Here is a 72,089-nt window from a genome sequence, read left to right on the forward strand (position 1 = left end):
TTTTTTAAAAATTATCCCAAACTTTTGTATTTTATAAAAGAGCTCACCATTTATTATTTTGTAATAATGTTGCATCGTCTTCTCGGTCACCTGATAGTGTATCATGTAGTTTATTATAAAAATAATAATTTTGTATTAAATTTATTTATGTTCAACGTTATGATTTGTGATAATATAATGAATATTATTGATAATAATAACGTTGAATATTTATGATAATTTTTAGAATTTGTGAGTATAAGTCATGTTTAATATTTTTTAAAATTATTTTGAAAAATATATTTTAAAAATTGATGCCGAAACAAAATATATTTTCATTCTCAAACAACAAGCGCCAAATAACAAATATGGTAATTTATGGCCAATCATCAAAGTTCTAAGATCTGTTTCAAGCTCTCACTGAAGTTCTGTTTCAAACTCTCCTTTGTACGCTGAAAATACTACTGTCCGGTCGCCCCCTTTCTGACCGGCGACCGCTGCTCAAGCCATAAGCGGTGGCGTCACAGGTGATTTTCGATCCTCGTTCTAGGTTTAAAGTATTACCCTTCACACCTTCTCTCACAAATCCAATTTACACAACATAACTGCCACCTTTCTTGGTCTTAATCACCACCTCAGCTGCATATCTCTATGGTCAGTTCAGAATGATGACTAGAAAGCAATTAACGAATCTCTGCATTTATTTTCCAGAACCCTTTAATACCCAAAATCGAATTTTTATCACACACTTTTCAGCAGCAGCTACACTTCACTCATCAGATACACAAAAATTGGATACCCAATTAAGGTCCCTTTGTGAAAACCCTAAAAAACCCCAATTAGTTAATGCATTTGCACTTTTTAACCAAAATCTTGATTTGGGTCAAATCCCATCAGAGTCAACTTGCAATTTTCTTGTTGTAACTTTTGCAAAGAATAAGGAGTACAATCTTGCTTTAATGGTGTACCATGAAATGAGAAAAGTTCAAGTCTTGCCTTGGTTTTTATCATTAGCTGCTTTGATTGAATCTTTTGTGCATTTTCAAAAGCCAAGATTGGCAATTGGTGTATTGGGGTTGATTTTCAAGAATGGTTATAAGGTTAATGTGTATATTGTTAATGTGATATTGAAGGGTCTATGTGAAAATGGTATGGTTGTTAAGGCTATTGAGTTTGTTTGTAGTTTGGATAAGAAAGCGGTAATGCCCGATGTAGTTAGTTTAAACACCCTCGTGAGAGGACTTTGTAAAGAGAAGAAAATAGAGGAGGCTCTGGATTTGAGGTTTAGTATGGAAAATGTGGTTAGTTGTGGTCCAAACTCGTATACATATAGCATGTTGATGGAGGGTCTTTGTTCCGAGGGTAGATTGGACGACGCGATGGAGTTGTTGGAAGAGATGAGAACGAAGGGTTTGGAAGCTGATGTTGTCGTGTACACTACACTTATAAATGGGCTTTGCAACAAAGGGTATGTTAGTAGAGGGAAAGAACTTTTGAATGAGATGTTGGAGAAAGGAATTTCTCCGAGCGTAGTCACTTATTCGTGCTTAATTAATGGATTTTGTAAGCAGGGCAAATTGAAAGAAAGTACAATGTTGTATGATGATATGTTGAACAGGGGAATCCAGCCCGACATTTTTATGTTTGCGGGTATGATTGGTGCGCTCTGCACTAAGGGGAAGGCTAAAAAAGCAATGGAATTGTTCAATTTGATTCTTGATAGGGGTGAGCAGCCCGGAAATATAACTTACAATATTCTTGTTAGTGCACTATGCAAGGAAGGATTATTGGCCGATGCTTTTCGCATTTTAAAGGTGATGATAGAGAAAGGCAAGACACCCGATTTGGTCACTTACAATACACTACTAAAAGGACTTTGTGAAAGTGGGAAAGTAGATGATGCAATGACACTTTTCGAATCGATGTTGGGTGACAAGACTTATGTCCAGCCGAACGTTATTACAATGAACGTACTGATATGCGGACTTTGCCGAGACGGCCAGCTTGATAAGGCTGCAAAAATTCATAACGAGATGGTTGAGAACAAGAGTCTAGCTGATATCGGAACCTTTACTGTACTTATTGGAGCTTACTTAGAGGCAAACAATGTTGTCAAAGCTTTGGAACTCTGGAAGCAGCTAAATCAATTGAATTTTATTCCCGATTCAATAACCTATAACACTATAATTGATGGATTTTGCAAGCTAAATGTGCTCAATATAGCAAAAGGTTTGTTTCTTAGATTTAGAAAGAATGGATATCATCCGACAACTTTTGACTACAACTCATTGATGGATGCCTTGTGCAAAGAGGGTAGCTTGGAGCAAGCGACGGGATTGTTTAAAGAGATGTTAGATGCAAATTGTGAACCCGATATAGTCTCGTACAATATTATCATTCGTTCGACTCTCGAAGCAGGGAATTTGCAATCAGCTAAGGAGTTGCTTATTGGTATGAATAGGAGGGGTTTGAATCCTGATGTTTTCACTTTCTCCATTTTAATAAATAGGTTTTCGAAGCTAGGACAATTGGAGGAGGCGAAAAAGTTATTTGAGATAATGGATGCTTCTGGCTTGACAGACATTACTGTGTATGATTGTTTACTCAAGGGTTTTAGTTTGAATGGTCAAACAGGAGAAATTGTTGATTTGCTCCACAAAATGGCTGCTAAGGGTATTGAGCTAGACTCAAGAATTACTTCAACTATCTTGGAATGTCTTTGTAATTTTTCTGAAGATATTAATGTGGAGGAACTGTTGCCAAAATTTTCACAGAAAATCTCAGAAGGATTTAGCATTCCCTGTAGTGAATTGTTGATGAAGCTTCACAAGAGTATCCCCAAGCTTCAGTTAGATTCTGCTCAGTAATATAATCTCACATGCTTCTGGCAGCTGTTGAGCGATCTTTCTTTCCCTCCATCATCGAATTTCGATGTTTTGCCTTCTTCACCTTTACATTAACGTTTCCTTCACAGCAAGAGTCCTCGAACCATAACCTTAATTCTCTCATTATTGTCGCATTAGCAGGTATGTTTCTCACCTAAGTTGGCTGAGTTTCTTGTGGTATATCTTGTATAAATTCTGTGAGTCTTGAAGGGTTTCAGTTTAGACTACCTAAGAGTTTTTACACTTGAATAATTGAGATCGTTACTTCTTTGTTGAGATATTGTTGCACTGCATGACCTGAGTTATGAAATCGACATACTTGTGGCTTGAAGTTGGGTGTGTGTGTTTCAAACTTCTTGCTGGTGTGATGCTTTTGTTGTGAATGAATCTTGAGTGAATAATTGTGCTAATATAATGGCTGGAAATTACTTTGTTGTCTTTGAATATTCATTCTTGACCGGGTCTTCGTGTAAAATTCGGGAGCTCTTTTGTGCTTGTCTAAACTGATTATGAAACAAATGAATGGAAACAAGTGAAGTCATATGCCTTTATAATGGACAAACCTGGACTCATCAATTATGCATTTCGCAGAACTTTTCTGCTTTTTCGCAGAATTTATTCCCATAATCTGTCCTTCTGGAATTTTTATTATGCGACTTCCCTAGGAGTTCTGCAAATCGTAGACTCAGTTACTTTTCATGTGCTTACGTTTTCCTTCCGCAGATATATTCTGCAATTTTTGCTATCCTGATTCCCTACCTGCACTACTCTGTTTCTGCATGTCTTAAGTTTTCTTTCTTTGTTTTAGTTACTCTACTTCTGCACATATTTGAGTCTTCCTTTGTTTAGTTAACTTATTACAATGTCCTTCAAATAGCTAATATAGTGTTATTCATAGTACTTATTTATTTCTTTTGCTTTAGTTAGTACTTAGTATAGGAGTGTATCCAGTGTCTAAAATCTCCAATCTCCCCTCTTGAATCTCATGTTTCTAGAATTCAACCTAATTCAAGTATATGTATCACATAGTTTCAAGGAATTATTGTAACCTCTATGATTTGGGTTGAATTCGGTCCGAAAAGAAATCACCCACGAGTTCCTAAAATTGAAAAATATCCAATCTGATTTCGTAATAGCAGATATTTATGCTTCGGCATTTCCCTCATTGCGATTGTGAACCACCTACCACGATCCCGGTCCAAGCTCAACCTACATCATCGCATTCTCGGGCTATCCTTCACGATCACGAAGATCATTTGACCTTTCATTCAACTCCCCGCTAACACATTGTGATCGCGGTCATGGCTTCGCGTTCGTGGAGGGTCAATATAGTTGACTACTGCTTTCATCGCTAGTTGGTCGCGATCGCGGAGAACAAGTCTCCGTAACTAGTCAACCCAGCTTACCTCTTCGCTTTCGCGGTGCCTGGCTTGCGATGGCAAACACCAGACACCAAAAATTTCAGCAACAGCTGAAAATTGAAATGGTTCAACCCGAACCATACCAACAAGTTCCAAAACATAATTCCAGCTTATACAATGTTTCAAAACATGAATTGGAACAGAGATACTCAAAATGTGGGGTCGGGTTGTCACAGTCTCCCTCCCCTATCGTCACACCTAAGACATGTGCTTTCCTTCATATGCTTTCTGGTATTTGTATATTCATATTATGAATATCTTGTTTCCTCTAGCACCTACCGAACGATTTTTCTTGGCACTCTATCACATGCTTTTAGCTCTGAATATCATGTGGAGATTCTTCCTTTTTTGCTTATAAATATCCACCAAATAACAAAAGTATAACCTCTATTTTTGGATTTATTAGGTATAAATTCAAACTGGTCTCTAACACCTTTATAGTGTTCATAACAATGTTGTGATAGGCGCTCGCCTCAATGCTTAAATCGTGAACCGAGGCAAAGCATACATTTGTCGCCTTTTTGCTCTGAGGCGAGGCGATATCTGAAAAGTGAACAAGATGTAATGTGGCGACGATGAGGCAACGAGGCATTGAGAAGCGTCCTTTAAAAAAAAAAAAAGAGAAGAACTTAAAAACACAACATCTAGGGTTTATTGGTCAGACTCAGACCCCTGTGCAGCTCTTCTTCTATTCTTCCTCTTTCAATCGCAACAGCTAGGGTTAAGCCGTTCAGGTACTTGCTTCTCTTTTTCTGGCAGCATCTCTCTTTTTTCCGTAGCAACCTCTGTGTTCTCTTCGTCCTCTGTTTTCTCTTCTGTTTTTTGGAGTTTTTTGCTTCCCCCAACCTGCATTTTTTTCCAGTTTTAGTGTTCAATTTATTGCATAATAACTTAATTATTTTTTCCTATAAATAGCATATTCAATGACATCATCTGATGGTAGCAAAAAGAATGACATAGCTTGGAATTATGCTAAGAATAGATGTTGCTTCGTTTATAAGTTGGTTTTTGAATTTGCTTGTCTTATGAATAAATAGACTATCTAGTTCAGACTTTTAGTATCTACTATCTGCTTTTAGTTTTGGAATTGAAATATTTGCTAATATGTTATTGCGATTGAGTTTTTGGTTATTTATATGTGCAAATTTAATAGTTTAATTTTTTTGTATTAATTGGCGCTTCACTTCGAAAAGGTGAGCGCTTTGCTTCTCGCCTTAGTGAAGCGGGTCATCGCTTTTTGTCGCCTCTCGGTCTCCAAAACAATGGTTCATAAGTTTATGCTCAATCATTCTTTCCCAAATTTCATCGCATTACTCATAATTTAGTACAACAACTATCATTATTAAAAAAAATTAGTACAACAATTGTTCACACAACTAATCCTCTTTCCTTGAAAAAGCACATTACTTCCTCAATACCTTAGGCATTGTCCTCAGTTTGGGTTGCAACTCAGAACTATATATTTTTTTCTGAGCTAGAAAAAAGACTCATATTCTTTAGCTCAAAACTTTCGTACTCAAAATTATGATTTAAACAACAACAACAACAACCTAGTGAAATCCCACAAGTGGGGCCTGGGGAGGGTAGTGAGTATGCGGACCTTACCTCTACCCTAGGAAGTAAAAATTATGATTTAAAATTAACAGGAAATAATTTCTTTAACTTTTAAAATCCTGCTAAATAATTTCAAATCAACAAGAACAACTGATTTAGACAAAAAAAGAAGAAGCTAAAAGTGTCCTTTTCTAGAAATTCCGCAAGCTGCCTAAGTGAAATTGTGCACGTGAATTGCTATCATGTATTTGCAATTACAGCAAGGATTGTATTATACTTGATATTTTCATGAAACAATTACATGGAAGTACACGTGGGGTACTTCCCCAACCAATTTTAGCCTATATTATTTTTCTTACATAATTTTGCCCATCTTATATATTATTTGAAATTTCTTTTCACCTATTAACAAGGTATTCAGGCTCTTAAGAAGATCTTTGTCAGAAACTGATTTGAGAGTGAAATTTATGTTTATCTACACAGATTTAAACATTGTTGGGTGAATCAAAGTAAAAAAATTAAAAACTCCATTGTTGGGTTTTTTAAAAGCTTGAAAACTCATAAATAGGTTTTGTGATTTGTTTGATGATTGGAGTTCGTTGGGGATGTCATTTGGAAGCCGTGGTTAAAATTTGAAGTTATTCGGTGAAGATTTAAGCTATTTCGTGGTGCTTTTCGTGAATTGAAGTTCGTAGGAGACAAAACCCAGTTTTTGTATGCAACATTATAATAAGTGTATAATGTTGTATACCAGGTGTATAAGCACTGTTGCAAAAAAAGGGCTATGCAGATCTAAACTTAAAAACATGGCTATGTAGGTGCAATGTGGTGTGTTGGGTTGTATTTTTTTGCAAATTTCTCTATTTATATTCATTCCTTATCTTATCTTGCTTCAATGTTTTACATATCTAGAGAAGTGAGCTTAGACCGGTGAATCAGAAGTTCTTATATTCTTGTATGCATTGCCCTCACATAATCACCTGTCTATCTAAATCTAAAGATAATGACAGTTCAAGTTATATTGTGCCAATCAAGAAGTTGCCAATTAATCATCCCCTGATAATTGAAGCAGTCTGATTAACTTCAATGGGATGAATTTGCAGCGAGCAAGTTCAATGTTGAAAGCGGAGGATCATATGGCATCAACAATGAAATTGCACGTCATCTAATGATAATCAATGTAAATCAACTTCAAGGGAATGAATTTGCAGCCAGCAAGTTCAGTTTCGCAGAGGATCACGTGGCATCAACGATGAAATTGCACGTCATTGAATGATAATCAATATAAATCAACTTCAAGTAGATGAATTTCAGAGGTAAGGTTCTTATTGAACAAAATTGAAGTATTCTTTAGCTTCCTTGAATATCTTTGTGGAAGTGGAATTTTGAGCTTACTGACCAAAGCTCACGTTATTCATTGCCACTAGAGTTTGAACATCCGTCTAGATTCTGTCGAAAACTCTGGCAACAACTGGTTAGATATGTCCTGCATGATGAAATTGATGATAATTCGAAAAAAAAGATTTTGAACTTTGAGTGGTTGGAAATTCGGAATATGAAAAAGCTTGAGGCTGAGTTTGAAGCACTAGGGAAACCAGCCAGCTGTGACTTTTTAGGATTATATGGGATGAAAGGAATAGGATTTCTTTAGGGACTAAGGATAGCTTAAGGAATTTAAAGTAACTCCCCTTTTTTTGGGATAACCGTGGTATCCGAGCCAGCTTGCGCACACCTCGACTAATTTCACGGGATACCTGTTATCTCCCACTAAGCAACAGGTACCAAGTAATTCTATCCACCAAGGCTTGGACAAATGGGAAGAAATCATCTTGTGTTTTTGCCTCCGCTAGGATCAGCGGATTTGAACCTGAGACCTCATGGCTCTTAATCCACTTTATTGACCACTAAGCCACACCCTTGGGTACATAAAGTAACCCCCTTCTCGTTTCATTTCACTACTGATGTAAAGGTAGAATTTTTTTTGTATGGGAAGTTGGGTAAGCTTGGTAAGATTTCATGAATAGTTTGACTTTGTGCACACATAGTGTCTGCTACATATTCTTTCAGTGCCATTGGCTGAATTAATCAAATAATTTAAAGATTTATCAAAACATATTAATAACGAAGAATGCTTGATAGGAGTGCATTGTGGACAGAGTTACTCAGTACTTGTATTGGTCGGAGATCACAGGTATCCAGTGAATCCATCGAGATGCACGCAAACTGATCCAAATATCATTGTTCTGTTATCAAAAAAGGGAAAAGCCACTTTTGCTTCCAACCTACAAACCACCAGTTCGAAGAATCACAGTGGGTAAGCTGGGGATCCCTAGCAGCAGGGGGAATGGGGATAATAAGTTGTATTTTAGCAGCAGTGGTCAACTATTATTTTCTGATTTTGTAACCTTGTTGTGTTGTCTTGAATCAAAGTAGGCTATAAATTCAATGAATTATTTTGTTCTTTTGGAATGAAAAACAGACAAGAAATTGTCTCAAATATATTTCTTCTTTTGGCAGCCAAGAGTGTGGCATAGCATCAATGAAATGTGCGAAAACTATGGGAGACCAGGATTCAAATTCCAGCGGCGGAGAGGAAAAGAAAATGCTAGGTATTTCTTCTCATTTGTTTAAGCGTTGATGGACAAAGTTAAGCATGTTTCTGTGTTGATGGGAGATGCCATATACTCGTCGAGATGTGGACAAGCTGGCTCGGACGCTGTTGTTACAGGAAAAAAGTATATTTCTTCTTCCGTGTGTTAATTTATTTGCATATATTTACATCTCTAGAGTTTAGGTATAAAACGAAGTACTAACAAACACAATTGGAGTGAATGAATATGATGTTTACACCGAACAATATCCAAAAGATAACGGATTAAAATGAACTTTTAAAGCCTACTTTCTATATTGCAGAATTATCGATACATATATACTTCTGAAAGACCTCCATTCTTTTCAGATCAAAGCTTTAACCAAACTGTGTTTGGCATTAGAAGATCCTATCAACCCTCAAATCTCAACATAGCCATGACTTTTACAATCTATTCTTTGTAAATGTGTTTGTGTGTGTGTGTTTATCTTCTTAATATCATAGTTAATATACAAAGTCTCATGAATGGATCTTGAAATTTTTACTATGTAATAGTTTGGTTTTCTCTACAACAAAGACAATTAACATAATTGTCTTTCATTCTTTTGAGACATTTTTCATTAATTGATGATGAAAATTTATGCAACAAATGAATCCCTTCTTTTCTTTGGGTTCATTGTTGCTGCCTCTGGATTTCCTTTCTTCATCATAGCTGCAAACTCATCATAATTTATCCGACCGTCCTACAAAAACCAAAAAATATTGATTGTTGAACTTTTTATATATTACAATAACAACAACAAACTCACTGTAATTTCACACGTGGGGTCTGTGGAGGGTATGTGCGCGTAGAGGACTAGAGGATGTTCTGATAGACCCTCGGCTCGGGAAAAGCATAGTCAAACCTTTTAAATATTCAAAAAGAAAAAGAGAGAATGTGGCATGTGTATATTTAGTTGTTTTGACTTACATGATCAGTGTCAACTTCATTAATGATTTCCCTCAAATCATTTTCGTCATTCATACCAAATTCTCGTAGAGCTTGCTCTAGCTCTTCTCTTGATATATATCTGAAGAAAAAATAACAAGAACATATTAAGTAAGGTGGAATACTATCCACAACAACATTAAAACTCAATCTAGGGAAATAAAGAGAAAAAAGATTTAATTGCTCCCTACTTTAGTAGTTAGGAACGAACCAAATTTTGAAAATGAAAGAGTAAACGAGAAAAATGTAAAATAGAAAAGTTATATTCCCCAACTTAATTATCAGGTTTTCACTAATTTTTTTCTCTTTTATTTTGGTTTTTCCTTTTCCCCCCCCCCCTTATTTTTCCAGATAAATATCATATTATGGAACTTACCCGCTGTGATCCTTATCAAAATATTGGAATGCAGTGTAAAGATGTTCTTCTTTATCCATTCTGTTCATGTGCATTGTTGCTGTGATGAATTCTTCATAATCTATGGTCCCATTTCCATCAGCATCAGCCTAAATATTCCCAATATATAAAAAAGATAATTAGCATTAAAAATAAACTTTCAAAAACAACCTACTCGAGGAGGAAATAATTCAATCAATAGTCTTTTTACCTACTATGCCTTTCAGTGGGAGCAAAAAGTAAAATATTATGTCCTTGTACACATTTGATTTATTATTTTTAGCCGGTATATATAAATTATACATTAATTATCATATTTATACACAAATTATATATGAATTATACATTTGTCGACTACTTTTAATTTAAGCACTTTAGTGGACGACTATTTGGGTTGATTCTTCAAATATTGTGTCATTGTATGACAGTTTTGGATTTCAAAAAGTTTGGAAAAAAACACATTTGATAAAATCACTATTGAAGATAATAGAGGTTGTTGGGTATATGTATCATCTCTATTCATTCCTATACTAAGAAAACTTTCCTTTATCTCAAATAAAAAATGAATAAGCCCTGAATTTGAAAAAAATCTGAATTATGACGGCTTAAATTGGATCTTAAAAATGGCTTATTTTTCTTTTCTGAAAAAAGAAAAAAGATGGTTTATTTTGTGAAAGTATTATTCCCCGAATAAAAAACGGAGTTTGTGCTTGTGAAAATTTTCGAACAATCAGAGATTAAAAGAGAAGACTCAAAATTAAGCAACCAAATACAAGAACAACGGTTGTTTTGAGTGAATGGATACTATGAGATAGAACGAGAAAAAATTGACTGAAAATTAAGTTTGTAGAACTGTTGGTGGGAGGTAGCAGATGTTCCGTGAAATTAGTCGAGGTACACGCAAACTGAACTGGACACCACGATTATTTAAAAAAAAAGAAGAACTTGTAGAACTTACAGCTTCCATTAACTGTTTAATCTCATAATCTGATAGTTTAGTCCCTTGTTTGGCTAATCCTTGCTTTAATTCCTCAATTGTAATTGATCCACTGTTATCAGCATCCATGTTTTTGAACATTTGCTTTAATCCCATAATTTCTTCCTCTGAAAGGCACCCTGCAATAACCTGAAAAAATCTCCCTAAAGTAATGAGTTTGTTTACCTTTAAATTTATTAACATGAAATGTACTTTTAAATCCATAAGAATATTTCTCAAAGGTCAATACTAACAACAAGAGTTTAACTTCTATATACTGACAGGATAAAAGAACTTTTGCGTTATTAGATCACCTAAAAGATAATTAAGGTAACTGTTCATAAGAAGTGGACTAGTTATCTGGAATATAAGACAAACAATTTACTGTAACAGGTTAAATTATACTGAACGTGTAAAAATTCTTTACCCGAAGAGCAACTTTCTTAAACTTGTTCATAGCTCTGAATTGTTTGAGCCTATGTAATACAGCATTGTCCAGTGGTGTATCTGGTGCTTCTCCATCCTCCTTGATCCATGAATGATCTTAATACATAACAATTAAAAATGTTAGAAAATAAGAGTTATATACACTGACAGTGAAGTGAACGAGTTTTTACAAATTGGTGTAATGTTTTCATTTTTAGTAGACACCATTTAATGCTTATCATAGAACTTTATCAGTAATTACCTTATATAAATGACTTGATTATATAAATAATCTTTTATATATCATCAGTGCATGGGACATAAGTTCTTTGATTATATAATACTTGAAAGAGTTTAGATTGTATGAAGGGGAGCTTGGAGTAAAGGTAAAGTTATTTCCGGCCGAGCCGTGGAAACAGTCAATAATGCTTGTATTAGGATAAACTGTCTATATCACACCCTTTGGGGTGCAACACTTTTTCGGATCCTGCATGAAAACATGATACTTTGTGCACGAGGCTGTCCCCTTTTTTTAGTTTAAATTGTATGAACTGATGTTGCAAACAAATATTTATACGATTAGATCACTTATTGCGAGTGTAAATAACTTACTGAGGACTTGCATAGCTGTTAATCTCTGCTTGGGATCTATTGTCAACATCTTCCTGACAAGGTCTTTGGCTCCACCGGAAATTGAAGGCCATGGATCACTTGAAAAATCAATATGTCCCCGCAATATTGCATTGAATATTCCATTTTCATTTTCTGAAAAAAATAAAAGAGATTTAATTGTTCAACGAATTTAACCTATGCCTAGAGTGACACAATAAGATTTGTTATATTACCTACAATAAACTAGCAGCTCGATAATGCACTAAACTCTTACTATGCACATGTTAGAAAAAAGGCCGGATCACATTGGGTCCATTACGCAGTTTCACCTTAATTTTTATTTTATTTTCACTCGTATCTTATTATTTCAGCGCAAAAGAAAAATGATGGAAAAAGGTAAATGGGGAGGTACTTAGCCACACCCGGTGTTTACACGAACCATGAAAGTTCACCTTGGAAGTTGTAAATTAAAGTGATCATATATATCACTTAATCATGATTAACTAATAAATATACGTATAAAAGACACATATCATATATTTATTGATTTAGTATAAACATGGGATATTTAGATGCGGATAATTTGACCTTTAAGTCTTATATGTGTGATTTACCTGCCCAGAAAGGAGGAACTCCACAGAGAAGAATGTATAACATAACCCCAATACTCCATATATCAACTTCTGGTCCATATCTTCTTTTCAAGACTTCAGGTGCAATGTAATATGCACTACCCACAATGTCTTTAAATACATCTCCTGCAGAAAATATAACAAATATATGACAATCACTATAGTTTAATTAGTGCCGGCGCCAAAAATTTTACTAAGAGGTATCAAAAAATAAAGAAGTTAAATACACGAAGAAGCTAAGGGATTGTCAACACATAGTATATATACATGAAAATAATTTTTTTTACCTAGTGTAATTTTCGCGCGAAGGGGTGTCAATATGAAACCCCTTAGCATAAAGTGGTATATGACGCCCCTTAGCATAAGGTGGCTCCGCCACTGTGTTCAATGGTAAAAACTTAACAGTTTACCAATCAAATTTAAATCCAGAATTCGTCTTTGGACAGAGTTACAAGATGCATGTGTTAGTAGGAGGTAACAAGCGCGATAAAATAGTCGAGTATGCGTAAGCTGGCCCTAGCACCACCATTATTTAAAAAAAAGTAAAAGTTTAGTTATAGATTTTAATACCTTGCTTGTAGAATACTGAAAGGCCAAAATCTGTAGCTTTAAGAGGTGCATTCTCATCCTTATTAAGAAGTAGAAAATTCTCAGGCTTAAGATCTCTATGAATAACTCCCATAGAATGGCAAGTATGCACAATTTGCACAATTGTTCTTAACAATGAAGCTGCTGCACGTTCTGTGTAATGCCCCTTAGCGATAATTCGATCGAAAAGTTCACCTCCAGCACACAACTCCATAACCAAATGCACAGAATGTTTGTCCTCATAAGCTCCTTTTAATTCCACAATATTTGGTTGTCCTGTCAAATGGTGCATTATTTGTACTTCTCTTCTAACATCTTCAATGTCTTCTTTGTTCACTAGTTTTCTTTTTGCTATTGTTTTGCATGCAAATTGTTCTCCTGTTTGTTTGTGTGTACACAAATGTGTTACACCAAATTGTCCCCTACCAAGTTCTTTTCCTATAGTGTATGTTGTTCTAACATCTTCCATTGGTCTGCCTAAAACTGGCCCTATTGGTGATGGTTTTGAAGGTTTTGATGAAGGGCTAGGGGATGTTGTTGTTGTTTGAGGAGGAGGGGTTGTTTTTGTTGGTGTTGTGGAATCAAGATTATGTGTAGATGAAGAATTTTCTCCATTTTTAGGGTTATTGGTTTGTCCATTTTCATTGTTTGTAATTTCATTAGGTTCTTCCCCACTAGAGCAACAATTCCCCATTGTATTAGGGGACAAAGTGCAAAGAAATGAAGATGAAGAGATAGCACAATAATGAGAGAGATTCAGCAACAACACCGACAACAACAATTACGCCTCAATCCCAAACAGCTATAAGATTTAGCAACAACGACAACAACAACTACGACTCAATTCCAAATACAGAAAAATTCAACCACGACAGCAACGACAACAATAGTTACGCCTGAATGTCAAATTTTGGATTCAATGAAATAACACAAGAACAAGAGAGATCGATTTAGCAACAATGACAACAATAATTGCGCTTCAATCCCAAACAACTACAAGATTTAGCAATAACGACAATAATAACTACACCTCAATCTCAAATAAAAAAAAGTTCAACCGCAACAGCAATAATAATAATAATTATGCCTTATTTTCAAGTGGACAGATTGAAGGAGAAGGAAATTAGAATGAATATATATATTAGAACCAAATGAGTGAAAAAGGTGGCAAAATGATGGGGATTGAGAGTGACATGACGATGAAAAGCATGAAAGAAATGAGGATTTGGAGGGGTCAAGAAAAGAAATAATAATTTGTTAAAGAGAGAATATTCATCATAAATTGTATGATTATTTTTTTCCTTCAAGTGCGGGAGGAAGATTAAAGGTAAAGAAAGGGATGATTCCAATATTGGAAACAGGAGGTCATTTCTTAAAGATTGATTGCGAGAGATTGTAGGAGAAAAAATTTCCGTTTTTTTCCCTTTTTAATTTTTTGGATCTCTTTCTTTTTCTTTTTTTAGTTAAATAAATTTGCTAGTAAATTATCGTTGTAGAGAAAAAGAAAATTTGTTTTTCAATAGGGAAGGCTCAGAGTGCTTTTCGAAGCGAGTATACTATTTTTAGTTATTATTGTTAGCTTCTGTTGCAACCTAGAAGTTTACAAAAAAAAGATAATTTATTAACTTTATTATTCTAGTGAATTAAAGTTCAATTATTTTAATGAGTAAAAAAATAATTTAACGACTTACAGTTATAATGAGTAAATTTCAGTAATTATATGTGAAATAATCGATATTGACTGGGCAGCAGGAGTATTAAGTTAAAAAAAAAAAATTATAACTTCAATTTGTAGCTAATATCTAGAAAAGGTAAATATTTGACGGTATTCATTATTAGTCTACATGACTCAAAAATATATGTTTGGGAGACAAATATTCATATGAAGGCGGCTTAACAAAGATTTTTTTTTTAACTTGTATCTAATGTTTACATAATATCAAACAATTTTAAAGTGAAGAATTACGAACTCAAATGAGAACATAAATCATATATCAGTCATGGTTAAGCGATAAAAATATATATGCAAGATATATGTCTTATATTTATATATTAATATTGAATACGAGTAATTTTTTTCATCAACAAAAATATAATTTTATATTGTCAATGTATTTATCCAAATATTTAAATTCGTAGCATGAATTGAGAGGGATGCCACAACTTGCAACAATTATAACTTACACGCATTCGATATTTATATTAATCATACTAATTTATTATGATTAAGTTATAAATTAAGATGAGAAAGTATATTAATTAATAATAATTTAGTAGTAAGAAAATATAAAAATATGTATCATATTTGAGACGGAAGAAACATGAAAGCAAGTAAATTTTTAGCCTCGCACGCCGTATAAGTTTGTCATAGCATACTTCATGTTGCTGATTCCAGTTTGTCTTTATCAATTCTGGATAATCTTATGTTTTTCAGAAATTCCAAACTAGTCTAATTGTGGCGTCACTATTAGAAATGGCTAAATTCCGACAGTCAAATCGATCGTAAATTCATTGAAAATCAAACTTTTTCGATTGAAAATGATCCGTCGAAAAATATATGATCGCAAACAATTTACGATTGAATTGATCGCAAAATAAATAATTTGTGACACGTTGAAGTTTTAAGGATTTGCGATTTGTTAACAAAACACAAGCGAAAAGTATTTCCAACTTTTCTTTTGTAGAGTAAAGATAAAAATTTCTTTGGAACTGTTTTTCATGCTGCCAAACGTAAAAAGGAAGAAACTAACAAACTTAAAAAGACATTAAGTTATTTTTTTTTACATTTTTATTAATCCATAAAAGAATATTTTTCAATTGCCTTCGATGTATGTAATTGAATCGAGTAGATTCATAAGGCTTTTTATTAGTTAAAAGTTGAAACTTCATTTATTTTGATAGAAATTTAATATCTTTATTTCGCCTTCTTTCTTCATTTTACAGACATGGATTTTATCGAATTTATTATAACACTTTTTAAACGAAGGCTAAATTTTTTAACATTTTGAATTTACCTTCTAACTCTGCCTTACCTTCTTTAGACGTGTCTTCGACAACCTAACTGTGGTTTAGTTGCTTTAAAAGCTTTGCAGAGGAAGTTTATTGAAGAGAAAAAAGAAGTATTAAGTTTCATTAATTTATTCTACATATTTGCGGTTCTTAAAATATTATTACCATAGAATTACTTATAGTAAACTTTAAAATCTAAAACAAATAATTAAATTGTGTTTTTCTTAACATTGTATTGCGATGCACGTCCCCACAGTAATTCTCAAATATTATTAACTTCTCAAAGAGACAAAATGAGGGACTAACTAGGAAGGTTCAAATTTATTAGCTAAAAGACAAATATAAGCCCCAAAATAGAAAATTTTTTAAAAAGTTAAAGTGGATGAAGAACTATATGTTTCATGCTCAAATTTTAGTGGAGATAAAAATATTAAATTATTTCTTTTTATTTATTTAAATTTTGATGGACAAAATTATCATTACTTGATAAAAATTAATCAAGGTTCGCAATTATCATTACTTGATAAAACTAATCAAGATTCGCATAAACTAAGCTCCCGTTTGAACAAAAAATGGTGCATGAAGTATTCCGCGTTTACGCAGGGTCCGAAAAAAGGTCGCACTCCAAGGGATAGACAACCTACCTTGATGCAAGCAATAGGTCACTCAAAGACAACTTGTTCGTTATTTCAAGGTTCCTCTTCTCCCGTTTGAACATAGATTTCGGTTATTTTTTTCAAAAAAAGATTAAAAAATTATTTATTCATAAAATTTGATCGGTTTTTGAAAAACAAAATGAATAAATTCTTTTTTAAGTTCTAAAAACTGGTTTGAGCTATTTTTTGGATGAAAATTTTTCTTCCACTAATAAAACTTTAATTTTTTTCAAGTAAAATGCATGTCAAAAATTATTTTTCAATACAATTTCAATTGTTTTTCATATTTCAACTAAATTTATGTTTAAATGCTAGTTAAAGGTGTTATAAAAAATTAAAAAAAGAAAGAAAAAAAGAAAGAGAGAAGAATCCACTCAGACCAAAAAAAGTCAAATTGGCTTTGTAAGAGAGAGAGAGAGAGAGAGAGCTGACAAAGCAGTGAACGTCACACCAACTCATCAATATCCCCATTTTTGTTTGTTGTTTTGCTGAATAAAAACTTCAATTGATTTCACCGATTTACTGAACTCTGAAGAAAAAGGAGAAGAAGAAACCAGAAGCAAAAGAATAAGGGTTGCAAAAACAACAACAGAAGTAAAACACCGAATTTTTTCCCTCCAACTTTGGTTTTTTGTTAAAGTCATTCGTTTATTAAACTGTAAGTCGATTAACTCTCTTTCGCTTCAGTTGCCATGTACTTGCTAGAAGGCTGTCTGTTTTTTTTTTTTTGAGGTGGAAGGTGAAAATATTGTTTTTTTTTTAAAGATTTGATTAGCAAATTTGAATTTATTTGTTGGGTGGGGGGTGGGGGTGGGGGAGGGGGAAGATTTGATTTGGGTTTTATTATTGGGGAAACTAAGCCGCCCCTCAAAATAATAGCTGATGAATTAATAATTTTTTATGTTAGTATATAATACTCAAAATAATAGCAGACGAATGTATATCTTTTTTATAATTATATATTGTATACATATTACTGGACACGTAGTTTAATAAAAAAAAAGATAGAATACTTTTGAACTTGTGTTGTAAAATGAGGGTTATATATTTTGTATGGCTATAAATTATTGCATAAAAATAAATTGTTTTCAAATATGGAAAATAGTCATTATTTTTGGAACAGACTAAAAAAAAAAAATATGTTCACATAAATTGAAACAGAGCGAGTATTTTTTTTGTATATTTGGCTAGCAGCTGTATTTATTTTTGGCGGACTGACCAAATGTGTTAAAAGCCCTATATTCTATATGAGATGCAAATTATTCTTGATCATATTAGCTCAGAAGTTAAGTCTGTCTAGGATTTGATAACTGTTGAGCAATTTAAATTTTTTTTTTGATGTGAAATTGTATCTCTGATACTTAAAAAAAGGATTTCCTGATTTGTCTGGAAAGAAAAAGTATTGAGTATTGGAATGAAATCGGTCTAAACTGTCGGAGAATAGACATTTTTTTTAATAACGGTGCTATCTGGGCCATATTGCACACTTCGACTATTCCATCGGGTATTGCTACCTCCCATCAGCACAAGTATCTTATGATTGACCACCAATGTTTAGATAGATGAGAAGAAATTAACTCCTAGTGGGGCCCATTACATTGACCGCTAGACTACACCCTTGGGCGCACTATAGGAGAATAGACATAGAGGATTCATATAACCAACTCCGACTATAGGTCGTCGTTTCTATTTTAGATTGTGTACTGCTGCTCAAGCCCTCAAGCTACAGTTGGCAATGTGAAAAAATTTAAAAAAGAAAAAGGAAAAAAAATACAGAAGAGAAAGTAACCTGTGATTTAACTTTTGATGCATGAAATCTAAGGGCCAATGTTAGTGGGGCTGAAGCTTAGTATTAATTAGGAGATAGATGTGCTTTCTCTTTGTTAAAGCTAAATATTCAGAGAATTTCTACATTTCAATACCCGTCATTAATTTTCTCTTATCTGGAGTCGCTACTAGTATACTTTGCAAAGCTCACATAGGTGGAGTTCTTCTGCATTTTGATATGATTGCACAATATCTGTGTACAGTTGTCAACTTAATTTCATCTATATGTATTGACGTCGTGTTCTAATTCGGTGCTTTTACAGAGAGAGTCAATCTAAGTTCCCAGTGATCATCTGCAAAGTTGGTAACACTTCATGATGGCAGATATCAGTCCTAGCACATCAACAGATGCTGATACAGATGATAAAAACTTGAGGGTAAACCAGTTATTTCTGAAATCTGTCTTTACTTTCTTGTCTCATTTATTGTTTTCAAATTTCAGCTATAGCTTTTCTGGACTTAACATAATCTTTTAACTGCATGGTATTTTGGTTGATGATTTTTAGTTATCTTCATTCAAAGTTTGGTTCCTATTTGGAAAATTAAGTAGCTATCTTTTTCAAAGAAATGTAAATAATTTTTATGCTTTTTTTCTTGACAAGTAAATCAAGTTAATATGGATTTTCTCTTCTGTTATATTCTATTATCTCATCTCCCTATGTTCTAAAATGACTTGAAACATGATTTCTTTTCCTGTTTTGCAAAACCAGAACATGTTATCAAAGAATTTCAGGAAGAAAAGAGGAACACTTGGGAAAAAAAGAGCAATCCTGTTTCTAATTTTAAGTACACAGATATTGGAAAAGAATACACAAATTTGATTTCAAGCTGGCAAATTACTCCATAACTTTCCAGAATCTTGCTGTACCATACTAGTTTGTACTTCATTCTTAATGAAATTGATATTCATCATTCTTGGCGCAGTTTCTAAACTCTCAACCAGTGGCCAGTGTGACTTCTGATGGAAGTGACAAACCAAGAGATCAAAAGGTTCCAACCATTCCATTATGCACATTTATAGTTTGATAAAAAAACATGGTTGGAAAAGAAAAAGTATCCTACTGATGTTGAACTTTTCTTGTGCAGACGCTTCGCAGGCTTGCTCAGAATCGTGAAGCTGCACGAAAGAGTCGTCTAAGGAAAAAGGTAAATCCTCTTACAGTTGCATTGCTCTCATCCTTTTGTAATTAAGATTTGATCTGCAAATAAGTTACTCCAAAGTTTTCTTCTTTTCTATTAGAAGTATATTTATTCGCATTTCAAAAGGCACCAAAGTATATGAGAAAATAATTACGGGTCTTGCCGTGTAACACCCCACTTGTGGGAAACTACTGGGTTTGTTGTTGCTGCCGTGTAACACCCCAAAATTACAAAACTAATATTTGCATTTTCAATTGACCATATCTTTATAGTGAGGATAAATTTTACTTCAAACTTAATGAACTTGAATTTTCACGTTATTGGAAAGTTGCTTATTTGATTAGCGATAAGATTCCCTATTTTATATTGGATATTGAGCATTAAGTTATAGAAATAATCTTATTAGAGTCAAGTTATAAAGTATTTTGTGGTAAGGATATGAGGACGTCATGGTGTAGTTATGTAGAATACTCTTACTATTCTTTTCTTAAATTAATTATGAAATGGAATAGTTATTTTAGTATTTTGGGCAGCCACCCTTTTATGTTTATCCAAGATGATATATATCACCTTTTTGTGTCATAATCCTTTTCACCTCCTTTCATTTCTTTCCCTCTTGCTAAAGAACTCCTAAAAAGCAAACCCCAACCCTCTTTTCTTTCTTATCAAAATCCAGTAATCTTACATGAAAACTATGAAATTCTCTCGCTAAATCAACCAGCTAGACTTGTTTTTTCTTGAACCTCAAGTTACTTCTCTCTTTTATGGTAAGTTAACCAAACCCGTTTTTACACTGCACATATTTTGGTACTTTTAGCAAATCTCCTTATGTAAAACTCCAATTTAAGTGACTCAAAGTGATATGGAAAGATAACCGAAGCCAAAAAAGCAGTTAAACTCTAGGTAGTAATAGCAATCTATGAATAAAAGGATATCATACTAATACTAATGCTAGCAAACTGAGTAAGCCATTCTATTTCATAATTTATTTAAGAAAATAATAGTAAGAGTATTCTACATAGCTACACCATGACGTCCCAATATCTGTATCACAAAATACTTTATAACTTGAATCTAATAAGATAATTTCTATAACTTAATGCCCAATACCCGATATAAAATAGGGATTCTTATCGCTAGTCAATAAGCAACTTTCCAATAACGTGAAAATTCAAGTTCAAGAAGTGTGAAGTACAATTTATCCTCACTATAAAGATATGGTCAATTGAAAATGCACATATTAGTTTAGTAATTTTGGGGTGTTACATACAACAGTAAAAATTGATAAACATTTTAGTGTTTTAGTCACTTCGGATCTACACCGGTGTAATAAAACAGCAAAACATTGCTTCGAAATAGCGCTCTTGTTTCATTTCCACACCCAAAATTTATCCCAATTCATTTCGTTCTCAACCAAAGCATTAGCAACATGAGTCTGAACGTATTTTCATCATTCCCTTGCGGTGAAACACATCCATAATCATACCATCTCATAAGTATGCATGTCCTTCCTAGTAATAGTACTAACAAGTGATGCATACAAGTAAATAATGGGACGGGGCATCACACTTTGCTTATATTTTGTTTTGTTTTTGACCAAGTCTACATTGATTTCAAAAGACAGAACATCTTTTGAGACAACTTCGCTTCATATGATTTTAGGTCTATTTTATTCGTTTAGCACCTTGTAATCATTGCACTAGTGGAACGGTATTTGCATCTGCGTAGAACACAATCAAACTATCTTAGGCGCCTTTTCTCTTATTATCCAGTATTTGTTGTACTTGTACCTTCTGTTTGGATGTGATCATTGTACTGCCGTCTTTACATTCTCTTTTTCGTAACTGATCTTGTGGATATATCGGACCTTAAAGGTGCAGCTTTCATTGTGATATAGCATTGCTGGTCTTACAAACATTCTGTAGTACTTTATCTTTCACTTTGTTATGCATCTTCCTACCTTATCCATTTCACATCTTTATCCATCATGCCGTTCCCTTGCATGGTTGAGCCTATACATCTGAACTGTCACCAAAATTCTGTCTAACTTCGCTCCTCTGTCATTCTTACGGGGTTTAAAGTTGCAGGGCATATACTTTTACTTTCACTTACACCAAGTATTTGCTATGTTTGGTTTTTTGGTGGTCTAGGCATATGTTCAACAGTTAGAGAGTAGTAGAATGAAGCTGACACAGCTAGAGCAGGAGCTTCAGCGAGCTCGGCAACAGGTTTGTTCGGCGCAATTATTTTTCCTCATTTATTTCGTCTTGCTCTAGAACTACTAGTAACCTATGTAGTTGTTGGCTAGTATCATTTAAAGATGATAAACATTTTTGATAAGCTTTGTTCTTCATCTGCAGGGCATATTTATTTCAAGTTCAGGAGATCAATCACAGTCAAAGACTGGAAATGGTAAGCTTATTTGCTTTGCAAAATGGTGAAAAAACTCCAACTTTTCAAACAGTTGCTACTTCCAAGCCTGAGATGGTTTGGCCAACATAAACCTTCAACCGGTTCGCTGGTGCAACACTATAATAATTGAAGATGGTAAAAAGGATGACATACCTTAGAATTGATGTGGACATAACTAAGAGAAGAACCCAGTGGAAGCACAGAATCTATATAGGCGATATAACTAGTTGGGATTAAGGTGTAGTTGCTGTTACACTTGCATTAAATCCAATATTTGCCGGGAACCTTGTTAGTTTGGTAGAGACTTCTCTGTAGGTGTAGGGATAAGTGTGAAAAATGGTGTCTTCTGTTTTATAGTACCCTAATTTTCTTTGAAAGACATTATTTTTCCAATATTGGAATGAAATTGTGCGAAGTGGGATCATATTAACAGATCCAAACTACTCTGTGATTAATGGAATGCCCTTTTGGTTCTTTGCTTTTGATCAATATATTTGGACTGTAATTGATTTTGTATGTATCTAGTTTACATTTTGGGTTCCGAGAAAGTAAGTAATATTAACATTTGCTATTTTAGGAGCTTTGGCGTTTGATGTAGAATATGCACGATGGCTGGAAGAGCACAACCGGCGTATTACTGAGCTTAGGGGAGCTGTAAGTTCTCATGCTGGTGATGGCGAACTGCGTATAATCGTGGATGGCATCTTGGCGCACTATGATGACATATTCAGGATTAAAGGTGATGCTGCAAAGGCTGATGTTTTTCATATATTGTCAGGCATGTGGAAAACTCCTGCAGAAAGATGCTTCTTGTGGTTGGGTGGATTCCGTTCATCAGAACTTCTCAAGGTGAGAGCCTTTTTCTTCCATTCCAAGAAGTGACAACACTGCTCGAGAAACCCCAACCCCCGCCTCCCCAATGGAATTAAGGAAAGAAAAAAAAACCGGAATGGGTTTAGATACAACAACAACCCAGTAATACTCCCACTAGTGGGGTCTGGGGAAGGTAGAGTGTACGCAGACCTTACCCCTACCCCGGAGAGGTTGTTTCCGGGAGACCTTCGGCTCAGAGACAAAAGATCTGTAATAATAACAGAAACCAGACAAATAATATCAGCACCTTAAGAGACAACAAATAAGTGGAAGGACAGTAACTACGGTAATAATAAAAATTGAAAATAAAAATAAAAATAATGTGATGAAACAAAAACCGCTAGCAGTCCTAGACAAAACACTATCAGACTAGCCGGAACAACGAGGAAAAAACGCTCAACTACCCCCTAACCTACAACCCTAATGCTCGACCTCCACACCTCCCTATCCAGGGCCATGTCCTCGGAAATCTGAAGCTGCGCCATGTCCTGCCTGATCACCTCGCCCCAATACTTCTTAGGTTGCCCTCTACCTCTTCTCGTACCTGTCAAAGCCAACCGTTCACGGAAATCTGAAGCTGCGCCATGTCCTCGGAATGGGTTTAGATGTTTAGGACAATTGGTGGTTATCCACATTCAAAAAAGAGTTCACCAATATTGAGGTGATTTCTTTTAGAATTCAACGTGGTAAGTCAGCTTAATCTTTCATATGAAAATCTTACTATTGTGTACCTTCACTATGAATAATAAAGGACAAATTTTTCTACCTTTCTCATAAAATAATACTCCTTCTGTCCCAAAAGGCCGATACTTTTCGTATTTCGAGAGTATAACGAGTTGTTCTTTGTCCACGACTTTTTTATACGCCTTTTAGATATTTTGAATTGTTAATTATTGTGACATAGTACTTGTAGTTTCCAAATATGTAAATTTTATTTCGAAAAACTTCAAGATTCTATGTCCGAATTTGTGGTCAAACTTAAGAAGTTTGACTCTCGAAATCCAATGAGTATCATTCTTTTTGGGATGGAGGGAGTAATAATAATAAAGGACAAGTCGACTTCTGACCTTAGTTACAACCACTTTCTTGATGAAGGACTTGTCTATACTTATCTAGACAGAAGTTCTTGGTTTTAGACCGGATAACTCCTGAATTTCTATGTTCTCGTGATAATCTTTGCTTTAGTTATACCTCTTCCTCCACTGTTATTTTCTCTCTTATTTTGGTTACAATTCATTTTTATTACTCTTAGCTTTAGATGTCTAAAATCTTTGCTTGCTCCCTTTATTTCTCTTTCCAAGGGCTGGAGGTGTTTAAAAGGCAGGATTATTTTGTGCTTCCTTTGCTCTCATTAACTCAATACCTCCTGCTAGTTTTTAATTGGGATAATTTCATTTTTGGGCCGCCTAAAAAATAATAGCCGGCAAATATATATGTTTTGTATATTAAGTATAAATATACTTTAATATACATAAATATACATAATTATGCATATGATATACATAAATATACATATAATATTATATGTTTTGTATATTTGGGCTACCACCTGTAATTATTTTCGGCCACGGCGCTAAAATGAAAAAACCCCTTTTTAATTTCCTTTTCCATTGTTGCAGCTTCTCATTAATCAGTTAGAGCCTTTAACTGAACAACAGCTGTTAGCAATCAACAACTTGCAAGAGTCATCGCAACAGGCAGAAGATGCTTTATCCCAGGGAATGGAGGCATTACAACAGTCATTGGCTGAGACCTTGGCAGGGTCTCTTGGACCTTCAGGCTCCTCGGGGAATGTTGCCAATTACATGGGTCAAATGGCGATGGCAATGGGGAAGCTGGGAACACTTGAGGGCTTCATTCGCCAGGTGCTTAATGCTTTCCTCGTGTGTATTCATTTGGAAAAAATAGACTTGGTTATCTGATGCTCTCCTAAAAGCCTCAGATTTGTCATTGATATGTCATTGAAAAGTGTCATACTACCTCGGCTCCGTCCAAATTTTTTTTTTTTTAATTGTGATGGTGTTTGATTGGATATCTTCACAAGGTAGGGATAAGTTATGTGTACACACTACACTCCCCAGACCCCACCTGTGAGACTACACTGAGTTTGTTGTTGGTGTTTGATCGGATACAGAGTTTAAGAAAAACAAAAAAATATTGAAACTTGTGGTAAAAAACATGCTATAGACATTTGCGTGGGTATAATATAATCATTAAGGATGAGAAAATTAAAGTTAAAATTATTTCTAAATATAGAAAGGTACCATTCTTTTTGGGATATAATAAAAAGGAAAGCGTGTCACTCGTGTATTATAAAATGAGACGGGGAGAATTTCCGGGTTCCTCAAGAGAGATTCATATTTGAAGTCCATTAAAATAAACCTTTTACTGCATCATACTTGTCTATTCCACCCCAAAGGATTCCTGCCAACCAACATCCCTCTTGGACATGATCTATCACCAAAGTGTCGTATTCTATTTTGTCATTGCTGTTGAATGCGGGAAAAAGCATAAATTTGACATCTCTTCTTGTTGACATTGTAACAAAGAGAATTCAGTTTGTTGTAATCTTGGGAGGAGATGGTGAGAACTAGGGCTGCTTAACGGGCGGATTGGGCGGTTAATTACTCTTAACTGTTTGGCTTAACGGTTATCGGCTTTTAAATGTATTAATCCACTAGCCACCCGATAAGATATCGGGCGGATTGGTAACGGTTTAGCTCTTATCGGGCGGTTATTGGGCGGTTTATCGGCCTAATTCAATCTATATTGCGTTCATTAATTTGTTTGTTGACCGCCTAGCATACAAATTCAGAATAGAAAATTACACATTGAGTCCAAACATACATGTCTGTTAACGCCTACATAAGAATGATGTAGTGTGTCATGTGTTGTAGAGTGAAAAAAGTTGTAGCACAACACTATTGTTCTTCTATTAAACATAGACAACAAGCATTAGCTTTAAAAAAATAAAAGCAGAGGTGAACCATAGACAGCAGCTTAAACAATCTTGTTGTAGGGTGGGAGAATAAGCTAAGCTAAGCCAAGCCTGGGATCTTCTAATGCATAGTATGTAAGGGTTCTGATTATTTAGGAATTAGGCGTTAGAACTTAGAGATGGAGTACTGGAAGAAGTGGAAGGGTTTTTAAAATTAAATTGTATATACATACATACATATATATATTCTTAACGGGTTAACGGATTATCCGTTAAGAAAATTGAATAATCCGCCCCCAAACCGATAAGCCGTTAATAAAAAAATTTCAATCCGTTCCCCGTCCGTTAAACCGTTAACCCGATACCAATAAGCCATTAAGTTTCGATTTCGGTTCGGTTTTCGGTTTCGGTTCGATTTTGAACACCCCTAGTGAGAACTAGTTATGTTTGTCATAATTTAGTAACTAACTTACTCTTGCCATTTCATTTTATATGGCGGTGTTTGATTGGGCACTGAGTTTAAGGAAAACGAGACGTTTGGCACATACTAAAACTCTAAGGCGGACCTATGTTGTCCGGCGAGGGTGCACAAGCACCTGGAGACTTTGAGAAAAACTTGATATATACCCGTAAATATCTTCAAGATGTACACATATACTAGCAGCAGCAAATGCATGAACAAACAATAGCCTCGCACTGGTTAACTGTCTTCAGGGAGTTTCTGAAATATAATACACAGATAAAGATTACGCGCATAAAAATGAAAATATTATAAAGGTAACTATTTAATCTAGAAAAAATATATCAAAATTGAGCTATGTGTTTTCACTAACTTGTCTAATTGATAGGCACACTTGCTAAATCATTTGACATTTCCTTTCCTATTTTTCTTCTAATTTTATTCAATAGAATCAAATGAGAGAGGAAAACTTAATTAATGAACTGAATTAATTTCGGTCTGATTATCGGTTTGGCTGTTTTCTTAAATAAAAAATCTGTTATACCAAAATGATATTTATCACAACTGACTGAATACCCCCGATTATTGGTCTTTATGACGAGAGTGGATTTACATTTAATGAATGATTCACCTACTACCTTCCAATCATAGCATGCCGATAAGGATAAAATGATAAATTTAAAGTTAAAAAAGTTTTTAAATGTAAATCTGTCATTCTTTTGGAATACATTAACAAAAGAAAGAGTGCCATATAAAATGGGATATATGGGGTAATACAAATGCGTTACAAGATACAACTTTGTATGTATAAAAATACTTTAGAAAATACAGAAATATATGTAAAATTATTAAAGGATTAAGTATCGTGCATTTATTATACTAATTGACTACATTTATTATGATAGTAGTGCATGTATTGCCTGACATGACCGTATTTATCATTATAACACCAACCATTACTTGCAAATAAAAACTGGGAATTCTTGTCCTTTAACATGCCCTGTTAAACTCAAGATGGTGAGGACACTTTGCAAATCAAAAACTGGGAATTCGTGTTGGGCATGCAGGAAAGATTATTGTTTGATGACATGGCACTGATGAATGGATGACAGCGTCTCACGGGATGGCACCTGGTGCTGAATGTATTAAGATATGTTGCTTGGCGACGACCTGGTTTTGGTTGAATAATAACAGGTCATTGGATGCGACAAGGAGCTGAATTTGAAACATGTAGCATAGATTAGGTGCTGAGTGGAGAGTAATGTGTCCCTGGACAACGACGTCGCTCTAACTGCAAATGTGTCAATGTACAATGACCTGACCCTAATCAAAAACTGTTGGTAGAGGGAGATGTGGCATTGACTTGATGTTAATTAGAGACACGTGTCACTAGAAAACAACATTGCGCTAATGAAAAGCTGACTGGAAATGTGTTGCTGGATGGTGAAGTGGTGATAACTGACTATTAACTGAAAACATGTTGCTCATGGCGACATGGCACTGACGCGTGCTGCTTGGAAAAATGTAATTTGACTGAAGACGTGTTGTTTGATCGCTACGTGGCGCTGTTGAATCGCTGATTAAAAATGTGCCATCAGACGGCAACATGTCGCTGGACGTTTAGGTGGCAATGACTGGAGACATCTCACTAGATGGTGACATGAGCCTGCCTAGTGTTGTAGCTCTGACAAAATGCTGATAGAAAATGTGTTGCTGGACGACAAAAATTGAGGGACCGAAGTTGCCTGAATGGTGGCCAAAACAAGGAAGAGAGATGTCCAGCATAATAACCATTTCAAAAGAAGGCTGTGGTGTTGTCTGAGCTATCACCGTATATTTACAAAATGAACAACGTAGACCAAAAGGTGACGTAAGGCTGCCCTTGGAGCGCACAAGCACTTTATGTCTTTATAGAGGCTCTGATACATCTCAAATAAGGCCGTAGAGTCTTTGATACCATGTGTAAAATCTTTAGGGAGGAGAAAGAAACGAGAGAATTACTCCCTTCATTCCCTTTTACTAGTTCTCTATTTACGTGGCACTTCTCTTAAGAAATCATTTATTAAGGATTTGTTTTACTAAATTATCCTTGTAAATGGTTATTAAAGTTGTAACTTCAATAAACTTAGGAAGTGAGGATACTTAAAAACAAGGGTAATATTGGAAGAAAAACTCCCTTGATTTGCTAAAACGGACAAGTAGAAGGAAGATTTATTTTTGGTATAAGGAGCTAGTAAAAGGGAACGGAGGGAGGATTTGTGTTTTTAAATTGGTAACTAACTTGATATAAATGAGTTGCAAGATACACCTATTCTTAGATGTGGAATACAAAAATACGACAATATATGTGAAGGTAATAGGATTGAGTGCGGTGCATTCATTGCACCGCTTGATTAGATAGTACATTAATTATGATAGCCGAGCATGGCTATTATTTTTTATTATATGGTGGCGATCTTGACTTTGATGAGGGTTGCATTTATTAACAACAACAACATAACATACCCAATATAATCCCACATAGTGGCGTTTGGAGAGGGTAGTGTGTACGCAGACCTTACCCCTACCTTGTGGAGATGATGGTTGCATTTATTGTACCTTTTAATTGCATTAATTATCTTCTCTCAGTCGAGAAGATTCGGTGTAGTTCCATTAGCATATAGAACCATTTGGACCTTATCATGATAATAACAACTTGAGACCTTTTTGTGATGCCTCATTATCCACCTATCACTACCTTGTGTTAATGGAGGAAATTTCTTGGTGCTTGTTAGGACGTTTATTTCCCAGTTATCATAAGAGCTACTAAAAATCAAGTGACATAGTTGTATGACAGATATGGGGATATAAGATTCAGGATTACATGTATTATTTGAGAGATACATGCTCTATCTGGTGGAAAGTTCTCTTTTTCTTTCTTCTGTTTTTCTCATAGCGATGTCAACTATCTCCATTTCAGGGCCTTGTGGCTCTCTTGTATCATTTATGCAACAATTTGTCTTTAGAGGTTGCATAACTATACTCGTGGAGTTCTTCAGAATAGGTACCTAGTTGTGGTATAGGTGTCTTGTGTTTGTATTTTAAAATATTGTCTGAAGAATTTTCCATCAGACCTTGTTATTTGCACTTCTTTGGGATCATTAATAGCTTGCCGAGAGGCACATAGTGCCTTGGGACTTTATTGAGGGCAAAACTTTCATCCTAGCTTCGTTTTGTCTAAAAACAAATATTGAGCTACTTATTCGTTTCTATCATTTTTTTCCCCTTTTTTTCTTGTATGTTTTGATATTTTGTTTGTCCGCAAATGTGACACCAGGACCGCAAAAGTGATCCTAGACCAGATTGCAAAAGCGAACAGCTGTTCGCAAATGCGATCCCTAGCCCCAAGTTCCCACTTCGCATTTGCGAGCCTGACATTGTAGGAAACAAAGAATGGAGTTGCAGCAACTGTAGTTCTCTCTCTCTCTCTTATAATTGCTTGGCTATGTTCCTTACCTAGAGAAAGGTGTTCCCAAGTTGCTTAAGATATTTAGTCCTTGTGTTTTTTTGCGTATGTTCCGAAGATAGAGAGGATGTATGAGGGGTTTTGGGGCGTCATAAAATTTCAGAACTTCTCGTCCTTTTCCACTCTTGATTTTATAGTGATAAATCAGAGACTGGGCTGTACCAATCGGAAAACTGGTACTCTTATCAGCATGGTGCTAATAGTTATGGTTGAAAAAGTTAAAGACCAGAGGTGAGGTTTGCACTTTGCCGTTTGCAAGCTTTGCTAGTTAGGTTGACAAATATGCTTCCAGAAAGAAGATCTGTTTTTAACATGCCGCAGTGCAGTCGGATTAGATGGTAAATTGCATGCATGAGCTGCCATTCGTACAAATGTTTATCTGCACGTTTTAGTACATGTTGGTGCCATTTAGAAAATATAGTGAACTTCTAGTACTTTTTATTTTTATTTTATTTTGTAAAGTATTAGTTTGAGATGAGCTTAATGGAGCGACTTGGTCAGTGAAAATTCATATAGCCGCCCCAACTTGGTTGGGATTGATCCGTAGTTGTTGTTTTGAGTACATGTTGGAAGTTTTCCCTTGCATACAAAATACTGACCTATAAAGTTTAAATGACAGGCTGATAACCTACGACAACAGACACTGCAGCAAATGCATCGCGTATTGACAACTCGCCAATCAGCTCGTGCTCTTCTTGCCATCAGTGATTATTTTTCTCGACTTCGAGCACTTAGCTCCCTCTGGCTTGCCCGTCCCAGGGAGTAACAAGAACCAACTTTCTTCTAATACTGTTCTGAAAGATTCTTGGTGACATTTGTAAATGAGAACCTCTTTCTGAAAAGCTGCTGGCTTCAAAGGATTTCCACGGTGGCGGGCCGTTACCAATCCCAGCTTAGATTTTGTTGCACTATTTCCGGTCCGTGTTCGAAGGGGAGCCCTGGCGTAACTGGTAAAGTTGTTGTCATGTGACCATGAGGTCACGGGTTCGAGCCGTGGAAACAACCTCTTGCAAAAGTGCAGAATAAGGCTGCGTACGATAGATCTTTGTGGTCCGGCCTTTCCCCGAACCCCGCGCATAGCTGGAGCTTAGTACACCGGGCTGCCCCCTTTTTTTTTTTTAAAAAAAAATTTCCAGTCCATGTTCGTTTGTTGTAATGGTAACTTCATTTCTAGAGTTCTTCAAGCATGTTATAGTTTTCACAATAATTTGGATAGATGTAAATGAGATCATTTAGGAGTAATGTATCTTAGCATATTTTACAGTTAAAGGAAATAGGCAGTGGCTGACTGACTCTCCAATCTCTGTGTTGTTTTGGTCATGTATTTGTCTCTATGGATAACTGTTCATTTACATATAATAATGTGGATCTACTCGACTAGTGGGAAAGAACCTTCGGGATCGTTTGGTACGCCACTAAATTATCCCGGGATTATAATCCTAGGATAATCCATGGATTAATTTATCTCACTCGGGAGGTGGGATAATATAATCTCAAGTTTAATGGGATAAGGTAGGATTTTCTTTATTAACACCAGGATAAATTTTTATCGCCAATTAAACATGGTATAAATTTACTCACACCTTATCCCACCTTGTCCGGGGTACCAAACGACCCCTTCTAGTCGCAAGTGAAGAAGTTGCTGCTAATATTGGTAAACTTCGAAAGTTTTATTTGCCTCCTATGAGGTACCTAATACCCCGTTTGGCCAAGCTGCAAAAATCAGTTTATTTTGAGAAGCGTTTTTTCCAAAAGTGTTTTTTTCAAAAATACTTTTGGTGAGAAGCAGTTTGTGTTGTTTTTCCGCTTTTAGAGAGAAGCTACTTTTTCTGTTTCTTAAAAGTACAAAATACTAGAAATGTATTACATGCATTATTTGTTGAAAGCAAACGATATTAATTAACCACTCTATCCTCTAGACACAAACGACAATTTCATACTTTTTTTTTTTTTACTTAGTGTCCGGTAAAAGGGATTTCATATCTAGGGTTCGAACCCAAGACCTCTAGTTAAGGATGAAGAAGTACTTACCATTCCACCACAATCCTTGTCGGTCAAATCCCTACTTTTGTCACCCTAATTACTCTTCTGGATCTTCTTATCACTTTCTTCATCACCACAATTCGAAAGAAGCAGAAGGAAAGAGAAAAAGAAGAGTAGTGAGAAAGACGATTATGTTTTGGTATAAAAACTTTTTAACCATATATAATTTGCAAAATGATGTGGATATGGTTCATATCAATTCTCACATGCTTTTCCGAGAATAAATATCAAATTATGTGAATTCATTAATTTAATGGGAGTTATTGAAAAGTTCGAGTTAACTATATTGCTTTTTTCCAATATTTGTCACATGCTTTTATATACAAGTAAACCTTTTACGTAATTTTTATCCAAGTTTTCAGAATAAGTAATTATCAATCATTAGGTTGACTCATTAATTAACAAGGTGGTAATCATATTGACTCATTAATTAACAAGGTGGTAATCATGTCAAAGTGCAATTCTATAGGAGCCACCTTCATTTATGGTTAAGAAACCATACATAATGTAGACACCTATTTATTCGATTATTAAAGTTTAGTTCATAACTTATAATTGGTATTCTTCAATACTAAATTAATATAAGTAAAGATAATCTTTATTTACAAGTCACATTTTAGGACTGGCAAGAGTTCATGGAGCAACTTTAGAATAGTGATAAGAAAGAAAAGCAACAAACTTTGGACATCAAGCAAGGAAGATAAGCAATTGCTCTCACAAAAGATGTGAGAGAGACGGATCTCGAATTTAAACTTTATGGATTCTGAATTTTACGACAGCGATCTCAATGTGTTAGTAATAGGATTTTGAATCAAATTTTTGTACATATTTAATGAATTTCTTAACACATATACAGTGTTTGAGCCAAAGCTACTAGATTCTGCCGAAAATGAATGTTGAGTATGTTTGGTAGAGAAAGATATAGCAACAACAACAACAAACTCCGCCTCAATCCCTAGCAGCGGCGGAGCCACATGCACCCAAGGGGTGACACCCCTTCGTCAGAAAATTACTCTGTTTAGCTCGGTAAATTTTTCAAAAATATGTATATATAACTATATAATGACACCCCTTGACTTCTTGGTGAGTTTATTTCTTTATATTTTGACTCCCCTTACTGAAAATCCTGGCTCCGCTACTGTGCGGTTGCGGGGCAAACCCGCATAAACCATCTAATACCCCTTAATGAATGTCTTTACATCACAATTCAGTTTCACAAAAACAGATTGTTATATGTCTTAATTTTTGTAAAAATATTTTTTTCAGATCTCTAAGTAGTATTAACGTATTATCTTTGACGAACTATATCATAAAATTATTATTAATATAATAAGCAAATTGTTTATGTTTTCTTTTTACAAAGTGGATTAGCAATTTGTTGAGAAGCAAGTTTTATGGGTCGTATGGTGATCACAAGGAACTCAGAATAAGAAGAAAAATTCTTACACCCGCGTAAACCCGCAACCCGTCCCGCTCCACACCCACCTCGCGCCGCATAGCCTTAAACCCGCACCGTCCGTTTATCATCCCCAGGTCTCAATCTCGAGCTCAACGCCCATTCACACAATGGGATAGAAGATTTAAACTAGAACTTAGAGTTTGAAAATATCAACCCCTAATTTAAACCTGAAAAGAGAATATCTACGACGAAAAACATAACACACGTTAAATCTCCTCTAAAAATTTAACTTTTTGTAGTTTAGAAACATATTTTACTTGCCATATTCAAAAAGTAACTACTATTGGTGGGGTTCAAAGAACATGCAATTGCTATGATCGAAACAACAAAGAGAAAAAAAGTTCAAATGGATTAATTAATTTACTGCAGTACTATGACTACAACAATAATAATAAACAAGTATAATCCTATAAGTAGGATTTTGAGAGAGTAGTGTGTATATAGATCTTACCTTTACCTTGTGAAGATAAAGAAGTTGTTTCTAATATACCATCGTCTCGAAGAGTGTGTGTATATATATAATTGAATTTCCAATTGATCCACTGATGAAGTATCCGAGCAAAGTACTAATAAGGTGATCGAGAATAAAACATTCAAGATTATGTGTGTGTATATGAGTGTGTGTATTGTTAAATATATGTAGATATTGTAAATACCAAATAATCTTGTAGCAACAACAACATATGTATACATATTATTGCTATATTAACATATGCAATATTAATATAAGTATACATATGTTGTTGTTGCTAAAACTTAAGTATTAACATAGCACTACATCATATAGAACTATACACTTTATTTTTAAATGTGTTATAGTAAGTTTTAATCGAATATAATTGAATTTCCAATTGATCCACTGATGAAGTATCTGAGCAAAGTACGAATAAGGTGATCGAGAATAAAACATTCAAGATTATGTTATATATATATATATATATATATATATATATGTGTGTGTGTGTGTGTGTGTGTGTGTGTGTGTGTGTGTGTATTGTTAAATATGTGTAGATATTATAAATAACAAATAATCTAACAATAATACCAACCGAAATCTAACAATAACAATATATACTTTATATATATATATATATACACACACACACATACACACTTTGTATTAATATATATACTAATAAGGTGTATACACATGCACATATATGTGTGTGTGTATGTGTGTGTATGAATATATACATATATATTTATACATAATTAATTATATATTATATAGTATCTATCTCTCTCTCTCTCTCTCTCTCTCTCTCTCTCTCTCTATATATATATATATATATATATATATATATATATATATATATATATGATTTGTATGCTGCCCAGGATTTTCGCACCTGCGACCCCCTATCCGCACTTGCGGAACCGCTTCCGCGGTGAAATTTCCGGAAGCCACTTGGTTTCCCAAACGCCGCACCTGCGTTCCGAATTCGATTCCGAGCATACACCGAGGTTCCATAATTCGATACGGACCCACCAGGACCATCAAAATATGGATCCGAGCCTGTTTACCAAAAATATTGACCGAAGTCAACTAAAATCAACTTTTAAGGCATAAATTCTTATTTTCATTAATTTTCAACATAAAAGCTTTCCGAAAACTTTCCCTGACTGTTCACGCAAATAGAGGAGGGTAAAAATGATGAAAAGAGAGGGCTAAAGATAATATTAGAATATTTATAATTTATATTAATTAATAAAATTAAGAGGTAAGTAAACAACACTCAAAAAATATATTGATAAATTTAGATAATTAAAGAATTTTAAACAGTAAAAATAATAAAAATATTTTCAGAGTAAGAAAATATATACATATGTTATCTTATAGAAAAATAGTGACATTTAATTATCATATGATGTGTATCCTTTAATTATATAAATATTTTTATAATTTTGCACATTGTATTAAAAAATAAAATAACAACTAAAATTTATTAAAATAATATGATATATCAGATCATAATTTCATAAGATTTATTAAGTTTGTCCACGCATGGTGCGGGGTATAACACTAGTATATGTATATATTAAAGGAATAAAGTTACCATATATAATTGACATTGTGGTTAAGCCAACTGGCAAGCTAATAAATGCCAATAGTATATGGTAACTTTATTCTATATTTGACTATGTTATATATATATATATATATATATATATATATATATATATATATATATATATATATATATATATATGTGTGTGTGTGTGTGTGTGTGTGTGTGAATCGGGTTGCATGCCGCAATGGAGAAGATATATTATGATTGTTCTTGATTGTTGATCCCGACTAATTGTGAATCTGAGCGTATATCAATATAAAATTAAAATATAGACCGACTTCGGTCGGTATTAAAAATAAATATTTTTTTTACTTTAACATTAAATTACCGACCGAATTCGGTCGAAATGGCCGTGGTCAAACGGGTCAAAGCCCACTTAAACATTCTGACCGATTTCGGTCGGAAATTTTAAAATAAGGCTAGCCCAGATGGTTTTTTCTCCATTTTCTTCTTTTCTCTATCTCTTCCATTTCTCTTCTTCTCCACCACCTGTTGCGATTCTCCCAAATCCCTACCCAAAATCACTCATATCTCCCTCCTTACCCAAAAACAAAGCATTTTGAAGTCTCCCTCCCCTCCCTCGCCATTGTTCTGCCGACCCAATCAAAACCGACGCCACCACTGCCTCCTCCGTCACCACTGCCTCCTCCACCAGCGCTGCCTCCTCCACCACCCAAAATCAAACCCCCTATCCTAGCATTTCAAGGTTAGTTATCTACATTTTTGAATTTAAATAATTTTAATTATATTAATTATATAAATTAGGGTTTAGTTAATGTTTAATTAAATTTAGTTGTATAATTGTGAGTTGCCTTGTCATTAAACCTTTGAAATATTTCATGTGTTATCATTTATCATTTATTATTTAGGATATTTCATATTAGAAGAGCTCATATTTGTACTCTAGCCCCTCTTTGTGAATTGGTATTTTGTGTAATTTTGAATTTTTATATTTTGGAAGACCTAGATGCTTGTCTTAGGTGCTAATATCATTTCAAGGTTAGTGTAACACCCGAAAATTTTTGAAGAGTTTTAAGACCATTAAGAAGATTGGCGGGTGCTAATTATATTAATTCGGATATGAACAAGACTGATAATTTGAATGATATCAATTGATCATGATAATATATGTATGAGGTACATTAAGAATGGTTTATGGTCTAAGAAGAGCCCTAAGGCTAAGTCAAGTTGAAAATTATATGATGGGATACAGTTTCAAGTGAGTTCGCACAAGACCTAACTTCAAACGAGCATAAATTTCAAGATATGAAGAGTTATATGGTGTATAACCTATCAAAAGAAAGGTTTATATGTCTTGTTTCTAATGCTTCAAACCGTTTGTCATGTGGAGATTCCTATAAGAAGTTATAACCATTTTACTAAAGGGTGATAGAACAGCTACGCGAGTCTTGCGTAGCCTACGCAACATAGCAGCGTAGCCTACGCACCATTGCGTAGGCAAATCCAGCAACTTCCAACTGAAGGGGGATAGAGTCCACCCTACGTAGCCTTTGTGCGTAGACTACACAGGGAGGCTACGCAGCTTTAGGGGCCATTTTAAAGGGGATGAAACAAGGGATTTAGAGAGAGAAAACATTAGTTCCTCAACTTGGAATTGATATCTAGAGAGAAGGAGGAGCTCTTCCACCATGGATATACTTCAAGGTAAGTTATTTTGGTACAAGGATGATCATATAACATCATTTAGTGATAACACTAATATTATTATGGATCAAATCCATAGGAAATGGATTGAATCTTCAAGAACACCAAAATAAAAAAAAGTTAGATTCTTCCACCAAGAGGTAATCCCTTCACTTGAGCTTCATATATATGTCATATTGGAGTATGGGTAGTATTTTTATGAGTTTTATTTGAAGTTGTAATGGGATATTGTATGAACCCTAAGGGAGGGTCTTGAAAATGATATTTTGGGCAAAGAAGAAGATGAATAGTGATGAATTGATATAAAAGGAATTGTTTTGAATTTATAATGATTCCAATAGACTTGATAACTTAATTGATGAATGAATTGAATAGAGAATCATCATTTGGACAAGATACAACACTAGTTCTTGAAATAGGTGTTCTTGAACATAGGGTTTTGTTGGAGAAGACAATAAATAGTGACTTAATGATGTTGGGTAATTAACATAGTATTATTAATGACTCCAACTGAGTATTAAATGATAAGAATGGAATTGAATAGGCTAATGGATGAGCCTATTGGATAATTTGGGGTGGTTAAAGGCTTGTTGCCGAATTGTGAAGCCTAAATGGATATTTATGAATCTTTTCGTATTTATTTTGATGTAGTTAGGATATCTAATGGTAGGTATTGAATTGTGGGTGATATTTGGACATTTTAATTAATCGGAGCATTATAGTATTTTCGGAGCTTGAAGGTTAAGGTAAGTAACTCTTCTAATCTTGGAGCTGAGGGTATGAACCCTGATTATACATGTTATGTGTTTGGTGTTGAGGTGACGCACATGCTAGGTGACAGGCGTGTGGGCGTGCACCGTGTGAACTGTGATTCCGTTATTCCTGTGGTACTGTGTAGTTACTTGAACTTATCTATAATCATGAAATCTTTACGTACTAGAATTATCGAGTTGTGACTCATGTTAGAAATAATGCTTAGGCAAATGTTGGCATTATTGGGACCCACTTAGGTCATTTCTGTCGTCGAATATTTGTTTAAATTGTAACTTCATACTCAGTCATGTTCATTCATTTCATATCATCTCTCAGCCTCTATTGCTATTTATTGATTCATCATACCATCATTTTGGGGCTGATTTTTCATGACATTGTGAGCCCGAAAGACTGGAGAGATTGATGACTGAGTGAGGCCGAGGGCCTAATGGTGAGGATATTTATGGTATCGGGCTGTGCGCGACAGCATGTTTCATTGATTTATGCCATGATTGGCTTGTTATAGCGCTTGGGCTGAAGGAGCCCCTCCGGAGTCTGTACACACCCCCAGTGAGCGCAGGTACCTACTGAGTGCGAGTGGCGAGTGCCGAGTGACTGGAGTATGTACACACCCCAGTGAGCGCAAGTACCTACTGAGTGCGAGTGCCGAGCGTGAGTGCCGAGCGCGAGTGCCGAGTGATTTGAGAGGATTGAGTGACTGTGAGAATTGAGTGATTGGGAGGACTGAGTGACTGAAAGGATTGAGTGACTGCATATGGTTTTATTACTGAGTTGCATCGCAATGACATGCACACTTGACATACAGGCATAGAGATGTATTTTTCCTCATGCTGTACGATATTGCATCATTCATGACTTCACATACTCATTGACATGTGGGCATAGAGATGTATTTTCCTCATGCCATTTAAAAATGAAACATCCTATCTGTTATTGAAAAGGTTTTGGGAAAAATCACAGGTTTTACAAAACGTACTCATATTTTGGTGATTTCGGCAAAAGATTTGAGTTTTACTGTTATAATTGAAAAGAAAATGTTTATTTTTCGGAAGTGTATACGAGCTGAGCATTTTATTATTGAGTTATTACTGGTGTTACTTTCATTATGTTGTTATGAACTGCTGTTGGTTTTTGGTGTTGGAACCTGACCTTTGTTCCAACTCGTCACTACTTTTAACCTAAGTTTATGTTTGTTACTTATTGAGTACATGTGGTCGGTTGTACTCATACTACACTTCTGCACCTTGCGTGCAGATATTGGATGCTGATGTTGTTGTGATCGACGAGAGCTGGATTTGAAGATGTACCTGTGTTTCGGTCGTAACTGCCTCTTGTTCATGGTAGCCTTAGATTTATAAAAATCTATTTATGTACATTCAAACAGATGATGTATTTATTTCATACCAGCTTTGTAAATTCTAATCTTAGAAGCTCATAATTTGTACTACCAGTCCTTGGGGAGTGTATTAGAGTCAGTTAAATATCAATTGAATTAGATAGTTGTTAATTGGCTTACCTGACGAGTTGGGTTAGGTGCCATCACGACTAGGTGGATCTTGGGTCGTGACAGTTAGTTATCTACATTTTTAAATTTAAGTAATTTAAATTATTTTAATTGTATAAATTAGGGTTTAGTTAATGTTTAATTAAATTTAGTTGTATAATTGTGAGTTGATGATTAAAACTTAAAATAAATTTGAAGGATAAATCAATCTTATTATATGAACTTTTAAATAAATTATATCAAACTTAAAATAAATTACAAGGATATATTAAGCTATTTCTCAATCTAATACTAAGTGTAACGATACAATCTAAGCTAATTGAATTCATTTAGGGATATATATGAACTTTTAAATTACTTCTTTTAATTGAATTTTAAAAGAACTTATTTAGGGATATAAGAATTTTAAAAGAACCTATTTAGGGATATATGTGAACTTTCAAATTACTTCTTATAATTGAATTTTAAAAGAACTTATTTAGGGATATATGTGAACTGTCAAATTATTTCATATAATTAAATTTTAAAAGAACTTATTTAGTGATATATGTGAACTTTCAAATTAATATAACATGCAATTTATTTGTTCTCTGTGTAGATGGAATATCGTAGTTGGATGTATAATAGGAATTATCCTAATCGTCGGTTTTTGAGGGAGGAATTTATAGAAGGGGTTAATGAATTTATTAGGCATGCAATGTCACTTGAACCATTTCAAATCACAGGGATGATTAGGTGTCCTTGTGTGAAGTGCAAGTGTTTGCATTTTTTTGGATCAGAGGATGTTAAGACTCATCTTTATAAAAAAAGGCTTATGGATAATTATTTTGTGTGGACTAGTCATGGAGAGGTTGATGGTAGTGATAGTGTATATCATAACATAGTTGTTGGTGAAGTAGTAGGTCAGTGGGGAATAACAATTCAACAACCTAGATACCATGAAATGGTTGCGGATGCTTTTGGAATGCACTTCGAGTTTGAACCCCATGAAAGTGTTGAACAAACTCCTAACAAAGAGGCAAAATATTTTTATGAATAGTTAGAGGCCTCTAGTCGTCCACTAAGTGAAGGGAGTATGCACTCTCAGTTTTCTGTTGCGGTTAGATTATTAAGTATCAAATCAGATACCAATTGTAACGACCCGATCAGTCGTTTTGAGTATTTACGCTCCTTTCAACTATTTGAAGTCTTGAATAACTTCATATAATGTATTATGACCAGTGTGTATTGTTGGATTTGGTTTTTAGGTGTTTCGGGATTAGTTCAGATGAAGGAAATTCATGTAGGAACCCTAAATGAAAAGGGTTGGTTGGAGTTTGACTTTTATGCAAACGACTCCGAAATGGAGTTTTAATGGTTTCAATAGCCCCGTATGGTTATTTTGGACTTAGGAGTGTGTCCGAATATTTAGTTGGAAGTCCGTAATTGATTTTGGCTTGAAATGGAAGGTTTGGAAGTTTGACCGGGAGTTGACTTTATTGATATCAGGGTCGGAATCCAATTCTGGAAATTTTGATAGGCCCGTTATGTCATTTGGGATGTGTGTGCAAAATTTGGGTTCATTACAGGTTGATTTGATATATTTCGGCGCGAGTTTTGGAAGTTGAAAGTTCAAAGTTTATTCTAGTTTGAATTGAGGTGCGATTCGTCATTTCGATGTTGTTATGTGTGATTTGAGGCCTCGAGTAGGTCCATGTTATGTTATGGAACTTGTTGGTATATTCGTACGGGGTCCGGAGTGAGTGTCGGACGAGGTTCAGATCATTTTCGTTTCATGTTGCATTGTTGTAGGTTTGCTGGTTATGGTGTTTCTGCATCTGTGGAAGAATGGGTGCAGATGCAAGTCTGCAGATGCGGACAGTTGATCGTAGAAGCACAAGTAGGCTTGGCTGGGGAAGATCGCAGAAGCAGAAATTGGAGTGCATTTGCGGCCTCGCAGAAGCGAGGGCCTTGGGCGCAGAATCGAAAAGGAGCGCAGAAGCGCGTTTGGCTTCGCACCTACGGTTGCGTAGAAGAGGATGGAGATCCGCAGGTGCGAGGAGTCGACTGGCTAGTGGAGTCCTGAGAAACGACGCCGTAGAAGAGGCTCTTGTGTCTGCAAAAGCTGAATGACTGGGCAGAAGCTTTAAATCGAGGGTTTGGTCGTTTTGTTCATATTTTGAGATGTGGGACTCGGATTATCTTCATTTTGGTAATTGGATTATGGGCTTTAAAGAGAAACTTGAGGATTTTAGCCTAAAGTCTCATAAAGTGAATTTTTGAGTTTTGAATATCGACTCGGAGTCGGATTTGAGTGAAACTAGTATGGTTGGACTCGTAATTGAATGAGGTGTCAGATTTTGTGAGTTTAATTGGGTTTCAAAGTGCGAGCCTAGATTGGGCTTTTGGGTCGATTTCAGATTTTTGATTAAGATTCGACCTTTATCGACCTAGATTCGAGCCATTCGGAGGTCGGTACACGCAGGATGGCATTTTGGAGCATCGCTTGGCTTGCTCGATATTGGAATTGGCTTGTTTGAGGTAAGTAACACTTCTGAACTTAGTTCTGAGGGTATGAAACCCTAAATTTCGTGTTATGTGATTGCTGTTGAGGTGACGCACATGTGGGCGTGCACCGTGTGAATTGTAACTCCGTTATTTCTGTGGTGCTGTGTAGCTACCAGAACTTATCCGTAATCATGAAATCTCTACGTACTAGAGTTATCGAGCTATGATTCATATTAGAAACCATGTCTTGACTATATGCTTATCTTGTTGGGACCCACTGAGGTCATTACTGTTGTTGAGTTATTTGCTTACATTGCAATTTCATACTCAGTCATGTTCATTCATTGCATATCATATCTCAGTCTCTGTTGTTATTTATTGATACATCATATCATCATTTTGGGCTAGTTTCATGACATAGTGATCCCGAGAAACTAGAGAGATTGATGACTGAGTAAGGCCGAGGGCCTGATTGTGAGGTTATTGATACTATAGCACGTGAGTTGTCCGTGCAGATCTAGATATTGCTACTATGGCACGTGATTTGTCCGTGCAACACATGAGTTGTCCGTGCCAGATATTGATACTATAACACATTAGTTGTCCGTGTAGCACATGAGTTGTCCGTGCGGATTATAGCGCTTGGACTGAAGGAGCCCCGGAGTCTACACACATCCCCAGTGAGCACACGTACCTATTGAGTGCTAGTGCTAGTGCTAGTGCCGTGGGAATGGGAGGACTAAATGGATTGATACTCTGAGAGTATGCATATGGTTGTTCACTATATTGTACTGCATTGGCATGCACACTTGACATACAAGCATAGAGATACATATTTTCCTCATGCTGTATGGTATGACGTCATTCATGACTTCTTACACACATTGACATGTAGGCATAGATATGTACTTTTTCTCATGCCATTTGATAATGAAACATTTACCTGTTGAAAATTTTTGGAAGGAAAAATCACGATTTTACAAACTTACTCATATTTTGGTATTTTCGGTAAAAGATTTGGGTTTTCACTTTTATACTTGAAAATCATGTCTATTTTCTGGAATTGTGAACGAGCTGAACATTTTTTTTCTGAGTTTTTTCCTGTACCACTCTTGTTATATTGTTATGAGCTATTGTTGGCTATTTATGTTAGACTTTGACCTGTGTTCCAGCTCGTCACTACTTTCAACCTAAGGTTAAGTTTGAGTACATGGGGTCGATTATACTCATACTACACTTTTCCACCTTGCGTGCAGATGTTGGATGCTGATGTTGCTGTGATCGACGGGAGATGGATTTGAAGACGTACCCGAGTTCCGGTTGTAGCTGCCTCTTGTTCATGGCAGCCTTAGATTTTAAACAAATCTGTTTATGTACATTTCGAACAGAGGATGTATTTATTTCATACCAACTTTGTAAATTCTAATCTTAGAAGCTCATGATTTATACTACCAGTCCTTGGGAAGTTATTGTATAAAAGCAGTTGTAATTTCATTTCTTTTCATAATAAATCTCATTTAAATTGGTTTGTTGTTAATTGGCTTACCTGATGGGTTGGGTTAGTTGCCATCACGACTAGGTGGATTTTGGGTCGTGACAAGTTGGTATTAGAGCTCTAGGTTCATAGGTACTACAAGTCATGAGCAAGTGTCTAGTAGAGTCTTGCGGATCGGTATGATGACATCCATACCTATATTCGAGAGGCTACAAGGCATTTAGGATAAACTTCTCATCTTTCTTCCCTTATCGTGCAGAATTGATTCGGCTCTAAACGTAACTCTTTGAATTTCTTTCACGCATTCGTGTGCGCATGTGAGCACTCGGTATTAGCTGTGCATCGCCGGCTTGTGATTCCATGAACGAGGTTCGAGATGTGTATTTTATGTTTTGGTGATGGGCCAGTAAGGAGGACTTGAGGCCAGGGGTAGACCGCATCTTAAGATCGGTTTTCAGAACTTGTGCATTTGGACTTATGCGTCTGGTAGTGTCCCTACGAGTGAAATTTGTGGCTTAATAAGCGGTGGAATGGCTATATGATGAGTATGGTGTGATTGCGGGATGTGTTCAGATGGTTTGAATGTGATGAAAAGAGATTGCTTGAGAGGTAAAAAGTGCTATTGGGTGCTTGATGTCTGTCTCGATTTGACGTATAGTCTCGAGTTATGAGTGTGTTGAAGGATTTTTCACGTTGTTAAATTGTGGAACAAATTAAATTCTCATGTGTTGTTAATGAGTTTGGACTCATAAAGATTAAGTGATTGCGTAGTAATTGTGGCTGCGAAAGGGTATGGCAAGATGCCAATTTGAGGCTAATCATGTGGGTTATCTCATGCGGAGTAATCTACGTAGGTGTGCTCCTTATAATGTTGAGTGGAGAGTTTCTTTTCTACCAGCGGGGTGTATGTGTTGAGATTTGATTTTGAATTTGGTTGATAAAGTTGACTTCACTATCAAGAGAATAAATGCGAGCTTAGCGGATGATTGAGGTATTTTATGGTTCGTATTTCATGAGCTTGAGAAAACGTTTCGTTGTACTGACTGCGGTATTATGGCAGTAATAGAGTATGGGTATTGTGAGTTAAGGAATGTGTTATTCTATGTCTTGGAGCTAAGTGGGGGAGTCTACTATGGACGATTTGATTGCATGGTTATGTGTTGTATGGGTTTCGGTCTAAGGCATACTTGTAGATCGTTTATGACTTGTAGAGGATGGTTTGGAGGATGACCCACACAAGGAAATTTCTGGATGCATGGTGCGTTACACTTTATGGGTATATGGAAATCAAGGAATAATTTGAATGGTTATTCGTAAGGGATGTAGTGCACATGGGGTAGGAATTTACTCGGTTGCTTAGAGGTGTGGATTACTGATCTCGTCCAAATCACACCCCATAACAAGAATATGAAACGGTCGATTGCAATAATAGTAACCCAACAAAGAGCTGGGATCGAATCCACAGGGAGTTTATATGGGAGTTAGGTGTATATATTCTAGTACGTGAGTTTGATCTATCTTAATTTACACTTCCACAAATTGGTTTTGTTTCTATTTCTATTTTTAAAACTAAAATTGCAAAGTTAAGAAATAAAACTAAGGTAATTGTTTTTGTTGTTTTTCAAGTTTGTAAAAAGCCTAGGGCTATGACCATCACCTAGGTGTTTGCCTAATGAGATATAAACCTTATTGCTTGTTTTGTTGATCGGGATGCATTATAGCTATCAACTCTCAATTACCCACTCAATACCTCTTGGTCAAAGAGAGATTTTGCCCAATTTGGCTTTCTCAAGTCCAAATGGGTATTGCACAAAACGGATGATAAAAGCACAAGTCGAGTTATTACTATCTCTAGGTTGAACCCTTTAATTGGGTTAATCGAACTCTCAATTGACCCAATTTCTTATTAGCCAAGTTTTCCTAGACTAAGTCTCTCTTTCTCAAGTAGAGACTAAGTCAAATAGACATAAATTAATATTTGCAACCATTAATTCCACAAATCAAATCATGAACAAGGCTAAATAATAAACACCCAATCATTAACATGCACTAAATTAGATACCCATAAGGTTTACACACTAGGTTGGGTCACAACCCTAATAAAAATCTAGCTACTCGTGCTTGAAATTGAAGAAACAGAAGAAGAAATACTAATTAAACTCATATTATAAAGTCAAAATGATAAAATCTATGTTAAAATATCCCAAAATATAGAAAACTACTACAAGAAGCAAAGAAAAATGGCTACAGGACTTGCTGATGTCAAAGGTTGACCTAATTTTGTGAAACTCGTCTATTTATTAAAGATTGGAAATTTCGGACAAAAATGCCCCTCAGGAGATTTTGCGGCCGCATAATTCCATGTGCGGTTCGCAAAAATCTTCATCTTGCAGGATCTGGGATTCTGCGGCCGCACAATTCTCCACTGCGTCCGCAAGGCATTGTTTTTGCAATCCACAAATTTATCACTGCGGTCGTAACCTGGTCTTGTGCGGTCTACATCTTTACTTCTACGGCCGCACAGTTCCTGTGCGGTCAGCATTCTTGAGGGACTTGGGCTTTGGAAATTCTCACACCCTCTGAAGTTCATCTCCAGTTCTTCATTTGCGGTCACATAATTCCTGTGCGGTCCGCAGTTTGCTAGGAAACCCTGTTGGGATTTGCTTCATTGTCTGCGGCGGCAAATGGTATTCTGCGGTCCGCATTTTGCAAGCCATTATTCCTTTTGTTGCCTTGTGTTTTGATTACTCATTTTTGAGTCAGATTTCATCTCAGGAGTCCAACTTCCAATATTCCTGTAATTTTGCACATTTCATCAGTTTAGGGAACACAATTAAACGCTTTTAGACTAAAACAAAAGCTAAAAAGCGCTAATAAGTGGTCAAAATCCCCACTTATCAACTCCCCAAAACTTAAGTTTTTGCTTGTCCTCAAGCAAATAAAATAGTTCCCACCTCCACAAGTTAAGGGCCATTCTAGCTAAACAAAAGTGAGCCCTTCACACATCATTTGGGACAAACAAGTACCCACACTACTTATGTATTATCAACAAGGCGACAAGTTAAACTTTTATGCATATATAGTTATAATGTGACACTTGAGCATCAAGAGTTAACTTTATTCATCAAGGAAGCTCGCTCTTTCATGTAGGTCATTGTGGATCCCAAACTCCTCCTCCTCTACTCTCCATTTGCCTAGCTTACTTAAGAATTTTAGCACTCAATCCAAATATTTGTGAAAGGTTCACTCATCTCTCTCAAGAGAATGCCGCAAGTACGACTTCAAGTACCATAGGCTTGCCCCTCATGTAGATCGCCACTAATGTAAGCTCACTCGGCTTGAAATCACGTAGGGATTTTTCGGGATGTAATGAAGGCTTTTGGACCAAGGTTGGATACACTACGGTTGAGTGAGTTCACCTTTCCTTAAGCACTCCATTGTTTTATTCTCGGCTCATGCTTTGCCAATTCCTTGAAGCGCAATCTTTTCCTTGGGGAACTAGAGAGACTTAAAATCACTCTTTCTTGATCATGGCATTCATTTTCTCCCTCTTCGATTTCTCCATGCTTTGTATCATTACCTTTCTTTGAATCCCTTCAAATTTTCCACTTATTCACTTTATTTTTATTTTTTTCTTTTTGTTCTTTCCTTGACTTTCCTTCTCATTATTTATTTTCTATTTATGTGCCTTGATACCTCTTTCAAGTTCCTCGTATCTCCCCCAAACTTACGTTTATAGCCAATTGTTTCACAAGAGTGTTAAGGAAAGCTCGGGTGCCAAGAGAGGGTCACGACAAAACGGATAAAGGCTTGTAACATGGTTATCAAATGAGAAAGGCTCGAGGCTCAAATGGGTTGACTAGGGATAACAACATTGGTAGGCAATGGAAAAATTCAAGCGGGTCAAGGAAATCCTACAATCACTTCTCAAGCCAAGCAAAACTTAAGATTTTGCCTTGAAACACATTCAGGTCAAGTTCTAGACCATTCACACGGGTGCTTGGACTAGCAACAAAAACACCCCACCCCTCACGCAACTAGATTGTTAAAGAGGATAGAGTCGAGGGCCCACAATGACCATATTCAAGATTGAAAATCACTATGGCTCGATTGAACCACTCGATGATTACCTAAGTCAACACAAGAGTCACAAAGTCACTAACTAGAGCTATTTCTTTCCAAAAACCTTATTTTTAACCATAAGCACGTAGTTAAGTTTGTTGGTGCCAAGTGAAGCATGTTTGACTCTTCGAGCATGACTTAATTAGGTCTTTTTATTCATTACTACTACTATTATTACCTAATCACCAAAACGGACTCAGTCCCGTAAGAAGGTTGTCACACCATCCATCGTTGTGAAGAGTCACCCGGTTCACACAAAAACTACCTTTGGAAAGAACCGTGGCATTAAGAAAACAAAGTGTTATTATCCACTAAAACATAAAAAGAAGCTACTAATTCAAAAAGAAGTTACTAAATAGATAAGAAACTACTAAATTAAACACTAACTAGTAAGAGAACCAAACATAAATAAGCTACAAACAAAAACTATTGAAAGCAATACAAATATATACAATTAGAGAATATATACATAATGAGAGAAGGGAAGAGAGAATATATACAGAATAAGGAAAAAGAAGAAAATAACCACCCTCAGTCTCACAACAACATCACCACCCTCAGTCTCCTCCAACTGGATCTCATCGTCCTCAACTCTGGGAGTGATTGGGTTGGTGAACATCTGACGCACTACCTCAGTAGTGTCAGCAGCAGAGTCTGGCTCCTCAGACTTGCCAACTAGTGCTGTAGGTGCTGTAGGATCTGGGCTTGTATGGTGTGGGTCAATCAGCATATCAAATGGAATATCTCCAGCTGCCGCAAGTTTGGTAACCTGTCTACGGAGCTTGTCCACTGAATTCTTAGAGGCCTGGGTCTTTATCATTTTCTTAACTTCTTTGCCCATATATTCGATCACTGACCCATGCTGTACCAGTGTAGCCATAATAGTGTTCTGTTTGTCCAGGAGCTTCTTCAATGTTTCTTCCACTATTGGGGGCATCTGAGGTGCCGGGATGGAGGACTGTGTTGTAACAGTACTGGATATGTTAGATAGCTTTGTAGTGGCTGTCTACATCTAGTTGTTAAGGCTTACCAATGTTTGGGAGACTCGCAGCGCAGAGAGTGGAGTAGTAGTCATCGACACCAGCTTCAAAGCTGAGGTGGAATCTGTGACAGGGACTGCTGTTGGCCCTGAGGCTGGAGGTGGAGGCATAACTGTTGCACTAGCTAAAGGATCGGCTAAAGTGGATGGCATGTCAATTGCCTCTGCAGCTACTACCGATGGCTCATCAGACTGTCATGTGGTAGTAGTCGGCTGACCCTTTTTCTTAGGGTTCTGTGCATCCATCAATCAGTTCCATGAAAAGGGCTTCTTCGCCCGCACCTTCGTATCAAAATCTTTCGGCTCCACCCTCACATCCGTAAGATACTCAGTAATGGTGTTGGGATACAGATAGGATGTGTCAGCCTGCCTGGCGACCACAGAGATGTTGGCCGACATCACGGCACCCACATTGATCGGGTACCCGGTCATGATGGAGGCGACTAGAACTGCCCGCGGGATCGGAAGATTTGTCTCATTCAGACACGGGTCTAGTCGGCTGCATACAAAGGTCTGCCACCCCTTTGCCTCAAAACTCAAAGTGTTTCTTTGAATAGCCACCCCTGCTGTGATCTATGGTGGAGGCACCCCAGGAGCTGCTAGAATTTCAGCTAGCCACAGGCGAGCTGCATCCCCAAGTTCCAACTTCTCCAAATACTCTGTGGGATCGACATCATCAAACCCCAAGTAGGTGTTCAATAAGTGCTGGTCAAAATTCACCTTGAGGTTCCTCACTTTAGTTACCTTTGTCCCTTTCTTAATATGCGCCACATTGGCATAGAACTCCCGGACAAGGTGTGTTTTTGCATCCACCACGCTCTAGGTGAACAACATCCATCCCTTGCGCTCTCGAAACTGCCTCAAGATTGCAGGGTTGTACTTTTCTAGATCTTTTAATTGGAACTGTCTCTCAAGAGTGAGCAACCTCATTGGCCACCACCCACAGAAGCTAGAGAAGGCAGCCAAACTGACGAATCTGTCCTACCATACCTCTTTCTTCTTTGACCGCTCAAGGCCGATAACTGTAGTATCTCCCCCTCGGCCATCATCTGGGATGCCTTGAACTGATATCTCTGGTGCCTGGGGGACAAGTGTAGTAGAAGGCTCAAAAGCTTGACTAGCACTCTCCGAACCCTCAGAGGTGCTATGTGATGAAGACGGCTCATCCCTGAGCTGATATCTCCCTGGTGGACTTGATAGGACAGATGGCTGCTCATGTACAGAGGCTGAGTTGCCCTCTGATGCATCTCGATAAGGGTCATAAGAACTGGTCCCAGAAAGATCTATACCTCTCCCTCTGCCAGCTGTTGTCTTCTTTCTAACTTCAAGTTGTTGGGCACTATGAAAGGGTCTCTTCCCTCGTCCCTGGGAAGGGCCACCCCTTCCTTTTGAAGTGTCACTTCATTCTCTAAAGCGAACCATGTTCTGTACCAAGCAAAGGTGATTGTTAGTTGCAATTCAATTTCAGACACAGAAAGAATGCAAGGACACACTAGAGATTGCAGTGAAAAACATTGTAGAAAGATGATTGCAGGGTAGGGAAGTGCAGTCCGCAGAATTGTCATTGCGGCCACAAAATGGGCATTGCGGACCGCACAATTTTCCAGTGCGGCTGCAGATCTGGGTTGTGGTCCGTACAATTTGCTTTGTGGCCGCACTTGATATGTCATCAAAATTCTAACTCTCTGATGACAGGGAATTGGTTGTTTTGCGGCCGCACTCAGTTTTCTGCGGTTCGCACAATTTTCTTTGTGGCCGCACTTGAGAGTCACCAAATTGACAATTCTCTGATCATAGGGATTAAGCTGTTTAGCTGCCACAATGGGATTTCTGTGGTCCGCATATTTTTCATTGCGGCCGTAGAACCATGCCTCACTATAGTGCCCTAATCTTTAACTTCTGCTGGCCGTACAATTTCTTGTGCGGCCGCAAATTCCAACAATTATAAACAGAAGGTCGTATTTCACCTAGGGCTTCAAAATTTTGCACAATTGTGACATGGAAACAACATCTAAGCATGAAACCCAATTTACCCATTCCCCATAGAGCATTTACTAGTCTACCCACTACATATTTATCCCACATAGTTATTCAAATAGATTCAATCAGACAAATGGTCCAAAATTTCACTGAAAATCTAAAAATTAAAAGAAATTAATCAAGATGATTATGCATACCAGATATGAATTTTGTGCAATAGATGAGTGATCAGCAGTTTTTAGGCTTATGAGTAGCTAATTTAACACGAAATTTCAAATTTTGCACTTTGTGAGCTTAAAGAGGGAAAAAGGAAACAATGCCCTAGCTTCTGCTAGTTATAGTGAACGGGTTTTGGCAAGGGAGGAGAGCATGAGTGTGGCCGCACAATTCCCATTGTGGTCCGCACTCTGTTACCTGAGGACCCATTTGCCTTAGCATTTTGCGGTCCGCAGAATTAGTCGTGCGGCTGCAAGTTTTGTTGCGGACCGTAGAATTCGTGTCGTGGCTGCAGATCGACCATTTCTCTGACGGACCAACTTCTAAGAGTTGGCATTTTCCACCTTCAATTTGTATGGTCCGAAATGTATTTGTGTGGCCGCAGAGAACCTTCTGCTGTAACAACCAAAATTGTGATGTCCGCACAATACACTTGCGGTCCGCAATACTTTCCACACTTAGCCAATTTTCTTGGCACAATTCCTATAAAGTACACTCATCCGTGCAACACACTTCAAATCCAGTTAGCACAAATATAACACCTATCTACCAAGAAGGAAAGAAAAGAAAAAGAAACATGGGTTGCTTACCAAGAAGCGCCTGATTTAACGTCGCGGCACGACGCAGATTACCGTCATTTGAAATGAATCACCGCCACAACGTGGACATCATCAACCTTTCCCAAATAGTTCTTCACCTGGTGACCATTGACTTGGAATACTTCACTGTTTTTGTTCTTCAATTCCAATGCACCAAAAGGTGTCACACCCACAATTTCAGAGGGACCACTCCATTTAGATTTCAGCTTTCTGGGAAACATCCTCAACCGTGAGTTGAATAACAACACCAGATTGCCCACCTTGAACTCTTTGTTCCGAATGTATTTGTCATGAAGGTACTTCATCTTATCTTTGTACAAGGACGAACTTGCGTAGGCATGGTACCAAAACTCTTCCAATTCATTCAAATGTTCAACCCTCAAGTTAGCGGCTGCATCCCAATCAAGATTCAACTTCTTTAGAGCTCACATGGCTTTGTGCTCAAGTTTTACCGGAAGATGAAAATCATTGCCAAACATTAACCGGTATGGAGATATCCCGATAGAAGTTTTAAAAGCAGTCCGATAAGCCCATAATGTATCATCAAGATTCTTTGACCAATCCGCCCGGTTAGCATTCACTGTTTTGGACAAGATACTCTTTATCTCCCGATTGGAGACTTTCACTTGAGCGCTAGCTTGTGGATGATAGGGAGTCGTAACTTTATGAGTGACACCATACTTTCTAAGCAAAGTGTTAAAAGCCTTGTTGCAAAAGTGCAACCCCCCATCGCTTATGATAGCCCGTGGAGTACCGAACCTTGCAAAAATATTCTTCTTCAAGAACGCTACCACAATTATCGCTTTATTGTTGGGTAGGGAAATGGCCTCAACCCATTTAGACACATAATCAACCATGACCAAGATGTAGGTGTTTCCACAAGAATTCACAAAAGGACCCATGAAGTCAATACCCCACACATCAAAGATATCAATCTCTAAAATGGTAGTGAGAGACATTTCATTCTTCTTAGAGATTCCACCGTCCCGTTGACATTCATCACATCATTTCACCACATCACTTGCATCTTTATGAAGAGTGGGCCAATAGAAACCGCAACTTAGCACTTTGGCCACCGTTCTTGCTACGCCATGGTGACCACCATAAGGCGAAGAATGGCAAGCCTCAAGAATATCACTTTGCTCTTCTTCTGGTACACATCTTCTAATTACCCAATCCGTGCAAATCCGGAAAAGGTATGGCTCATCTTAATAATAATCTTGACAATCCCGTTTGAGCTTCTTTCTTTGATTTGAAGAGAACTCATCCGGGATGATTCCACTCACAAGGAAGTTTTCTAGATCCGTGAACCATGGTATCTCCTTCATTGAGATAGCCAAGAGTTTCTCATCGGGGAAGGAGTCATTGATTTCAAGGCCATCATGCGGCCTCCCCTCCTCCTCCAAATGAGACAAGTGGTCGGCCACTTGATTTTCACTCCCTTTTCGATCTTGGATGTCATTATCAAACTCTTGCAACAATAACACCCATCTCATCAACAGAGCTTTTGAATCTTTCTTGCTCATAAGATAGCAAAGTACCGCATGATATGTATGAACAATAACCTTTGCACCCATCAAGTGCAGGCGAAACTTCTCAATTGCGAACATAATGGCAAGGAGCTCTTTTTGGGAATCATTCATGGTCTTACTAGCATTGTAGACTGGATGAAAAATCTTGTTGATGCCTTGACCCAAAACAGCCCCAACCGCTACGTCACTAGCATCGCACATGAGCTCAAAAGGGATACTCCAATGAGGAGTGGTTGTCAACTTTAACTTTAGCAATTCAAAGGCTCTCATGCAATCATCATTAAAGTGAAACTTCATATCTTTCTCTAAGAGCTTGCACAATGGGTTCACCACTTTAGAAAAATGCTTGATGAAGCGCCGATAAAACCCCGCGTAACCTAAGAAACTCCGCACGCCTTTTACCGAAGTCGGAGGTGGAAGTTTAGAAATTACCTTAATCTTTACCTTGTAGACTTCTATGCCATTCTTTGAGATCTTGTGGCCAAGGACAATGCGTTCCTCGACCAAATGAATCCCCAACCACTGAGAAGTCATCCATGAAATATTCAAGGTAGTACTCTACCATGTCCGTGAAGATCTCCATCATACACCTTTGAAAAGTCATCGGTGCATTACATAAACCAAATGGCATCCGCTTGAAGGCGAAAGTACCATAGGGACATGTAAAAGTTGTTTTCTCTTGATCCTCCGGAGCAATAAGTATTTGGTTGTAGCCTGAATATCCATCTAGAAAGCAATAGAAAGCACGGCCGGCCAACCTATCAAGCATTTGGTCAAGGAAGGGAAGTGGAAAATGATCCTTCTTTGTGACTTTGCTTAGCTTACGATAGTCCATACACACTCTCCACCAGATCACTGTTCTTGTGGGAATTAACTCATTCTTGTCTTTGGTGACCACCGTCATGCCCCCCTTATTTGGGATACATTGTACTGGAGAAGTCCACGAACTATCGTAAATGGGGTATACAACCCCGACATCTAATCACTTGATAATCTCCTTTTTGACCACGGCTTGCATAACCTCATTTAGTCTCCTTTGATGTTCAATATATGATTTGGCATCTTCTTCCAAGTTAATCTTGTGCATGCAAAATGCGGGGCTTATTCCCCGAATATCCGCCAAAGTCCACCCAATAGCCTTCTTCCTCTTATGTAGCACGGCCAATGTAGAGTCAACCTGCACGTTAGTCAAACAAGAGGAAAGAATTACCGGTAAAGTAGAATAAAGGGCCAAGAAATTCATACCGAAGATGTGGAGGAAATGGCTTTAACTCCAAGGTAGGAGGCTCTTCAATTGAAGGCTTTGTAGGAGGAGTTTTCCTATTTTCAAGATTTAAGGAAAGTTTCCGGGGTGCATAGTTGTACGACCCCATCCCATGAAGAGAGTTCACATATTCCATGAAGCCATCCATCTTGTCATCATTAAAGTTGAGCAAGACAGCCTCTAACATATCACCCATATTAATCGTGGCATTTGTGTCATCAACAATCACATTGGTCACCAAGTCCACGAAAGAACATACTTCATTGCTATTTGGTTGCATCATAGATTTGCACACATGGAATACCACCTTTTCATCACCCACCCGGAAAATGAGCTCTCCGGCTTCCACATCAACAAGAGCCTTCCCCGTAGCAAGGAAAGGTCTTCCAAGAATAATTGGTACCTCATAGTCCACTTCATAATCAAGAATGACAAAATCTGTCGGAAGAATGAATTTATCAACATGAACCAATACATCTTCAATCACTCCCAACTGTCTCTTCATGGTATGATCGTCCATTTGTAATCTCATAGATATGGGTCTTGGTTACCCAATTTCCAAAGTCTTGGAAAACAGGATAGGGCATCAAATTGATACTTACCCCAAGATCACAAAGAGCTTTAGCAAACTCGACACTCCCAATGGTATAAGGGATTGTGAAAGCACCGGAATCTTCAAATTTAGGACCATAGAATGTATAATTGCACTCACTTGATGAGTGACTTTGATAGTTTCAAAATTCATCGACCGCTTCTTTGTCACCAAATCTTTCATAAACTTTGCATAACCGGGCATTTGTTTCAAAGCTTCAACTAAAGGCACATTTATGGAGAGACTCTACATCATGTCAATGAAATTTTTGAATTGATTCTCGCCATTTTGTTTGGCAAGCCTTTAAGGATACGGAGGAGGAGGCTTAGGCAATGGTGCCCTATCTTTTTGCACTACCGGTTCCAGCATGTCAATAACATGATCCCTAGATTGGTTCACTTCCTCTTGAGTCTCTTCCACATTGTCATCAATATCAATCCAAACTTCATCATTTGATTGCATCACATTGCTCGGTATCCCTTCTTCTTGTACCACTTACTCATCATTCACAAGTTGCCTTTGACTTGAGGTGGGTGCATTCCCACCTTTTCCACTTCTTGTAGTGATAGCCATGGCATGCCCCGTGTTGTTCCCACCCTTTGGGTTCACCACTGTGTCACTGGGTAGTGCCCCCTTAGGACAAGAATTTAGAGCTTTAGAGATTTGCCCCATTTGCACTTCTAAGTTGCAGATCGATTTGTTGTGTGAGGCAAGTTGGGCATCATAATCGGCATTCTTCTCCATTATTTGCTTGAACATGTTCTCAATACATCCCATTTCATTATTGAAAGAACTAGGACCATGGGAAGGACAAGAAGGCGGGTTGCTTGGTTGTTGATACATCAGGGGACTTTGAGAACTCGACCCCTGATTTCATTGATTGTTACTCCAACCGCCTTGATTGTTGCCTCCCAAATTATGGTGGTTATTGTTGTTATGCCAATTTTATTGATTATTGTTACCACTCCAATTTCCTTGATTGATGTTGTTATTCCAATTGCTTTGATTGTTTTCACCACTCCAATTACCTTGGTTATGAGAATTCCAATTTCTTTGATTGTGTTGAAGTCTCCATTGTTGTTGGCTTGGGCCTTGGAAGTTATTTCTTTGTCCTTGAAAGTTGTTCACATATTGGACCTCTTATTCTTGGTCATTATAAGAGTCATCTTGATCAAACTACTATCTTCTTGCACAAAATTGCCCATTCTTTGTTGCGCTTGTGGACCCTTTGTTCTCAGTTTGTTAACCATCATATTTACTTCCTCCAATGCATTGACTTGCCTCGGGTTTTGCACTTGTTGAAGTTGAGCCTTTGCCAATTGGTTCATGGTGGTGGTCCATTCGACTATGGCTTACCCATGGTCATGCAATTCTTTATGAAGGTGAATCACATTGGGATCACCTTGTAGAACATTAGCCCGGGTTTGCCACGCTGATGACGTATCCGCCATCTCATCCAAAATATCACATGCCTCCGCATAGGGCGTAGTCATGAAGTTCCCACCGGCAAGTTGATTCACTACATATTGGTTGAGTGTACTGATCCCCAATAGGAAGGTTTGTTGAATCATGTTCTCCGTCATATCGTTGTTGGGACACTCTTTCACCATTGTTCTATACCGTTCCCATATCTCGTGTAGTGGTTCATTGGGCTCTTGTTTGAATGCTAGAATTTTATCCCGAAGTATAGCCATGTGCCCGGGAGAGAAGTACTTAGAAATAAATTTCTATGCCATCTCATCCCAAGTATGAATGGAATGGTTTGGAAAACGTTCCAACCAATATAAAGTTTTCCCCCGTAGAGAGAAGGGAAAAAGCCTTAGCCTTAAAGCATCTTCGGAGGCATTTGTTTGTTTACTCCCCCAACACGTATCTACGAGCCCATTCAAATGTTTGTATGCATTTTGACCCGGAGAACCGGTGAAGAACCCTCGTTGCTCAAGCAAGGTTAGCATCACGTTGGTTATTTGAAAGTTTCCCGCCCTAATACGGGGAGGGACGATTGAATATTCATATCCTTTATTCGGAAACACCCCATGTAGAGCCACTCGTGGTGGAGGTGGGGGTGGAGCGGGCACATTGTCCTGAGGCACTCGACCTTGTCTAATCGCTTGAGGTTCAAGAGGAACGTCATCCATTTGACCATCCTCAATGTCCACATATCCCAAAGCAATGTTTTCGAGCTCATTGTTTTCCATGGTTGCACTTACAATTTCTTAACACGTTAGTTTGACGAGCTAAAAACACAACACAAAATTATGCTCGCTAGTCGAATATAGTATAAAAAATATCGTATCAATAAGGATTAGAGTTAAACAGTGTTTTTATAGTTTATAGCTTTATTGCTATTCAAGATGATCAACAATTTAGATTTGTGTGAATTAAAATTATCATTAACTAAAAGCCTAATTATTGGCTAATGCCAATTGCAACAAGAGTAAGCAAGAAGATATCAAGGGGGGAAAATAGAGGTTGACTGGATAGGTGTAAGATACATGTTTGGGAATTAACTCTAGTTGATTTACTTCTAAGGTTCAAGTGAGTCTCTCGAATTCACTCAATTATAGTTAACCATTCAGTTGAAACTCCTCTCTCGATTAAGTCTCAACCTCGCAATATAAACTAAGTTAAGATCAGTGAAAATATGTAGGAATTCGTAGTGGAGTAGTCTTTAGGAGAACCTCTTTCGATTATAATTCTAACTAGGTCTAAACATCAATTCAACTAGCCTCTTTCGATTACTAATAAGAATCAATGAATTCAACCAACAAGATAATGCAAAACATCACAAATTATGCCTCTTTCGATTACATAAAGATGTGAATATATATGCAATAATAAAAATACCCAAAACGATTCAATACATAAAAACTAGATTTAATATCAACAAAAAATTCTCAAAACACCCAATCCATCAATCGCTAAAGAGAACTACTCCATATATATGGAGTAATTCATCACAAATATAAAGAAAAGCATTAAATGATCCAAACTCTTGTCTTGAGTGAGGATTAAATGATGAATCCCTTGTGCTTTCGCTTCTCCACCTTCTCTCTAGCCTCATTATGTCTTAGATGTGTCAAAAGTCCTCAAAATAACATTTTTCATGTATTTATACCAAGTAGGGTCGGGCTCGAACGAAATTACCCTTTCCTAGACGAAATAGGAAAACTTGCAAACTTATTGCTTTTCATGTGTCGCACTGTGCGTAGCAGGGTGCGTAGCATTAGTGCTTTTTCCTGACAGACTCCAAAAATCCAGTCTCTGAAGTTTGACATTTTCTGATAGATTTGTACATTGATGCGTCGCATTGTGCGTCGCCCAGTGTGCCGCACCAATGCATTTTTCAGCAGATTATTCTTCCTTGAATTTTGATGCCCAAAAGCGATCCTCGACCCACGAACACGATTCCGGCTTATTCCTTTGGGCTTTTGCTCAGACTTCAAAGCTCCAATTAGCTCAAATTAGTTCTATAACATCTACATAGCTCGGAATCACTCCTACAAGCATAAAATACATAATTAGTGCAAACCACTAGCAATTAACGTTCAAACTCAATTAAAGTACAGTAAATTAAAATGTAATAAGCAACTAAAACACAAGATTATAGGCTACCATCAACACCCCACACTTAAACCATTGCTCGTCCTCGAGCAATCACACCACACTTTATATAGACACAACCTTACTAAGAAACTCTCCTAACTTATTACACCAAGAATATTTAAAATAGACTAAGCACAATAGTGTAACATCTTCACCTCAAGAATTGACTCAAAAGCACCATGCATTATTTACAACCCACTCACTTACTCTAATATAGAGGTCAACAACATTGCCTTTCCTTCATGAATCAAGTGCCTTCACAATAATAGAGAGTAGTTCCACACATAATAAAAATTAAGAATAATTAGGAACTCAAGATAGAAAGAATTCACTCACTCTCAGAAACAACATCCATATGCCAACATTCACTACAATAATAGTAACCCAACAAAGAGTTGGGATCGAATCCACAAGGAGTTTATATAGGAGTTAGGAGTATATATTCTAGTAGGTGAGTTTGAAATATCTTAATTTACACTTTCACAAATTGGTTTTGTTTCTATTTCTATTTTTAAAACTAAGACTTCAAAGTTAAGAAATAAAACTAAGGTAATTGTTGTTGTTGTTTTTCAAGTTTGTAAAACGCCTAAGGCTATGACCATCACCTAGGTGTTTGCCTAATAGGATATATACCTTAATGCTTGTTTTGTTGATTGTGGTGTATGATAGTTATCAACTCTCAATTACCTACTCAATACCTCTCGGTCAAAGAGTGATTTTGCCCAATTTGGCTTTCTCAAGTCCAAATGGGTATTGCACAAAATGGATGATAAAATCTCAAGTCGGGTTATTACTATCTCTAGGTTGAACCCTATAATTGGGTTAATCAATCTCTCGATTGACCTAATTTCTTATTAGCTAAGTTTTCCTAGACTAAGTCTCTCTTTTTCAAGTAGAGACTAAGTCAAATAGGTATGAATTAATATATGCAACCATTATATCCACAAATTAAAGTATGAACACGGCTAAATAATAAATACTCAATCATAAACAAACACTTAATTAGATACCCATAAGGTTTATACACTAGGGTTGGGTCAGAACCCTAGTAAACGTCTAGATACTCATGCTTGAAATTGAAGAAATAGAAGAAGAAAAACTCATATTATAAAGTCAAAAATAATAAAATCTATGTTAAAATATTCCAAAATATAGAAAACTACTAAAGAAGCAAAGAAAAATGGCTACAGGACTTGCTGATGTCAAAAGTTGACCTAATTTTATGAAACTCGTCTATTTATACCAGACTGGAAATTTTGGATAAAAATGCCCCTCGGAGGTTCTGTGGCCGCATAATTCCATGCGCGGTCCACAAAAATCTTCATCTTGCAGGAGCTGGGATTCTACGGCCGCACAATTCTCCACTGCGGCCACGAGGCGTTGTTTCTATGGTCCGCAGATTTATCACTGCGGCCGCAACCTGGTCTTCTGCAGTCCGCATCTTTACTTCTGCGGCCACACAATTCTTATGTGTCCGCATTCTTGAGGGACTTGGGCTTTGAAAATTTTCACACCCTCTGAAGTTCATCTCTAGTTCTTGATTTGCGGCCGCATAATTCCTGTGCGGTCCGCAGTTTGCTAGGAAACCCTATTGGTATTTGCTTCATTGTTTGCGGCCGCAGATGGAGTTTTGCGGTCTGCATTTTGCAAGCCATCATGCCTTTTATTGCCTTGTGTTTTGATTACTCCTTTTTGAGTTGGATTTCATCTCGGGAGTCCAAATTCCAACATTCTTGCAATTTTACACATTTTATCAGTTTCAGGAACACAATTAAATGCTTTTAGACTAAAACAAAAGCTAAAAGACGCTAATAAGTAGTCAAAATCCCCACTTATCAATTACTTCTTTGGGTGTTATTGTGCTAATGTGGCTTGTGTCTTTCAGCCCGTTTGGGCGGTAAAATTTAGAGTTGAGCAGAGTGGATGACTCTCGAGAGGGTTATAATGGATTCAAAATGTACATGTGGCCATTAATATTTTTTTCAAATTTTGTATATCATTAGAATCAGTTATTTATATTGGACGGTGTCGAGACTCGTGGTATTTCTATGTCATTACGGATTTTTACATTTCGATATCAGGAAGGTGGAGGAAAAGATCTTTAGACTCACAGAAGGTCTCTTCAAAATGGGTATCTCGGTTGTGGTACTTTTGGGGTACTTAATAGGGAATACATCGGCTTATGGGCCTTAGGGCGTGCAGTCTTATTTTAGGATCTCACGGGTTGAGTTTTGGTTAAAGATCGTGGTGTTCGGGCAATAAGAAGTGTCACCTTGAGTGTAATTCAGAAGGAACTCAGAGAAATAGTACAACTTGATAGTAGGTTGGATTAGCAAGGTAATAGATACGATTTGTTCCTTGGGGTACTTATGATGTGGTGAGTCTCTACAGGTGTTTCGTGGTGATGCTCGTATGTTTTGGTGACTTGCGTGGCATGGTTGAGTTAGAGGGACTCAGTTCTCATGGTTGGGTTATGGGCAAATGTATTTCAAAGTGTTCTCAATGGTTTCTACCACAATTCAAGGTGTATATTCCTGTTGGCATGGGGAGCGTGTTGCATGTTGTGAGTTTCTCCTGGATGAGATCAATGGAAGGTTCCTGGCTAATTGAGTATGTATTTATGCTGGACTCAGAGTTGATTATGAGATTCTCGTACTTTTCATATGATGGCATGATAACAGTGGTGTGTTGTGTAGGATCGAGATTTGTATGTGCAAGGTCACGGTTCAGTTTTGAAGGGGAGGTCATGAATTCTTAGGCAACATGGATGGTTTTCGAGGTTTAGATGAATGCTATAAATATTTGGTATTGCCTGAGGAGAGTGTACATTTTAGAAGGTGTACTGCGTTTTGACTTACGGATGCTTTATTGATATTGCGGTACTTGCCTGGTTGATCGGCTGCTGATATTCAGATTTTGTTATGTGGCACGAAAGAATTTTAGAAGCATTCCTCGTGGGATGGTCGTGTATGAGAGATGTGTTAGACATTCAGGTGGTGGAGTTGGGATAAGATATGGTGATTCGTGGGTTCTACGGAATTGGAGGCCAGGAGTTCTCAGAAGCGGATTGATTCGTGGTTGTGGACTGTGAAAACGTGGCCAAAGCTAGCCAGATGATAATATATGTTATGGTTAGGTCATTGTGGACTTTCGGAGAATTATTTATCTATTTGTGGATGACCAGAGTTGATTTGGGGCCATTGGTAGGCCCGATAAGGATGTGTATTCTACACCGGGTTGGATTGGTCGGCTCCGTACTGCTATTGTTGGGGGATATTCCATTCGGTTAAAGTGGAGCTTATTCGTTCTTTGATATGATCTATGTGTTACTTTTTTATGCCACGATGGATTTGGATTTGTTGGTTATATGCACACATAGTGCGGTCCTATTTGAGCCTTATAGCGGAATTCTAACAGAATGGTTATTGGGGTTTGGAATGGTCGATTGCGCTTTGGTTATGGCCATTGTACGGTTATGATGTGTGGTGTTTTTTTCTCCTCGGTGGTTGCGTTCAGGCACTTTTGGTACTAGGCATAAAATTACGTGCGGTTGTTGGTTTTGGGCATGGTAGCTGGAAGTATTTCATATAGACCAGTGTTTGGATGGGGTCACGCATTGCAACTGGGATACGTCGGGATATGATCCTTTGTTTTAGATTCGTGTGTTTTGGTTCTACTATGTATGATGGGTTTGTAGCATTGCGGTTTTTGTGGTACTTGTTGAAGTTGCGGGATGGTTCTCTCGTTTGAGTCATTTTCTATGTTTGAGTACACTTGAATTGTTGCGTATTGGTGCACAGATTGCATGTTTTATTGCCTCGGGTAGTGTTTGTGTTGCATGTCAGTTGAGTAGCTTGTATTTGATAAGATGAGGTCGCTAGGCCTTGAATGAGTGTTATCTGATTTGACTGTGGTATATTTGAAAGGATAATGTCACTGATCAGCTTAGAAATTAGCTATAATTCTTGTCTAAGGAGAGAAAGCTCCATGACTAGTTGATCTGATAAGTGGTTATGAGATTCCGCGTGTTTTTTTTCATTATCAGCAGTGTATGAAGGTTTTGGAAAGGGGTTTTGTTTGATATGAGGTTCAATACTGGTACCAGGTTGGTTTGAGTAGTTACTATGGTCGGGAATGATGCTGCGAGTTGTGTAGTATGTTATGTGATTATATCCGGGGTTATGGTTATGACTTGATACAATTTGTTTAGACTTATACAGTGTGTAGAGGTGAGATGCGGGTCTCGTAAGAAATTCTGGATATTGGAAAGTGGATTCTGTAGTTTAAGGGCTAAAGTTGAAGTAATGATCTTTAGTATGTTGTGTTGTCGGGCCTACTTAAAATAGAGTGACATGGGATCACCCTCGGGTAGGTGCATGGTAAGGTTACACGACGGTTTGAGGGGTTGGCACAACTCTAGGCACGTTCGAAGACAAACGTATGCTTAAGAGGGGGAGAATGTAATGACCCGACCGGTCATTTTGAGTATTTATGCTCTTTTCAACTGTTTGAAGTCTTGAATAGCTTCATATAAAGTATTATGACCAGTGTGTATTGTCAGATTTGGTTTTCAGGTATTTCAGGATTAGTTCGGATGAAGGAAATTCATGTTGGAAGCTTAAATGAAAAGGGTTGATCGGAGTTTGGCTTTTGTACAAACGACTACGGAATGGAGTTTTGATGGTTCCGATAGCTCCGTATGGTAATTTTAGACTTAGGAGTGCGTCCGAATATTTCGTTGGAAATTCGTAGTTGATTTTGGCTTGAAATGGTGAAAGTTGGAAATGGAAAGTTTGGAAGTTTGACCGGGAGTTGACTTTATTGATATCAGGGTCAGAATCCAGTTCTTGAAATTTTGATAGGTCCGTTATGTCATTTGGGACTTGTGTGCAAAATTTGGGTTTATTCCTGTTGATTTGATATGTTTCGGCGTGAGTTTTGGAAGTTGAAAGTTCAAAGTTCATTCTAGTTCAAATTGAGGTGTGATTCATCACTTTGATATTTTTATATGTTATTTGATACCTCGAATAGGTCCGTGTTATGTTATGGAACTTGTTCTTATATTCGGACGGGGTCCCGAGTGACCTGGGTGAGTTTCGGACTAGGTTTAGATCATTTTCGTTTCATGTTGCATCATTGTAGGTATGCTGGTTCTAGTGTTTCTGCATCTGCTGAAGAATGGGCGCAGATATGAGTCCACAGATGCAGATAGTTGATCGCAGAAGCGCAAGTAGGCTTGGCTGGGGAAGCAGAAATTGGAGCACATTTGCGGCCCCGCAGAAGCAAGGGCCTTGGGCGCATAAGTGAGAAGGAGCGCCGAAGTGCGTTTGGCTTTGTACCTGTGGCTATGCAGAAGTGGATGGAGATCCGCAGGTGCGAGGAGTCGATTGGCTAGTGGAGTCCGCAGAAGCGGAGCTCATGTCGCATAAGCGACGCCGCAGAAGCGGATCTTGTGTCCGCAGAAGCGGAATGACTGGGCAGAAGCTTTAAATCGAGGGTTTGGTCATTTTATTCATATTTTGAGACGTGGGACTCGGATTGAGGCGATTTTGGAGGAAACTTTCATCACAAGGATTGGGGTAAGTGTTCTAAACTCGGTTTTTATCATATATCGATATTTTATCTTCATTTTGGTAATTGAATTATGGGCTTTAAAGAGAAAATTGGGTATTTTAGCCTAAAGTCTCATAGAGTGAGTTTTTGAGTTTTGAATGTCGTCTTAGAGTCGGATTTGAGTGAAACTAGTGTGGTTGGACTCGTAATTGAATGAGTTGTCGGATTTTGTGAGTTTCATCGGGTTCCGAGGTGTGGTCCCGGGTTGGGATTTTGGGTAGATTTTGGGGTTTTGATTAAGATTCGACCTTTATCAATTGGAATTGTTTCCTTGGGCTTTATTTGATGTATTTGAGTTTCTTTTGGCTAGATTCGAGCCATTCGGAGGTCGGTACGTGCGGGACGGCATTTTGGAGCATCGCTTGCCTTGGTTGGTATTGGAATTGGCTTATTTGAGGTAAGTAACACTTCTAAACTTAGTGTTGAGGGTATGAAACCCTGAATTTCATGTTATGTGATTGCTGTTGAGACGACACACATGCTAGGTAAAGGGTGTGTGGGGGTGCGCCATGTGAATTGTAACTCCGTTCTTTATGTGTTGCTGTGTATTTACCTGAACTTATCTGTAATCATGAAATCTCTACGTACTAGAGTTATTGAGCTGTGATCCATGTTAGAAACCATGTCTAGGCTACATGCTTATTCTGTTGGGAACCACTGAAGTCATTATTGTTGTTGAGTTATTTGCTTACATTGAAATTTCATACTCAGTCATGTTCATTCACTGCATAACATATCTCAGTCTCTGTTGTTATTTATTGATACATCATATCATCATTTTGGACTAGTTTCATGACATAGTGAGCCCGAGAGACTGCAACGATTGATGACTGAGTAAGGTAGAGGGCCTGATTGTGAGGTTATTGATACTATAGCACGTGAGTTATCGCGGATCCAGATATTGCTATCATGGCACGTGAGTTGTTCGTGCAGCACGTGAGTTGTCCGTGCAGATCCAGATATTGATACTATAGCACGTGAGTTGTCCGTGCATCACGTGAGTTGTCCTTGCAAATTATAGCGCTTGGATGGAAGGAGCCCCTCCAGAGTCTGCACACACCCCTAGTGAGCACATGTACCTACTGAGTGCGAGTGCGAGTGCCGAGTGATTGGGAGGAATGAGTGGATTGATACTCTGAGAGTATGCATATGGTTGTTCACTATGTTGTACTGCATTGACATGCACACTTGACATACAAGCATAAAGGCGCATATTTTTCCTCATGATGTGCGGTATGATGTCATTCATGACTTCTCACATACATTGACATGTAGGCATATAGATGTACTTTTCCTCATACCATTTGATAATAAAATATTTCCCCGTTGAAAAGTTTTGGAAGGAAAAATCACGATTTTAAAAACTTACTCATATTTTGGTGTTTTCGGTAAAAGATTTGGGTTTTCACTTTTATACTTGAAAAGCATGTCTATTTTCTGGAACTGTGAACGAGCTGAACATTTTGTTTTTGAGTTATTTCCTGTACCACTTTTGTTAAATTGTTATGAGCTGTTGTTGGCTATTGGTGTTGGACTTTGACATGTGTTCCAGCTCATCACTACTTTCAACCTAAGGTTAGGTTTGTTACTTATTGAGTACATGGGGTCGGTTGTACTCATACTACACTTCTGCATCTTGCGTGCAAATGTTGGATGTTGATGTTGCTGTGATCAAAAGGAATTGGATTTGAAGATGTACCTGAGTTCCGGTTGTAGCTTCCTCTTGTTCATGGTAGCCTTAGATTTTTAAAAAATCTGTTTATGTACATTTCGGACAGAGGATGTATTTATTTCATACCAGCTTTGTAAATTCTAATCTTAAAAGCGCATGATTTGTACTACCGGTCCTTGAGAAGTTATTGTATAAAAGCAGTTGTAATTTCATTTCTTTTCATAATAAATCTCAATTAAATTGGTTAGTTATTAATTGGCTTACCTGACGGGTTGGGTTAGGTTCCATCACAACTAGGTGGATTTTGGGTCGTGACACCAATATTTCTCAAGTGGGAATGGATTCTTTCATTGGCCTTATGAGTGAACTAGTTGACCCAACTTTCAACATACCTGAAGATTTCTTTAAGGCTAAAAGATTGGTTTCTAAGTTAGGACTCTCGTCTATGAGAATCGATTGTTGTGAAGATGGTTGTATGTTGTATTATAAGGGTTATGCAGATTTGTAAAGTTGTAAATTTTGTGAAAAACCTGGTTTTAAGCGGGTTTCTAGCGGGAAGAAGGTTGATGTGAAGTTGATGCATTATTTACCTCTTATTCCTAGATTAAAGAGGTTGTACACATCGATGAGTACACGAGGCACGACTTAGAGGGTCGGTTCAATGCAGGTGGATGTATCCATTAGAGAGGTAATGATCAAACCTTGATTTATTCTTGTAATTTTCTTTAACATTATCGTCTAATATGACAATGTGCAGGACTATCGGCAAGTGTAAACGATTTGTTAAATAGAGGAATAGGATTGAAGGATCCATATGCGAAGCCTATCTTGCAAAGGAAACTGCCCATTTTTTTTCTTACTACTTCGAAAGTCATGTGCCATGTGTTAGAAATAGGTCCAATCAGCACAATGTCGTGATTGAGATTGATCTATTATATCCACCAATGTCCATATTCAATCAACCAGGCCGAGGTCCTAAAGATCGAACAAAAAGGGGCCTTAGCAAATCAACTTCAAATTATGTGTTGCTAAATTGTCCAGAAGTTCAACCCTTTCTTAAGTAAGTGTTGATGTAAGATTAATTTATATGGACTACTATTTAATTTGGTTGATGCAACTAACAAAATTTTCAATGTGTCGCTCAGTGACTTGTGAGTCAATTTGGCCATGATGTTGTATATTCTAAATTTGAGGCATGATTTAAAGAGTGTGTAAGTGCATCGTACATACTTTCTCACATGTGAATATACATACTTGGTCACTTGTGAATATACTTGCTCACTTGTGATTTATTTAACACTACATATAGGCCAATAATCCAAACAACAGTGTTAATCAATTTTTGAAAGATATATCTTGGGGACCTACACCTACGGTTACAACTATGTCTAAGTATTTTGTGAATGGTTACAAATTTCACACTGAGGAATACTCCGAGTATAAAAAAAATCAATAATAGTAGGGTGTGTGTCAAAGGTGGTGAAGGTAACCAGGATGGAGAAAATGATTATTATGGTGTGATCAAAGAGATTCTAGAATTATCATATTCAGGTTGGCCAAATAAGAAGATCATACTTTTCCGATGCAAGTGGTTTGACCCAACACCTATTATTCGCCCTCCCAGTATTATTCTTACCCATAGGGCTATACCCTGTTTCCTCCACATGATCCTGCATATAGTTACATTGGTCCATCGAGTCACCAGTCACATGGCCATGTGGTGATACGCCCGTCATATGCTCCATTTGCTTCACCACCAGCTCGATCACATCCATCTAGATTTCAGCCAGCCGGATCACAAAAGGGGTCTGGATCGCAGCAGGGGTCTAGATCGCAGTAGGGGTGTGGATCGCAATCATCTTCATTAGCGAACCCCGTCTCTCTCTCCACGGAGTTCGTGTCCTAGCATTTCTAGACTTAGCCTTCGGGATAGTAGCGCCGAGCTAGATGCCTCCCCTTCTACGCACGCTTCAGGTTCATCAGAGGAAGATGATCCAGAGGAAGTATAGTATGATTATTATCATAGGATGATCATAAGGCCTGAGGGCAATGAGGAAGATTTATTTATTACTTCTTTGTTTTTGCTAAATTATAATAGCTAGTTTTTTTTATTTAATGTAATTGCTATGTTACAGGTTCATACCTAATCATCAGACTACAAAGATAATCACTGAAGCTCTTGCTGGTTGTATGATGCACCCTATGCGACCTGGAGTGACTTTCCACCGGAGCTCGTTGAGCACATTTTCAACCAATTTAAGGTTTTAATACAATTCTTATCTATTTAATCATTATTATTATCAATATTTTCATCTAACGTTACACACTTCATTTACAGACCAAGTGTGCCTGGGAGGACTGGCATAACAATAGACTAAGCTCCTTCTATTGTGCTCGGAAGAAGAGCGAGAAGTATTCATGGGTTCTACCGCACACATGGGAGGATCTACTGAGGCAGTGGACCACTGAGAAGTTCAAGAAGAAGAGTGAACATGGAAAAAGGCCCAGAGCATCTGAGAAGGGTGGCTCCTTAACTGTGTGGGTGCAAGGAGCATGGGGACTGCGAGGAGACTACTGGTAATTCCTTAAAATATTTAATTCTATATATATTAAACTATATTTATATATTTTAATTTAGTTAACATGTTTTATTATATTTGTAGGAAAAAAAATATGGGAGGAAGATGACTCATGATGAGTTCTTCATGGAGACTCACATCCGGAAGAAGAAGGCACCGACAGATCCAACTATATGGGTCGAGGACCGGACGGAGACTACATATGTAAGTTTCATAACTACTATAACTTGAAATTAATATTTATAATATTATATAGTTAATAATTTTCTATTTTCTAAATAAAGGGTCTCTACAAGATTAATGTGGAGGAGTACACTCAGAGCTTGCCACCGAATGAGCAAGGCGAATGACCACCCGTTTCAGACGAAGAAGCGCAAAAGATATGGTTGGATGTTGTCGGTGGTCCTAAAAAGGGGATAGCATACGGTCTTTCAGAGAGATCATTTCGGCGCTACATGGCTGGATTGCAAGGAATAAGGACTTCCGCCCAAGGCGAGGCAATTGATAAGTCGACTATCTTGTCTATGGAGAAGAAGATCGCAAAGCTGACAGCAAATCTTGAAGAGACAAAGGTTAGAGAACAAAAGAGAGATAAACAATTTGATACCCTTCAAGTTCAGCTAAAAAAGAGGGACCAACAATTTAATCTCCTTCAAGGTTAGCTGGCCAATCTTCTTGCTAGTGGTGCTTTCCCTATTCCCCGGTCTCATGAGCCTTCCCCAGATGCTAGTCCTTCTCATCGTGATCCTTCGAACCATGCCGACGATGAAGCTTCTAGTAGTGAAAATGGAGGTGATGCAATACAAAACACTCATTGAATGATGTTTGAACTTTTAACTTGTGAAACATTTTATTGTTGGGTATGATGTTTTGTTAATATAGTTTAGTAGAGATGGAGATGATGTTTTGTTAATAATATAGTTTTGATAGTTGTTATTGTTGTTGTTATTGTTGTTGATATTGGTTGAATGGCAGCAATTGGTTGTTGGCAAGGTGGTGCAGTTATGAAACAACTGTATTCTGCCAAAACAATACCAGACAACCGACCGCCTACCAACCGAAGTCGGTCGGAACATTTCATTTGAATTTCCCAGAAATTCAAAGTTATTGACCAACGTCGGTCGGAATTTTTGAATTTAAATATTAAATATTTTAACAATTCCGACCGACTGTGGTCAGAATTTTTAATTTTACGTTTTAAATATTTTAATCATTCCGACCGAAATCGGTCGGAATTGAACAATTTTTAAAAAAATTAATAATTAAAGTTCTGACCGACTTTGGTCGCTAATTTAAAAATAATTTAAAATTATTTTTAAAAATATCGACTGAAGTCGGTCGGTATGGTTATTTTGTGTCAGATAATTTGGTCAAAGTGCATTGACAAATATCGACCGATTTCAGTGGGTAATATCGACCGAAGGCGGTCGCTCCCCTATTGCGACCATTCTTTTTTCGATTAGTTGAAATCAGTTGGTAATCGGTCGGTTTTTATTCGATTCCGACCGATTTTGGTCGGTTTTTATGGACGATATTTGACCGTTTTTTAGTAGTGTATATACGTGAGGAATTTTAGACGTTGTAGGTAGTTTTAATTTGATATAGCGGATACTGAGATGTATATCTAACTCTGAATATACTAGCCTTTTGCTCACATATATAGGACCCCAAAACACTTGTGCCAATATTTCCCATGACATAATTAAAGACGGATTCAGGATTTAAATCTTATAGGTTCAACTTTTAAAGTTTTTAGCATTTAACCTATTATATTTTTAAAGTTATGGGTCATATCTACTATTTTTGTAATTTTAATGAATTTTTACACATAAATTTTTACTCCGCGTAAAAAATTATGAATTCAGTTGAACCCGGTGATACTACGCTACATCCGCCACTGAACATGATAGTTCAAGCGAGTGCCAATGGAAATCCATTAGGCAGCAACGGTTTAAGATCATGGTTTCCATTTGCACAAACCGAATTGTGAAAATGCAGAAATCTTGATGAAAAAGTTTGTCAACTTCTTTAATCAACCAAGCTGATAAACATTTAAGATATATTTCGTTATTTCTAGTTTTCTATCATGGGTTATGCCGATTTCTCGTGACAAGCGTGTATTACGTGTGTGTCTTAGTTTTTTTAAATCCTTTTCTTCATTAATCATTCGGTTAATTCAGATTCGTATCGAGTAGGCTTATTATGAGGTTAAAACTTTCCCTATATACTAAGAAGTTCTTCATTCTCAGCGTCCAAACTCAAGACCTCTACTTAAAGATGGATGATGGTATATGTTACATGTGTATTGCCATTGTTTCAACTAAACATTGTATGTTAAAGTCACGTACTTTAATACTTCTTCTGTAACAAAAAGAAAATACTTCTTTTGTTTTTTTCATATAGTATTTTTCTTTTTAATATGTTTCATAAAGATTGACATCATTCTGTAAACTCTTTTAACTTTAAATTTTTAATTTTACCCTTAATAAATTATGCTTATAACTTGTTCAAGACTAAAATTCTAAAGCTACTTTTACCATAAGTTTTTCTTTCTTAAATATTATACTCGGTAAAACATTATCATACAAAATGAAATAGAAAGAATATATGTCTAAAATAACATGTCATTCACACATCTAAAAGTCACATATTAGCACAAGATAATCCTTTTTAATGTCTAAAATGATATAGAGATTATAAAGCTATCTTTGATCAAGATGGTCAAAGCTAGAAAAATTACAATAACTTTGATACTTGAATGAATTAAAACATTACAATTTTAATCTATTTGTATAATCTAATAGTTTAGAGAGCCTTAGAGATTGTAAAGCCATAACTCTATCAGTTGATGGGCTGACTTGCAAGACCACTGCATAACTATCACCAAAACTATCCATTTCTTGGGCCAAAAGTTGCCAAAAAAGCCCACCACCACATGGGCCTCCATATTTGGCACAATTAAAAATAGTTCCATATATTTTTCCAAAATAATTGTCTCTCATTGTAACATTATACCCTGGGGTACTTGAAGATTTGCCAAATTCTGCAATAAGTAAAGGTTTTTTCAATAATTTGGAGTCATCTATATGGGCTTGGATCCATTGTGAAGCCCATTTATCTTGGTCCTCTGGGCTTGTACCTGGTTGTAGCCTGCAGCCCAAAAGGTTAGACGATTTTTACACAAATAGCCGGTCGAATTCATTATTTATTTTTTCTAGTCAGTATATATAAATTATACAATGATTATACACATATTATATATAAATTATACACAAATTATATATCCACTGGCTATTTTAAGTTTAAGCCTGGGATTGTTAGTAGCCGCACTGGTCCAAAATCAACAGAGCACGGTTAAGGGTACAAACTAAGGTAAGTTAATAATTAAATGCGCTAGCTAAATATACAAAATACATTGGTTATGTATAAAATATGTACATTATATATTAATATATAAAAATATATATATTTATCGACTATTATTTTTTAGATCGGTTATATTGTGTAGTTATACCTTTGAAAAGATAAATTGCTCAACAACTGTTCTTTTATGTAGTCTCGAAAGTCAAAATCAATGGATGTTGACTTAAAATTAATCATATTGTTCATTCATGATTTGACTTTTAAATTGATATGATTGAGTTTCAAAAACTAACAAAAAAAGAAAAGAAAAGATAAAGTAAAAATGGTTGAGAAAAATGGAGTACAACTCGGAGTCTTTTCCGTTTAAATAAGATACATAAATTTAAAGAGTTTAACTTTTATAAATTGAGTTTATACGATAAAAGATAACTAAATGATACAATCCATAAATAGAGGATTAGTAATAATAACCTAGAAACATAAATCATGTCCTTGCTACAATAGGTTAAATCATACTGATCGCGTAAATATTCGTTAAATCCATATAT

The 72,089-nt window shown here is 36.8% G+C and overlaps 4 protein-coding genes across 10 annotated transcripts in view; 2 read left to right on the top strand and 2 right to left on the bottom strand.

Moving 5' to 3' along the window:
• The first annotated feature begins 342 nt into the window (after positions 1-342).
• On the top strand, positions 343-9,013 carry LOC107787202 (uncharacterized). Of its 5 annotated transcripts, none has more exons than XM_016608748.2 (4): positions 343-3,005; positions 6,943-7,155; positions 8,357-8,574; positions 8,799-9,013. In XM_016608748.2, exon 1 carries the CDS (start codon positions 645-647, stop codon positions 2,844-2,846), a length of 2,202 nt encoding a protein of 733 aa, XP_016464234.2. In that variant the 5' UTR covers positions 343-644; the 3' UTR covers positions 2,847-3,005; positions 6,943-7,155; positions 8,357-8,574; positions 8,799-9,013. The 5 variants fall into 5 exon arrangements, with proteins under 5 accessions (XP_016464234.2, XP_016464241.2, XP_016464246.2 ...); XM_016608755.2 differs by lacking the exon at positions 8,799-9,013 and adding an exon at positions 4,727-5,019 and having other exon boundaries at positions 8,357-8,737; XM_016608760.2 differs by lacking the exon at positions 8,799-9,013 and adding an exon at positions 4,750-5,019 and having other exon boundaries at positions 8,357-8,737.
• LOC107787231 (calcium-dependent protein kinase 17-like) lies at positions 8,715-14,490 on the bottom strand. Of its 2 annotated transcripts, XM_075239621.1 has the most exons (8): positions 13,028-14,488; positions 12,440-12,583; positions 11,826-11,978; positions 11,215-11,330; positions 10,770-10,937; positions 9,794-9,921; positions 9,400-9,499; positions 8,715-9,172 (listed from the first exon to the last, which is right to left on the bottom strand). In XM_075239621.1, the coding sequence occupies exons 1-8, from the start codon at positions 13,737-13,739 to the stop codon at positions 9,068-9,070; spliced, it is 1,626 nt and encodes a 541-aa protein (XP_075095722.1). In that variant the 5' UTR covers positions 13,740-14,488; the 3' UTR covers positions 8,715-9,067. The 2 variants fall into 2 exon arrangements, with proteins under 2 accessions (XP_075095722.1, XP_016464261.2); XM_016608775.2 differs by lacking the exon at positions 9,794-9,921 and having other exon boundaries at positions 13,028-14,490.
• Positions 14,491-17,078: 2,588 nt separating this feature from the next.
• LOC107787245 (transcription factor TGA2.2-like) lies at positions 17,079-31,165 on the top strand. Of its 2 annotated transcripts, none has more exons than XM_016608791.2 (9): positions 17,079-17,368; positions 18,801-18,914; positions 19,462-19,527; positions 19,624-19,683; positions 21,828-21,905; positions 22,038-22,089; positions 22,667-22,938; positions 24,582-24,827; positions 30,485-31,165. In XM_016608791.2, the coding sequence occupies exons 2-9, from the start codon at positions 18,852-18,854 to the stop codon at positions 30,629-30,631; spliced, it is 984 nt and encodes a 327-aa protein (XP_016464277.1). In that variant the 5' UTR covers positions 17,079-17,368; positions 18,801-18,851; the 3' UTR covers positions 30,632-31,165. The 2 variants fall into 2 exon arrangements, with proteins under 2 accessions (XP_016464277.1, XP_075095723.1); XM_075239622.1 differs by having other exon boundaries at positions 17,105-17,304.
• A 39,784-nt stretch (positions 31,166-70,949) lies between these two features.
• Positions 70,950-72,089, bottom strand: part of LOC107830895 (mannan endo-1,4-beta-mannosidase 4-like) — a 4,509-nt gene continuing 3,369 nt past the window's right edge. Inside the window, exon 5 of the mRNA XM_016658572.1 lies at positions 70,950-71,328. Within this exon, the coding sequence (XP_016514058.1) occupies positions 70,950-71,328 (379 nt within the window). The remainder of the gene's footprint in view (positions 71,329-72,089) is intronic.

Source organism: Nicotiana tabacum, chromosome 19 (assembly GCF_000715075.1).
Source record: "Nicotiana tabacum cultivar K326 chromosome 19, ASM71507v2, whole genome shotgun sequence".
NCBI classification, from domain to species: domain Eukaryota; kingdom Viridiplantae; phylum Streptophyta; class Magnoliopsida; order Solanales; family Solanaceae; genus Nicotiana; species Nicotiana tabacum.

Bases quoted from the DNA above. Each gene is read 5' to 3' on its own strand.
- LOC107787202 (XM_016608748.2), top strand. From the start codon at position 645: ATGATGACTAGAAAGCAATTAACGAATCTCTGCATTTATTTTCCAGAA.
- LOC107787231 (XM_075239621.1), bottom strand. From the start codon at position 13,739: ATGGGGAATTGTTGCTCTAGTGGGGAAGAACCTAATGAAATTACAAAC. The intron at 9,922-10,769 runs GTAAGTTCTACA...GGGAATATTTAG, and splicing joins TTAAACAGTTAATGGAAGCT to GCTGATGCTGATGGAAATGG. The intron at 9,500-9,793 runs GTAAGTTCCATA...TTTTTTCTTCAG, and splicing joins TTTGATAAGGATCACAGCGG to ATATATATCAAGAGAAGAGC.
- LOC107787245 (XM_016608791.2), top strand. From the start codon at position 18,852: ATGATGGCAGATATCAGTCCTAGCACATCAACAGATGCTGATACAGAT. The intron at 19,684-21,827 runs GTAAATCCTCTT...TTGGTGGTCTAG, and splicing joins AGAGTCGTCTAAGGAAAAAG to GCATATGTTCAACAGTTAGA. The intron at 22,090-22,666 runs GTAAGCTTATTT...TTGCTATTTTAG, and splicing joins ACAGTCAAAGACTGGAAATG to GAGCTTTGGCGTTTGATGTA.